This window comes from Heterodontus francisci, chromosome 46 (genome assembly GCF_036365525.1).
Source record: "Heterodontus francisci isolate sHetFra1 chromosome 46, sHetFra1.hap1, whole genome shotgun sequence".
NCBI classification, from domain to species: domain Eukaryota; kingdom Metazoa; phylum Chordata; class Chondrichthyes; order Heterodontiformes; family Heterodontidae; genus Heterodontus; species Heterodontus francisci.
Window position 1 is genome coordinate 19058448 of NC_090416.1, and position 51293 is coordinate 19109740.

General features: G+C 54.3%; 3 protein-coding genes across 5 annotated transcripts in view; 2 read left to right on the top strand and 1 right to left on the bottom strand.

The window, feature by feature from the left end:
- Positions 1–17510, top strand: part of LOC137356903 (AP-4 complex accessory subunit RUSC2-like) — a 17816-nt gene extending 306 nt beyond the window's left edge. Inside the window, exons 2-6 of the mRNA XM_068022742.1 lie at positions 1997–2102; positions 6391–6437; positions 9459–10653; positions 15782–15916; positions 16900–17510. Of these exons, the coding sequence (XP_067878843.1) occupies positions 1997–2102; positions 6391–6437; positions 9459–10653; positions 15782–15916; positions 16900–17065 (1649 nt within the window). The 3' untranslated portion in view covers positions 17066–17510. The remainder of the gene's footprint in view (positions 1–1996; positions 2103–6390; positions 6438–9458; positions 10654–15781; positions 15917–16899) is intronic.
- Positions 17511–25337: 7827 nt separating this feature from the next.
- Positions 25338–44301, bottom strand: fdps (farnesyl diphosphate synthase (farnesyl pyrophosphate synthetase, dimethylallyltranstransferase, geranyltranstransferase)). Of its 3 annotated transcripts, XM_068022585.1 has the most exons (11): positions 44178–44301; positions 43245–43359; positions 41308–41456; positions 38539–38679; positions 36586–36666; positions 35663–35785; positions 35206–35294; positions 34810–34882; positions 33869–33946; positions 33207–33341; positions 25338–26180 (listed from the first exon to the last, which is right to left on the bottom strand). In XM_068022585.1, the coding sequence occupies exons 2-11, from the start codon at positions 43339–43341 to the stop codon at positions 25980–25982; spliced, it is 1167 nt and encodes a 388-aa protein (XP_067878686.1). In that variant the 5' UTR covers positions 43342–43359; positions 44178–44301; the 3' UTR covers positions 25338–25979. The 3 variants fall into 3 exon arrangements, with proteins under 3 accessions (XP_067878686.1, XP_067878687.1, XP_067878689.1); XM_068022586.1 differs by lacking the exon at positions 43245–43359; XM_068022588.1 differs by lacking the exons at positions 43245–43359; positions 44178–44301 and adding an exon at positions 42581–43002.
- LOC137356904 (uncharacterized) lies at positions 44291–47238 on the top strand. Its single transcript, XM_068022743.1, has 3 exons — positions 44291–44528; positions 44672–46080; positions 47154–47238. The coding sequence occupies exons 1-2, from the start codon at positions 44291–44293 to the stop codon at positions 46051–46053; spliced, it is 1620 nt and encodes a 539-aa protein (XP_067878844.1). The 3' UTR covers positions 46054–46080; positions 47154–47238.
- Positions 47239–51293: the final 4055 nt, after the last annotated feature.

A 51293-nucleotide genomic window follows, 5' to 3' on the forward strand; every position in this document is an offset into this window, starting at 1 on the left:
TACTTTTCCCCCTCTCACTTTTCCCCCTCTCACTTTTCCCCCTCTCACTTTTCCCCCTCTCACTTTTCCCCCTCTCACATTTCCCCCTCTCACTTTTCCCCCTCTCACTTTTCCCCTCTCACTTTTCCCCCTCTCACTTTTCCCCCTCTCACTTTTCCCCCTCTCTCTCTTTTCCCCCTCTCTCTCTTTCCCCCTCTCTCTTTCCCCCTCTCTCTCTCTCCCCCTCTCTCTCTCCCCCTCTCTCTCCCTCCCTCTCCTCCCTCCCCTCTCCTCCCTCCCCTCTCTCCTCCTCCCCTCTCTCCTCCTCCCCTCTCTCCTCCACCCGCCTCTCTCCTCCACCCCCCCTCTCTCCTCCTCCCCCCCTCTCTCCTCCTCCCCCCCCCCTGCTCCTCCCCCCTCTCTGCTCCTCCCCCCTCTCTGCTCCTCCCCCCTCTCTCCTCCTCCCCCCTCTCTCCTCCTCCCTCCCTCTCTGCTCCTCCCCCCTCTCTGCTCCTCCCCCCTCTCTGCTCCTCCCCCCTCTCTGCTCCTCCCCCCCTCTCTCCTCCTCCCTCCCTCTCTCCTCCTCCCCCCTCTCTCCTCCTCCTCCCCCCTCTCTCCTCCTCCTCCCCCCTCTCTCCTCCTCCTCCCCCCTCTCTCCTCCTCCTCCCCCCTCTCTCCTCCTCCTCCCCCCCCTCTCTCCTCCTCCCCCCCTCTCTCCTCCTCCCCCCCTCTCTCCTCCTCCCTCCCTCTCTCCTCCTCCCCCCTCTCTCCTCCTCCCCCCCTCTCCCCCCTCTCTCCCCCTCCCCCTCTCTCCCCCTCCCCCTCTCTCCCTCTCCCTCTCTCCTCCTCCTCCCCCCTCTCTCCTCCTCCTCCCCCACTCTCTCCTCCTCCTCCCCCCCTCTCTCCTCCTCCCCCCCCTCTCTCCTCCTCCCCTCTCTTTCCCCTTCTCTCTCCTCCTCTTTCTCCCTCCCTCTCTCCTCCCTCCCTCTCTCCTCCCTCCCCTCTCTCATCCTCCCCCCTCTCTTCTCCTCCCCCCTCTCCTCCTCCCCCCTCTCCTCCTCCCCCCTCTCTTCTCCTCCCCCCCTCTCTCCTCCTCCCCCCCTCCTCCTCCCTCTCTCCTCATAACCCCCCTCTCTCCTCCCCTCCTCTCTCCTCCCCCCTCTCTCCTCCTCCCCCCCTCTCTCCTCCTCCCCCCCTCTCTCCTCCTCCTCCCCCTCTCTCCTCCTCCCTTCCTCCTCCCCCTCTCTCCTCCTCCCTTCCTCCTCCCCCTCTCTCCTCCTCCCTTCCTCCTCCTCCCCCCTCTCTCCTCCCTCCCCCCTCCTCCCCCCCTCTCTCCTCCTCCTCCCCCTCTCTCCTCCTCCTCCCCCTCTCTCCTCCTCCCCCTCTTTCCTCCCTCCCCCTCTCTCCTCCTCCCTCCCCCTCTCTCCTCCTCCCTCCCCCTCTCTCCTCCTCCCTCCCCCCTCTCCTCCTCCCTCCCCCCTCTCTCCTCCTCCCTCCCCCCCCTCTTCCCCCTCCCCCCCCTCTTCCCCCTCCCCCCCCTCTTCCCCCTCTCTCCTCCTCCCTCCCCCCTCTCTCCTCCTCCCTCCCCCCTCTCTCCTCCTCCCTCCCCCCTCTCTCCTCCTCCCTCCCCCTCTCTCCTCCTCCCTCCCCCCTCCTCCCTCCCCCCTCCCCCCTCTCCCCTCCCCCCTCTCCTCCTCCCTCCCCCCTCTCCCCTCCCCCCTCTCCTCCTCCCTCCCCCCCCTCTCCTCCTCCCTTCCTCCTCCCTCCCCCCTCTCTCCTCCTCCCTCCCCCCTCTCTCCTCCTCCCTCCCCCCTCTCTCCTCCTCCCTCCCCCCTCTCCTTCTCCTCCCTCCCCCTCTCTCCTCCTCCCTCCCCCCTCTCCTTCTCCTCCCTCCCCCTCTCTCCTCCTCCCCCCCTCCCTCCCCCACTAAAAGACAGTTAAGTTTGGATTGATGGGAGGGGGTTTTCCCTGTTGATGTGTTGTGTGTCTATTCTCATTCTGCCTCTGCTCTCTGTAGGTCCCTGTCTCAAGCCCCTGCACAGCCTGTTTTGTCAGCTGGATCAGCTCTCCCAGCTCAGAAACTCCCAGAAGAAGTTCAATGCTTTTATATTTGGCCTGTTAAAGTAAGTGAGTTGCAGTCCCTGCTAGAGCTCTCTGCTAACTGTGGGTGAGATTCTCATTCTCTCTCTCTCTCCCACCTCTCTCTCTCTCCCCCCCTCTCTCCCTCCCTCTCAATCCCCCTCTCTCCCTCCCTCTCCCTTCCTTTCTCTCTCTCTCTCTCTCACTCCCCCCTCTCTCTCTCCCTCCCTCCCCCTCCTCTCTCTCTCTCCCTCCCTCCCCCTCCTCTCTCTCTCAATTCCCCCTCCCCCTCTCTCAATTCCCCTTCCCCTCTCTCTCTCTCTCTCTCTCTCTCTCAATTCCCCCCTCTTTCTCTCTCTCTCTCAACTCTCTCCCTCCCCCTCCCCCCCCCTCTCTCAATCCCTCTCTCTCTCTCTCAATCCCTCTCTCTCCCTCTCTCACAATTCCCCCTCCCTCTCTCTCGTCAGCACGGTTTTGTGAAAGGTAGGTCGTGCCTCACAAACCTTATTGAGTTTTTCGAGAAGGTGACCAAACAGGTGGATGAGGGTAAAGCCGTGGATGTGGTGTATATGGATTTCAGTAAGGCGTTTGATAAGGTTCCCCACGGTAGGCTATTGCAGAAAATACGCAAGTATGGGGTTGAAGGTGATTTAGAGCTTTGGATCAGAAATTGGCTAGCTGAAAGAAGACAGAGGGTGGTGGTTGATGGCAAATGTTCATCCTGGAGTTTAGTTACTAGTGGTGTACCGCAAGGTTCTGTTTTGGGGCCACTGCTGTTTGTCATTTTTATAAACGACCTGGATGAGGGTGTAGAAGGGTGGGTTAGTAAATTTGCGGATGACACGAAGGTCGGTGGAGTTGTGGATAGTGCCGAAGGATGTTGTAGGGTACAGAGGGACATAGATAGGCTGCAGAGCTGGGCTGAGATGGCAAATGGAGTTTAATGCGGAGAAGTGTGAGGTGATTCACTTTGGAAGGAGTAACAGCAATGCAGAGTACTGGGCTAATGGGAAGATTCTTGGTAGTGTAGATGAGCAGAGAGATCTTGGTATCCAGGTACATAAATCCCTGAAAGTTGCTACCCAGGTTAATAGGGCTGTTAAGAAGGCATATGGTGTGTTAGCCTTTATTAGTAGGGGGATCGAGTTTCAGAGCCACGGGGTCATGATGCAGCTGTACAAAACTCTGGTGAGGCCGCACCTGGAGTATTGCGTGCAGTTCTGGTCACCGCATTATAGGAAGGATGTCGAAGCTTTGGAAAGGGTGCAGAGGAGATTTACTAGGATGTTGCCTGGTATGGAAGGAAGGTCTTACGAGGAAAGGCTGAGGGACTTGGGGTTGTTTTCGTTAGAGAGAAGGAGGAGGAGAGGTGACTTAATAGAGACATACAAGATAATCAGAGGGTTAGATAGGGTGGATAGTGAGAGTCTTTTTCCTCGGATGAGGATGGCAAACACGAGGGGACATAGCTTTAAGTTGAGGGGTGAAAGATATAGGACAGATGTCAGAGGTAGTTTCTTTACGCAGAGAGTAGTAGGGGCGTGGAACGCCCTGCCTGCAACAGTAGTAGACTCGCCAACTTTAAGGGCATTTAAGTGGTCATTGGATAGACATATGGATGTAAATGGAATAGTGTAGGTCAGATGATCGGCGCAACATCGAGGGCCGAAGGGCCTGTACTGCGCTGTAATATTCTAATTCTAATTCTAATTCAATTCCCCCTCCCCTCTCTCTCTCTCTCTCTCAATCCCTCTCTCTCCCTTCCCCCTCCCTCTCTCTCAATTCCCCCTCTCTCAATTCCCCCCCCCCCCTCACCTCTCAATCCCCCCTCTCTCTCTCTCTTTCTCTCTCAATTTCCCCCCCCCCACTCAATCTCTGTCAATTCCTCTCCCCCCTCTCTCTCTCTCAATGACTAAAGTTAGATTAGGGCCAATCAAGGATAGTAGTGGGAAGTTGTGTGTGGAATCGGAGGAGATAGGGGAAGTGTTAAATGAATATTTTGCGTCAGTATTTACAGTAGAGAAAGAAAATGTTGTCGAGGAGAATACTGAGATTCAGGCTACTAGGCTAGATAGGATTGAGGTTCACAAGGAGGAGGTGTTAGCAATTTTGGAAAGTGTGAAAATAGATAAGTCCCCTGGGCCAGATGGGATTTATCCTAGGATTCTCTGGGAAGCCAGGGAGGAGATTGCAGAGCCTTTGTCCTTGATCTTTATGTCGTCATTGTCGACAGGAATAGTGCCGGAAGACTGGAGGATAGCAAATGTTGTCCCCTTGTTCAAGAAGGGGAGTAGAGACAGCCCTGGTAATTATAGACCTGTGAGCCTTACTTCGGTTGTGGGTAAAATGTTGGAAAAGGTTATAAGAGACAGGATTTATAATCATCTTGAAAAGAATAAGTTCATTAGCGATAGTCAGCATGGTTTTGTGAAGGGTAGGTCGTGCCTCACAAACCTTTTTGAGTTTTTCGAGAAGGTTACCAAACAGGTGGATGAGGGTAAAGCAGTGGATGTGGTGTATATGGATTTCAGTAAGGCGTTTGATAAGGTTCCCCATGGTAGGCTATTGCAGAAAATACGGAAGTATGGGGTTGAAGGTGATTTAGAGTTTTGGATCAGAAATTGGCTAGCTGAAAGAAGAGGGTGGTGGTTGATGGCAAATGTTCATCCTGGAGTTTAGTTACTAGTGGTGTACCGCAAGGATCTGTTTTGGGGCCACTGCTGTTTGTCATTTTTATAAATTACTTGGAAGAGGGTGTAGAAGGGTGGGTTAGTAAATTTGCAGATGACGCGAAGGTCGGTGGAGTTGTGGATAGTGCCGAAGGATGTTGTAGGGTACAGAGGGACATAGATAGGCTGCAGAGCTGGGCTGAGAGATGGCAAATGGAGTTTAATGCGGAAAAGTGTGAGGTGATTCACTTTGGAAGGAGTAACAGGAATGCAGAGTACTGGGCTAATGGGAAGATTCTTGGTAGTGTAGATGAACAGAGAGATCTTGGTGTCCAGGTACATAAATCCCTGAAAGTTGCTACCCAGGTTAATAGGGCTGTTAAGAAGGCATATGGTGTGTTAGCTTTTATTAGTAGGGGGATCGAGTTTCGGAGCCACGAGGTCATGCTGCAGCTGTACAAAACTCTGGTGCGGCCGCACCTGGAGTATTGCGTGCAGTTCTGGTCACCGCATTATAGGAAGGATGTGGAAGCTTTGGAAAAGGTGCAGAGGAGATTTACTAGGATGTTGCCTGGTATGGAGGGAAGGTCTTACGAGGAAAGGCTGAGGGACTTGAGGTTGTTTTCGTTGGAGAGAAGGAGGAGGAGAGGTGACTTAATAGAGACATATAAGATAATCAGAGGGTTAGACAGGGTGGATAGTGAGAGTCTTTTTCCTCGGATGGTGATGGCAAACACGAGGGGACATAGCTTTAAGTTGAGGGGTGATAGATATAGGACAGATGTTAGAGGTAGTTTCTTTACTCAGAGAGTAGTAGGGGCGTGGAACGCCCTGCCTGCAACAGTAGTAGACTCGCCAACTTTAAGGGCATTTAAGTGGACATTGGATAGACATATGGATGAAAATGGAATAGTGTAGGTCAGATGGTTTCACAGGTCGGCGCAACATCGAGGGCCGAAGGGCCTGTACTGCGCTGTAATGTTCTAATTCTAATTCCCCCTCTCTCTCTCCGCTCAATCCCCCCTCTCTCTCTCTCTCTCAATTCCCCCCCCCACTCAATCTCTGTCAATTCCTCCCCCCCCCCTCTCAATTCCCCCCCTCTCGCTCTCTCTCTCTCTCTCTCTCTCTCTCTCTCTCAATTCCCCCCCTCTCTCTCTCTCTCTCTCTCTCTCAATTCCCCCCTCTCTCTCTCTCAATTTCTGTCAATTCCTCCTCCCTCTCATCTCTCTCTCTCTCTCAATTCCCCCCCCTTCTCTCTCTCTCTCTCTCTCTCTCTCTCAATTCCCCCCTCTCTCTCTCTCAATTTCTGTCAATTCCTCCTCCCTCTCATCTCTCTCTCTCTCAATTCCCCCCCTTCTCTCTCTCTCTCTCTCTCAATTCCCCCTCTCTCTCTCTCAATCTCTGTCAATTCCACCCCCCTCTCTCTCTCTCAATTTCTGTCAATTCCTCCTCTCTCTCATCTCTCTCTCTCAATTCCCCCCCCCTTCTCTCTCTCTCTCTCTCTCTCAATCTGTCAATTCCCCCCCACCCCCCTTCTCTCTCTCAATTTCTGTCAATTCCTCCTCGCTCTCTCTCTCTCTCTCTCTCTCTCTCACACTCTCACTCAGTCCTTTGGTATCTGCTCAGTGAACACCTGCTGTCAGCTCTCCTTTTCTCCTTTCAGCCTCAAGCTCCTGGATTTCTGGATGTCCCATCTACACGGCTGCAGAGGTGAGTATCAGCATTTCACAACCTGCAGACATCAAAACAGCAGCTGCTCCATTCAGCATGCCCTATACTCCCAAAACCTGAGGCATCAGGACTAGTCTTACTTACCCCCTGGTCACCTCTCGTTTCCCCCCACCCCCTCCCCATCCCCTCCCTCTCCCTTCCCTCTCCCTTCCCTCTCCCTTCCCCCTCCCTTCCCCCTCCCTTCCCCCTCCCTTCCCTCTCCCTTCCCTCTCCCTTCCCCCTCCCCTCCCCCCTCCCCTTTCCCCCTCTCCCCCTCCCCCTCTTGCTTCCCCCTCCAGCCTCCCACTCACCACCCCCTTCCCCCGCTCCCCAGCACTTCTCCCTCCCTCAACACACTCTATCTATCCCTCCCTCCCCCTCCCCTCCTCACTCTCTCCCTCCCCTCCTGGCGTTCTCCCTCCCCTCCTGGCGTTCTCCCTCCCCTCCTCGCTCTCTCCCTCCCTCCCTTCCTCGCTCTCTCCCTCCCCTCCTCGCGCTCTCCCTCCCCTCCTCGCGCTCTCCCTCCCCTCCTCGCGCTCTCCCTCCCCTCCTCGCTCTCTCCCTCCCTCCTCGCTCTCTCCCTCCCCTCCTCGCTCTCTCCCTCCCCTTCTCGCTCTCTCCCTCCCCTCTCTCTCTCTCTCTCTCTCTCTCTCTCCCACCCCCTCACTCTCTCTCACCCCCCCCCTCTCTCTCTCTCTCTCTCTCTCTCTCCTCCCTTCCTCTCTTTCCCCCCCCTCGCCATCTCAGCCTCCCACACCTGGGCCTCCCGCATCGCCCATACCCTCTTTACCTCCTTTCCTTCCCCTACCCCCTTTCCCTCACCCCCTCTCATCCCATTTCCCTCAACTTTTCTCACATTTCCCTCACATTCTCCCCCAACACACCATCTTCCCCTCCCTCTCTTCCCCCTCCCCTCTTCCCCCTCCCCTCTTCCCCCTCCCCTCTTCCACACCCTCCCCTCTTCCACACCCTCCCCTCTTCCACACCCTCCCCTCTTCCACACCCTCCCCTCTTCCCCCTCCCCTCTTCCCCCTCCCCTCTTCCACACCCTCTCCCCTCTTCCACACCCTCTCCCCTCTTCCCCCCCCTCTCCCCTCTTCCCCCCCCCTCTCCCCTCTTACCCTCTCCCCTCTTACCCTCTCCCCTCTTCCCCCCCTCTCCCCTCTTTCCCCACCCTCTCCCCCCTCCCCTCTTCCCCACCCTCTCCCCTCTTCCCCCCTTCCCCTCTTCCCCCACCTCTCCCCTCTTCCCCACCCCCTCCCCTCTTCCCCACCCCCTCCCCTCTTCCCCACCCTCTCCCCTCTTCCCCACCCTCTCCCCTCTTCCCCACCCTCTCCCCTCTTCCCCCCTTCCCCTCTTCCCCCACCTCTCCCCTCTTCCCCACCCCCTCCCCTCTTCCCCACCCTCTCCCCTCTTCCCCACCCTCTCCCCTCTTCCCCACCCTCTCCCCTCTTCCCCCACCTCTCCCCTCTTCCCCACCCTCTTCCCCACCCTCTCCCCTCTTCCCCACCCTCTCCCCTCTTCCCCACCCTCTCCCCTCTTCCCCACCCTCTCCCCTCTTCCCCCACCCTCTCCCCTCTTCCCCCACCTCTCCCCTCTTCCACACCCTCCCCTCTTCCACACCCTCCCCTCTTCCACACCCTCCCCTCTTCCACACCCTCCCCTCTTCCCCCCTTCCCCTCTTCCCCCCCTCCCCTCTTCCCCCACCTCTCCCCTCTTCCCCCACCTCTCCCCTCTTCCCCCACCTCTCCCCTCTTCCCCCACCTCTCCCCTCTTCCCCCCAACCCTCCCCTCTTTCCCCCCAACCCTCCCCTCTTTCCCCCCAACCCTCCCCTCTTCCCCCCCCTCTCCCCTCTTCCCCCCCCTCTCCCCTCTTCCCCCCCCCCTCTCCCCTCTTCCCCCACCTCTCCCCTCTTCCCCCCCTCTCCCCTCTTCCCCCCCCCTCCCCTCTTCCCACCCCCCCCCCTTTCTGCCCCCCCTCCCCTGTGGTGAAGTAATTTCCTGGAACAGCAATAAATCCAAGGTCAGTAAGGGAGCAAACTGCTCTCCGATCCCCTGCGGCAATCGAAAGCAGTCCAGGAAACCAACAATCCAGCTGTAAACTGTAACATCTCGTCTACATATTGTAATCTCTGCCTCATTGAGGAAGTGGTCCTGCTCCCTGCCCTCTGGCCAGGCAGGGTCTGGCACTGTGTCACCCATAGCCCTGAGACAGGGAGTCATCACATCATCTCAAAGTCAGAGGATATGGGATCGAGACCCCACTTGAGACTTCAGTTCAAAACCCAGGCTGCCACTCCCAGTGCAGTACTGAGGGAGTGCCGCACTGTCGGAGGGTCAGTACTGAGGTAGCGCTGCACTGTCGGAGGGTCAGTACTGAGGGAGCGCCGCACTGTCGGAGGGTCAGTACTGAGGGTGTGCCGCACTGTCGGAGGGTCAGCTGAGCTGTCGGGGTCAGGCTGGGGCCGCACTGTCGGAGGGTCAGTGCTGAGGGAGTGCCGCACTGTCGGAGGGTCAGTGCTGAGGGAGTGCTGCACTGTCGGAGGTCAGTACTGAGGGAGAGCTGCACTGTCAGGTGCATCTTTGGATGAGACGTTAAACCGAGGCCCTCTCTGCCCCCTCAGGTGATCCCATGACACTGCTCAAAGAGCAGAGGAGTTCTTCCGCTGCCCTGGGTTAATATTTATCCCTCGTCACCCAACATCACCAGAAAAAGATGGATGATCTGGTTATTATCTCACTGCTGTTTGTGGGATCTTGCTGTGCACAAATTGGCTGCTGCGTTTCCTACATTAAAGCAGTGACTACGCGTCAAAGTAATGGTTCATTGGCTATAAAGCACTTTGGGATCTTCTGAGGGTGTGAAAGGTGTGATCGAAATGCAAGTCTTTTGTTCATTTTCTTCATCATGCCCCCAGCCCACACACTGGAAACTGGAATTGAGAGTGTGGAGTTTGGAGGGATGGTCTCGACATTACCTTCATGTTAATGTTCCCTCTCTCTGTCTCACTCCTTTTGCAGAGGTTCTGACAACATACTACTCACCAACTGCATTCCTCTCACTGTCCCATAGTTCCGGCTACGCCCTATTCCAAGAACTCCTGCTGCTGCTGCAACCCCTCTCAGTCTTCACCTTCCACCTCGACCCCCTCTTCGAATATCACTACCAGTTCCTGGCAGATCAGGGGGGCCTGGGGAGTGAATCCGGCCTCCGGGGGCTTGCTCAGAAGGAGTGGCACCCAGCCCAGCTCAGTGGGACCCAGCAGGGCGAAAACTCTGCAGTGGCAAGCAGTCAACCGGGCGAGGGGAAAGAGCGGCTCGGGGCAGGTAATCTTCAGAAGCTTCTGTCCGAAGGGTCATCCAATCCAGTGGAGGAGGTCAACCATCAAGGTCAAGCAGAGGTCGAGGAGCCGAGTAGTCAAGAGACAACAGAGGGTGCGAGTGTGAAGAGGCAACAGAATGCCCTGGAGGATCAGAGGGGCAAGGGAGAGTCGGGGTACACGTTGCAGCAAACTTTTGACCAAGCGATGCAGTGGGGAGACAGACTTGCCCAGACGCTGGTGGAACTGAAGAAGCCTTCTGTCCTGCCTCAGCAGGAGCCCCTGGCAGCCCCCACATTCAGCCCGCAGGAGCAGCGAACTGGGGAGGCAGCTCCGGGGGTGAAGAACAACTTGAGTTGGTGGAACCAACTGAGCCAGAGTTCCCAGGTCTACCTCGCACCATCCCAGGGGAGATCGCTGTTCGCCAAGTGGATGAAACCAAAGGCAGCGAGCTCAACCATCAACTCCCCCTTCAAAATGAGTGATCAGGAGTCCTCAGCACCAAAGCAAGGGTCTGCGAGAGGGGCAATGGCTCAGGAAAGCAGCAGACAGCTGAATAAATCGTCCGAGTCCATACTGCAGAGCAGTGAAGACAGAGGGTTCGGTGCCAGCTGCACCGATTCCACTGGCCCAGTGGCTCAGAAAGACTCCACAGGTTCTGTAAACAATGAGCAGCTGTGCAACAGAGACCCATCTGACAAGCCAGAAGAGGCAACTCCGCCCACAGCCACACCTAACCGCAGGCCCGGGTGGTTTAAGAATGAACTGGATTGTAAGGCATTGCTCCCAGGAAGCAACAGGCTGTGGCTGGGGAGACTGTTTGGTGCCAAGGTTCCCTGCACTTACTCACCGGGCACTGACCAAACACACCAGGAGGCCAAGGACCATCGAGGCCGGTAATGCAGCAACTCGCTACTCACCCTCGGAGTCCATCACATTCCCAGTCTGCTCATATTCCCAGTGTGCTCAACCTCGTGGTCCATCACATTCCCAGTCTGCTCACATTCCCAGTCTGCTCACCCTCGAGGTCCCCTCACATTCCCAGTCTGCTCAACCTCGTGGTCCATCACATTCCCAGTCTGCTCACATTCCCGGTCTGCTCACCCTCGAGGTCCCCTCACATTCCCAGTCTGCTCACCCTCGCGGTCCATCACATTCCCAGTCTGCTCACCCACGCAGTCCCCTCACATTCCCAGTCTGCTCACCCTCGCAGTCCCCTCACATTCCCAGTCTGCTCACCCTCGCAGTCCCCTCACATTCCCAGTCTGCTCACCCTCGCAGTCCCCTCACATTCCCAGTCTGCTCACCCTCGCGGTCCCCTCACATTCCCAGTCTGCTCACCCTCGCAGTCCCCTCACATTCCCAGTCTGCTCACCCTCGCAGTCTGCTCACATTCCCAGTCTGCTCACCCTCGCAGTCCCCTCACATTCCCAGTCTGCTCACCCTCGCAGTCCCCTCACATTCCCAGTCTGCTCACCCTCGCAGTCCCCTCACATTCCCAGTCTGCTCACCCTCGCGGTCCCCTCACATTCCCAGTCTGCTCACCCTCGCGGTCCCCTCACATTCCCAGTCTGCTCGACCTTGAGGTTTGCTCACATTCCCAGTCTGCTCATCCTCACGGTCCCCTCACATTCCCAGTCTGCTCACATTCCCAGTCTGCTCACATTCCCAGTCCGCTCACATTCCCAGTCTGCTCACCCTCGCGTTCCGCTCACATTCCCAGTCTGCTTGCCCTTGCGGTCTGCTCACATTCCCAGTCTGCTCACCCTCGCAGTCCCCTCACATTCCCAGTCTGCTCACCCTCGCAGTCCCCTCACATTCCCAGTCTGCTCACCCTCGCAGTCCCCTCACATTCCCAGTCTGCTCACCCTCGCGGTCCCCTCACATTCCCAGTCTGCTCACCCTCGCAGTCCCCTCACATTCCCAGTCTGCTCACATTCCCAGTCCGCTCACATTCCCAGTCTGCTCACCCTCGCGTTCCGCTCACATTCCCAGTCTGCTTGCCCTTGCGGTCTGCTCACATTCCCAGTCTGCTCACCCTCGCTGTCTCCTCACATTCCCAGTCTGCTCGACCTTGAGGTCTGCTCACATTCCCAGTCTGCTCATCCTCACGGTCCCCTCACATTCCCAGTCTGCTCACATTCCCAGTCTGCTCACATTCCCAGTCTGCTCACATTCCCAGTCCGCTCACATTCCCAGTCTGCTCACCCTCGCGTTCCGCTCACATTCCCAGTCTGCTTGCCCTTGCGGTCTGCTCACATTCCCAGACTGCTCACCCTCGCTGTCTCCTCACATTCCCGGTCCGCTCACATTCCCGGTCCGCTCACATTCCCGGTCCGCTCACATTCCCGGTCCGCTCACATTCCCGGTCCGCTCACATTCCCGGTCCGCTCACATTCCCGGTCTGCTCACCCTCGCAGTCCCCTCACATTCCCAGTCTGCTCACCCTCGCAGTCCCCTCACATTCCCAGTCTGCTCACCCTCGCAGTCCCCTCACATTCCCAGTCTGCTCACCCTCGCAGTCCCCTCACATTCCCAGTCTGCTCACCCTCGCGGTCCCCTCACATTCCCAGTCTGCTCACCCTCGCAGTCCCCTCACATTCCCAGTCTGCTCACCCTCGCGGTCCCCTCACATTCCCAGTCTGCTCACCCTCGCAGTCCCCTCACATTCCCAGTCTGCTCACCCTCGCAGTCTGCTCACATTCCCAGTCTGCTCACCCTCGCGGTCCCCTCACATTCCCAGTCTGCTCACCCTCGCAGTCCCCTCACATTCCCAGTCTGCTCACCCTCGCGGTCCCCTCACATTCCCAGTCTGCTCGACCTTGAGGTCTGCTCACATTCCCAGTCTGCTCATCCTCACGGTCCCCTCACATTCCCAGTCTGCTCACATTCCCAGTCCGCTCACATTCCCAGTCTGCTCACCCTCGCGTTCCGCTCACATTCCCAGTCTGCTTGCCCTTGCGGTCTGCTCACATTCCCAGACTGCTCACCCTCGCTGTCTCCTCACATTCCCGGTCCGCTCACATTCCCGGTCCGCTCACATTCCCGGTCCGCTCACATTCCCGGTCCGCTCACATTCCCGGTCTGCTCACCCTCGCGGTCCGCTCACATTCCCAGTCTGCTCACATTCCCAGTCTGCTCACCCTCGCGTTCCGCTCACATTCCCGGTCTGCTCGCCATCGCAGTTTGATCACATTCCCAGTCTGCTCACCCTCACGGTCCCCTCTCATTCCCAGTCTGCTCACATTCCCAGTCTGCTCGACCTTGAGGTCTGCTCACATTCCCGGTCTGCTCACCCTCACGGTCCCCTCACATTCCCAGTCTGCTCACATTCCCAGTCTGCTCGACCTTGAGGTCTGCTCACATTCCCAGTCTGCTCACCCTCACGGTCCCCTCACATTCCCAGTCTGCTCACATTCCCAGTCTGCTCACCCTCGCGGTCTGCTCACATTCCCAGTCTGCTCACCCTCGCGGTCTCCTCACATTCCCAGTCTGTTCACGTTCCCCTCACATTCCCAGTCTGCTCACCCTCGCGGTCCCCTCACATTCCCAGTCTGCTCACATTCCCGGTCTGCTCACCCTCGAGGTCCCCTCACATTCCCAGTCTGCTCACCCTCGCGGTCTGCTCACCCTCGCGGTCTGCTCACCCTCGCGGTCTGCTCACCCTCGCGGTCTGCTCACATTCCCGGTCTGTTCACGTTCCCCTCACATTCCCAGTCTGCTCACCCTCGCGGTCCCCTCACATTCCCAGTCTGCTCACCCTCGCGGTCCCCTCACATTCCCAGTCTGCTCACATTCCCGGTCTGCTCACCCTCGAGGTCCCCTCACATTCCCAGTCTGCTCACCCTCGCGGTCCCCTCACATTCCCAGTCTGCTCACATTCCCGGTCTGTTCACGTTCCCCTCACATTCCCAGTCTGCTCACCCTCGCGGTCCCCTCACATTCCCAGTCTGCTCACATTCCCAGTCTGCTCACATTCCCGGTCTGCTCACCCTCGAGGTCCCCTCACATTCCCAGTCTGCTCACCCTCGCGGTCCCCTCACATTCCCAGTCTGCTCACATTCCCAGTCTGCTCACCTTCACGTTCCCCTCACATTCCCAGTCTGCTCACCCTCGCGGTCTGCTCACATTCCCAGTCTGCTCACCCTCGCGGTCTCCTCACATTCCCAGTCTGTTCACGTTCCCCTCACATTCCCAGTCTGCTCACCCTCGCGGTCCCCTCACATTCCCAGTCTGCTCACATTCCCGGTCTGCTCACCCTCGAGGTCCCCTCACATTCCCAGTCTGCTCACCCTCGAGGTCCCCTCACATTCCCAGTCTGCTCACCCTCGCGGTCCCCTCACATTCCCAGTCTGCTCACATTCCCGGTCTGCTCACCCTCGAGGTCCCCTCACATTCCCAGTCTGCTCACCCTCGAGGTCCCCTCACATTCCCAGTCTGCTCACATTCCCAGTCTGCTCACCTTCACGTTCCCCTCACATTCCCAGTCTGCTCACCCTCGAGGTCCCCTCACATTCCCAGTCTGCTCACCCTCGAGGTCCCCTCACATTCCCAGTCTGCTCACATTCCCAGTCTGCTCACCCTCGCGGTCTGCTCACATTCCCAGTCTGCTCACCCTCGCGGTCTGCTCACATTCCCGGTCTGCTCACATTCCCAGTCTGCTCACCTTCACGTTCCCCTCACATTCCCAGTCTGCTCACATTCCCGGTTTGCTCACATTCCCAGTCTGCTCACCCTCGCGGTCTGCTCACATTCCCGGTCTGCTCACATTCCCAGTCTGCTCACCTTCACGTTCCCCTCACATTCCCAGTCTGCTCACATTCCCGGTCTGCTCACATTCCCAGTCTGCTCACCTTCACGTTCCCCTCACATTCCCAGTCTGCTCACATTCCCGGTTTGCTCACATTCCCAGTCTGCTCACCCTCGAGGTCCCCTCACATTCCCAGTCTGCTCACATTCCCAGTCTGCTCACCCTCGCGGTCTGCTCACATTCCCAGTCTGCTCACCCTCGCGGTCTGCTCACATTCCCGGTCTGCTCACATTCCCAGTCTGCTCACCTTCACGTTCCCCTCACATTCCCAGTCTGCTCACATTCCCGGTTTGCTCACATTCCCAGTCTGCTCACCCTCGCGATCCGCTCACATTCCCAGTCTGCTCACCCTCGCGGTGTGCTCACCCTCGAGGTCCCCTCACATTCCCAGTCTGCTTGACCTTGAGGTCTGCTCACATTCCTGGTCTGCTCACCCTCACGGTCCCCTCACATTCCCAGTCTGCTCACATCCCGGTCTGCTCACATTCCCGGTCTGCTCACCCTCGCGGTCCCCTCACATTCCCGGTCCCCTCAAACCCGCCGTCTCCTCTCACTCACAGTTTACTCTTGCTCATGGTCTCCAAACACGCTGCTTACACTCGCAGTCACACACTCGCCGTCTGCTCATACCTGCGGTCTCTCCCCTTGTGTTAGTCCTGATTGCACGATGAGGTTTGGGTGTCGTGGATGGGTGACTGGGTGAGAGCTGGTCAGGAACTGGACAGATCCACCTACCTCACTAACAGTATTACTCACCTGGTTTGTGTCTCTGTGACAGTAGAGCCAGCCCCAGTACAAATGTGTGAATATTTGTACACACACGCACATGAGTGTAAATACACGTGCAAACATTCACACAGGTTTATACAACATATATAAACACAGGCAGACAACTGCACTAAACCCTAACTCGAACCACATACAGAAGCAGATCTTGTACTTGTGAACACGTGTGCACATTTATACATTGACACAGCTCCTGTACTTTCACTTCCCTGCCAGCTGTTTGTGTTGATCTGAAATGTGTTGTACTTTTGGTTTCAGATGGAGTGAATAATCACTGGAGTGAAGGCTGAGTGACCCTGAGTCTCTGCTCCTCCCCACTCCACCCCCTTCCCAGGGTTCAGTCACTACTCCCCTCTTCCCCCCCTGCTCCCCAGGGTTCACTCTCCGTCTCCCCCAGGTGACCAGCCCTTTGCTGTTTATTTTTGCAGGTTGCCTTCTGACTGGCTGCAGGTGAGTACCAGCCACTTTGACCAGCTGCTGAAAGTGATTCCTGTGCGGAAGGACAGGTTCCCACCGCTGACCGAGATAAATACCCCATCACAGGAACCCACCAGCTCAGCGAGGTAGGGACAGCTTTTCATTCATTGCACCCACTCCTCCCGCTCACCACCAATTCCCTCTCACGTGAAGGCAGGCTGACTTTCAGTAGCATCTGAGAGTCGCATGCGGCCTTCCTGTACCTCACCTGTCTGAAGAAACCAAGCAGCCAATATACACACAAGGTCCCACAAACAGCAATCTGACAATGACCCACAGCATCTGCTTTTAGTGATGTTGAGTGAGGGATAAATATTGGCCACAGGACAACGGGGGAACTCCTCCTGCCCTTCAAATAGCAGCTGTGGCATTTTTTTAAACCCACCTGAGAGGGCAGAAAGGGTTTCTGTTTAACGTCTCAACCAAAAGCCGGCACCTCCGACAGTGCGGCACTCCCTCAGTACTGACACTCCGACAGTGCGGCACTCCCTCAGTACTGACCCTCCGACAGTGCGGCGCTCCCTCAGTACTGACCCTCCGACAGTGCGGCGCTCCCTCAGTACTGACCCTCCGACAGTGCGGCACTCCCTCAGTACTGACCCTCCGACAGTGCGGCACTCCCTCAGTACTGACCCTCCCACAGTGCGGCACTCCCTCAGTACTGACCCTCCGACAGTGCTGCACTCCCTCAGTACTGACGCTCCGACAGTGCGGCACTCTCTCAGTACTGACCCTCCGACAGTGCGGCACTCCCTCAGTACTGACACTCCGACAGTGCGGCACTCCCTCAGTACTGACACTCCGACAGTGCGGCACTCTCTCAGTACTGACCCTCCGACAGTGAGGCGCTCCCTCAGTACTGACCCTCCGACAGGGCGGCGCTCCCTCAGTCTGGATTGTGCCCTCAATTCCGTGGAGTGAGACCTGAACTCATAACCTTCGGACTCAGAGGTGAAGAACGCGGCCTCCTGAGTCATGGTTGACATGGGCTGTGGGTGATGTTCTGTGTGTGGTGGTTTGGGGAACTATGAGGTTTCTGATCACTGAGCAGCCTCTTTTTCGCTCCTAGGATGGTGCGGACACTGTGTGATCATACGGCCACAGATAAAGACCACCTGAGCTTCAGGAAAGGAGACACGCTGGAGATCCTGGCCTGTGTGGACGAGGATTGGATCCACTGTTGCCACGGTGATACCTCTGGCCTTGTGCCTATTGGATACACGTCACTCATCTAGCAAATCGGGACACTCGCGGCTAAAAATTATAAGCTGCTCAAGTTGCTATGGTAACGCTTTACCGTCCTTCCAACTCCTGACACCAGTCGTCACCTTGTGTTCCAGCTGTTTCCCATAACACCGATAAACTCACCGTTAAACCTCAGTCATTCCGAGGCACCAGATCAGTCCTTGTTTCATTTCCTGTGAGATTCAACACTGTGCCCTTGAAACCCTCACCTTATCCGAGAGAGTGAGAAATACAAACAGTGGGTAAAAGGGAATGATTCACTCCTGTCTGGGACTGTACAACCCGTGTGTGTCTCAGTGTCAGCTCCTGTACATGTACAGTACACACAGTGGGTAAAAGGGAATGATTCACTCCTGTCTGGGACTGTACAACCCGTGTGTGTCTCAGTGTCAGCTCCTGTACATGTACAGTACACAGTGGGTAAAAGGGAATAATTCACTCCTGTGTGTGTCTCAGTGTCAGCTCCTGTACATGTACAGTACACACAGTGGGTAAAAGGGAATGATTCACTCCTGTCTGGGACTGTACAACCCGTGTGTGTCTCAGTGTCAGCTCCTGTACATGTACAGTACACACAGTGGGTAAAAGGGAATGATTCACTCTTGTCTGGGACTGTACAACCCGTGTGTGTCTCAGTGTCAGCTCCTGTACATGTACAGTACACACAGTGGGTAAAAGGGAATGATTCACTCTTGTCTGGGACTGTACAACCCGTGTGTGTCTCAGTGTCAGCTCCTGTACATGTACAGTACACACAGTGGGTAAAAGGGAATGATTCACTCCTGTCTGGGACTGTACAACCCGTGTGTGTCTCAGTGTCAGCTCCTGTACATGTACAGTACACACAGTGGGTAAAAGGGAATGATTCACTCCTGTCTGGGACTGTACAACCCGTGTGTGTCTCAGTGTCAGCTCCTGTACATGTACAGTACACACAGTGGGTAAAAGGGAATGATTCACTCCTGTCTGGGACTGTACGGCCCGTGTGTGTCTCAGTGTCAGCTCCTGTACATGTACAGTACACCCAGTGGGTAAAAGGGAATGATTCACTCCTGTCTGGGACTGTACAACCCGTGTGTGTCTCAGTGTCAGCTCCTGTACATGTACAGTACACACAGTGGGTAAAAGGGAATGATTCACTCCTGTCTGGGACTGTACAACCCGTGTGTGTCTCAGTGTCAGCTCCTGTACATGTACAGTACACACAGTGGGTAAAAGGGAATGATTCACTCCTGTCTGGGACTGTACAACCCGTGTGTGTCTCAGTGTCAGCTCCTGTACATGTACAGTACACACAGTGGGTAAAAGGGAATGATTCACTCCTGTCTGGGACTGTACAACCCGTGTGTGTCTCAGTGTCAGCTCCTGTACATGTACAGTACACACAGTGGGTAAAAGGGAATGATTCACTCCTGTCTGGGACTGTACAACCCGTGTGTGTCTCAGTGTCAGCTCCTGTACATGTACAGTACACACAGTGGGTAAAAGGGAATGATTCACTCTTGTCTGGGACTGTACAACCTGTGTGTGTCTCAGTGTCAGCTCCTGTACATGTACAGTACACACAGTGGGTAAAAGGGAATGATTCACTCCTGTCTGGGACTGTACAACCCGTGTGTGTCTCAGTATCAGCTCCTGTACATGTACAGTACACACAGTGGGTAAAAGGGAATGATTCACTCTTGTCTGGGACTGTACAACCCGTGTGTGTCTCAGTATCAGCTCCTGTACATGTACAGTACACACTGGGTAAAAGGGAATGATTCACTCCTGTCTGGGACTGTACAACGAGTGTGTGCCTCAGTGTCAGCTCCTGTACATGTACAGTACACACAGTGGGTAAAAGGGAATGATTCACTCCTGTCTGGGACTGTACAACCCGTGTGTGCCTCAGTGTCAGCTCCTGTACATGTACAGTACACACAGTGGGTAAAAGGGAATGATTCACTCTTGTCTGGGACTGGACAACGAGTGTGTGCCTCAGTGTCAGCTCCTGTACATGTACAGTACACACAGTGGGTAAAAGGGAATGATTCACTCCTGTCGGGGACTGTACAACGAGTGTGTGTCTCAGTATCAGCTCCTGTACATGTACAGTACACACAGTGGGTAAAAGGGAATAATTCACTCCTGTCGGGGACTGTACAACCCGTGTGTGTCTCAGTGTCAGCTCCTGTACATGTACAGTACACACAGTGGGTAAAAGGGAATGATTCACTCCTGTCGGGGACTGTACGGCCCGTGTGTGTCTCAGTGTCAGCTCCTGTACATGTACAGTACACACAGTGGGTAAAAGGGAATGATTCACTCCTGTCGGGGACTGTACGGCCCGTGTGTGTCTCACTGTCAGCTCCTGTACATGTGCAGTACACACAGTGGGTAAAAGGGAATGATTCATTCCTGTCTGGGACTGTACAACCCGTGTGTGTCTCAGTATCAGCTCCTGTACGTGTACAGTACACACAGTGGGTAAAAGGGAATGATTGACTCCTGTCTGGGACTGTACAACCCGTGTGTGTCTCAGTATCAGCTCCTGTACATGTACAGTACACACAGTGGGTAAAAGGGAATGATTCACTCCTGGCGGGGACTGTACAACCCGTGTGTGTCTCAGTATCAGCTCCTGTACATGTACAGTACACACAGTGGGTAAAAGGGAATGATTGACTCCTGTCTGGGACTGTACGGCCCGTGTGTGTCTCAGTATCAGCTCCTGTACATGTACAGTCAGGGATGAGAAATTTCCTCCAAATGCTGGATTTCCAACATTGGAGTTTCTGAAATCTGCCATTGGTTCTCCCTTTCTGACTTTCAGCAAAAGACTGGTTTAAAAAAAAAAGTTCTGATTTTTCTTTTATTAATGCTGGCCTTTTACTCGGAAAGGGGATGGAAAGAGACGGAGACAGACTGGGGGTGGAGAGAGACGGAGACAGACTGGGGGTGGAGAGAGAGGGAGACAGACTGGGGGTGGAGAGAGAGGGAGACAGACTGGGGGTGGAGAGAGACGGAGACAGACTGGGGGTGGGGAGAGACGGAGTCAAACTGGGGGTGGAGAGAGACGGAGATAGACTGGGGATGGAGAGAGAGGGAGACAGACTGGGGGTGGAGAGAGAGGGAGACGGACTGGGGGTGGAGAGAGAGAAGGAGAGACGGAGACTGGGGGTGGAGAGGGAGAAGGAGAGACAGAGACTGGGGGTGGAGAGGGAGAAGGAGAGACGGAGACTGGGGGTGGAGAGAGAGAAGGAGAGACGGAGACTGGGGGTGGAGAGAGAGAAGGAGAGACGGAGACTGGGGGTGGAGAGAGAGAAGGAGACGGAGACTGAGGGTGGAGAGAGAAAAGGAGAGACAGAGACTGGGCGTGGAGAGAGAGAAGGAGAGAGGGAGACTGGGCGTGGAGAGAGAGAGGGAGACTGGGCGTGGAGAGAGAGAGGGAGACTGGGCGTGGAGAGAGAGAGGGAGAGAGGGAGACTGGGCGTGGAGAGAGAGAAGGAGAGAGGGAGACTGGGGGTGGAGAGAGAAAAGGAGAGACGGAGACTGGGGGTGGAGAGAGAGAAGGAGAGACGGAGACTGGGCGTGGAGAGAGAGAAGGAGAGATGGACTGTGGCTGGCGAGAGGAAGAGTCAGGAACTGGGGGTGGAGAGTGAGGGTGAGGCTGCGGGGAAAGAGAGAATGTGAGTGAGACTGGAGTGGGGAGAATGAGTTTGAGACTGAAGGGAAAGAGAGAGTGTGAGTGAGACTGGAGTGGGGAGAGTGAGTTTGAGACTGAAGGGAAAGAGAGAGTGTGAGTGAGATTGGGGTGGGGAGAGTGAGTTTGAGACTGAAGGGAAAGAGAGTGTGAGTGAGACTGGAGTGAGGAGAGTGAGTTTGAGACTGAAGGGAAAGAGAGAGTGAGTGAGACTGGGGTGGGGAGAGTGAGTTTGAGACTGAAGGGAAAGAGAGAGTGTGAGTGAGACTGGAGTGGGGAGAGTGAGGTTGAGACTGAAGGGAAAGAGAGAGTGTGAGTGAGACTGGAGTGGGGAGAGTGAGGTTGAGACTGAAGGGAAAGAGAGAGTGTGAGTGAGACTGGAGTGAGGTTGAGACTGAAGGGAAAGAGAGAGTGTGAGTGAGACTGGAGTGAGGTTGAGACTGAAGGGAAAGAGAGAGTGAGAGTGAGACTGGAGTGAGGTTGAGACTGAAGGGAAAGAGAGAGTGTGAGTGAGACTGGAGTGGGGAGAGTGAATTTGAGACTGCAGGGAAAGAGAGAGTGTGAATGAGGGGGGGGGGTGGTGGGAGAGGGTGAGTGAGACTGGAGTGAGGTTGAGACTGAAGGGAAAGAGAGAGTGTGAATGAGGGGGGGGGGGGGTGGTGGGAGAGGGAGAGGGTGAGACTGGGGTGGAGGGAGTATGAGTGAGACAGTGGAGTGTGAGTGAGACTGAAGGGGGGAGAGAGTGAGAAAGCGAGTGAAACTGGGGGTTAAAGAGACTGGGAAGTGACACTGAGGGGAGAGAGACAGACTGAGATAGATACAGAGAGTGGAGGTGAAGACAGTGATCATGATCTCTCCAGACAGATGGAAATCCATCTGGAATATACCACATGGTTACACCTTGTGTGTGGGCAGACACTGTCCACTTGTGCAAGCCAAATCTATGCCAGGTATCTCACTGTTCAACATAGTAAATTAATAAGTTAGGCTTCTCATTTAAAGCTTGTTCACAAAACTGCACCTTTTGTTTGTCGTTTTGATTAATATTAAAATAAATTTCTGATGCCTTTATCCTTGTGAAATTTGCTCACCTGCCCCCTGTGTAGGACACAAATTCTAATGTGGTGGGATACCCCTGCAAATTCACACCTGCAGACTCAAAAACCAGCTTTAAAGCAAAATTGGAACTGTCAGTTTGACTGAGCGTTGCTGCAAATAGGAACTGCTGTTTCTGACACTCAGGGCAGATTTGTGGTTTAGCGGCAGGCTTTTAAAAAAAAAATCAGAGGTGTTAAATTTTACTTCATCCTTCACAGTTACACGATGCACTATTGAATGCTGAGGTCACTTGGGTGATTTTTACAAAGTCTCGAGCCCACTGTCTTCATGGTAACAGAAGATAGGCAGAGGGAAAACTAATGGTTTTTTAAATGACCTGGAATTTGCATTCCCAACAGATTATTAACAAGGCGAGAATTGCATGATTCCTTGTCAAAACAAATTTCAGATTCTTTTGTCTTCAGCCACTAATTTTCGGGCCTTTTGTCTTTGGCCACTCTCCTTGAACAACCCGTGTGTGTCTCAGTGTCAGCTCCTGTACATGTACAGTACACACAGTGGGTAAAAGGGAATGATTCACTCCTGTCTGGGACTGTACAACCCGTGTGTGTCTCAGTATCAGCTCCTGTACATGTACAGTACACACAGTGGGTAAAAGGGAATGATTCACTCCTGTCGGGGACTGTACAACCCGTGTGTGTCTCAGTATCAGCTCCTGTACATGTACAGTACACACAGTGGGTAAAAGGGAATGATTCACTCCTGTCGGGGACTGTACAACCCGTGTGTGTCTCAGTATCAGCTCCTGTACATGTACAGTACACACAGTGGGTAAAAGGGAATGATTGACTCCTGTCTGGGACTGTACAACCCGTGTGTGTCTCAGTGTCAGCTCCTGTACATGTACAGTACACACAGTGGGTAAAAGGGAATGATTCACTCCTGTCTGGGACTGTACAACCCGTGTGTGCCTCAGTATCAGCTCCTGTACATGTACAGTACACACAGTGGGTAAAAGGGAATGATTCACTCCTGTCTGGGACTGTACAACCCGTGTGTGTCTCAGTATCAGCTCCTGTACATGTACAGTACACACAGTGGGTAAAAGGGAATGATTCACTCCTGTCTGGGACTGTACAACCCGTGTGTGTCTCAGTATCAGCTCCTGTACATGTACAGTACACACAGTGGGTAAAAGGGAATGATTCACTCCTGTCTGGGACTGTACAACCCGTGTGTGCCTCAGTGTCAGCTCCTGTACATGTACAGTACACCCAGTGGGTAAAAGGGAATAACTAGTGTTTGGTGCAGCGCTCTACATAATGGTAACCGTGTGTATATATATATATATATATATATGTTAAACTCCATAAAGTGAATGATTGACTGTAATTATATGGTACTGTGTATCTGGATGCCCTCTCCTCCTGTCTTTGCAGTGAGCTGGTACCGATGGAGCACAGCATTGTGTTGTTGTGATACTGGACTTCATTGCACACTGAGCAGACCTATGCCTGTAAATTGCAGCGAGCAGCTTTTACAGGACATGTAGTGACCATCACTGTCTTGCTGTGTGACACTGTTACTGTCACAGTGTCCAGATTCTCAGTGAGTACAGTGTGTTGAGCTGGTGTCAGGGAGTCTCTGCCTCCTGTCTGGCTCCAGTCAATAAAACTCTATATCTGTCTTTAATTGTACTGGACCCCCACCCACCCACACCAGAGACATTACGCATTGACTCTCCCTCGGGTCGACGGGCACTGAGTTTCAACGGGATAGTGGGAGTTGACGGGCACATACGATCCCGGCATCTACACTCACTGACTCGCAATCATTCTCACACACACTCATCTGACGGGCTCCCTGATTTCCTTCCTAGTGAGGCCACTGCCAAAGATCATCCTCCCTCTCGCTCCATGTCCTACTGGCTCTCATCACCTGCTATCCCATCCCCCGCACTCTGTAACTAAGTCTCTCTCCAGATGTCTAAGGCTTCCAGTCCATATCTTGTCCATGCTCTGGGCCCACTAGTTCTGTTAATAAACTGCTGTGTTAACCTGTTGGGCTTTTGTTCTTCTTGTTTCTGGGCCAGGGCTTTGTACTCCGTTCAGTGTGTGTTGTTACTCACTGTTGCTAAGTTGCTGATGACCATTCTGTAATTTGTTCCGATTTGCTCTCTCTCTCTCGGCACAGTCCTTCACTTATTTTTTTTAAGAGAGTAAAGTATTTGCTTTAACTTGTTTGAGCAGTCCCACATCCAGGCTGTTCGTGATTTTAAAGGAAGATTTGCATTTGTAGAACATCTTCTGCACAGTGGCGCAGTGGTTAGCACCGCAGCCTCACAGCTCCAGGGACCCGGGTTCGATTCTGGGCACTGCCTGTGTGGAGTTTGAAAGTTCTCCCTGTGTCTGCGTGGGTTTTCTCCAGGTGCTCCGGTTTCCTCCCACAGCCAAAAGACTTGCAGGTGATGGGTAAATTGGCCATTATAAATTGTCACTAGTATAGGTAGGTGGTAGGGTAATATAGGGACAGGTAGGGATATGGGATTAGTGTACGATTAGTATAAATGGGTGGTTGATGGTCGGCACAGACTCTGTGGGCCGAAGGGCCTGTTTCAGTGCTGTATCTCTAAACTAAAACTAAAAACCTCAGGATGTCCCAAATGAAGATCTTTTTGAAGTCTAGCCCCTGTGATAATATGCGGCGCAGTGGTTAGCACCGCAGCCTCACAGCTCCAGGGACCCGGGTTCAATTCTGGGTACTGCCTGTGCGGAGTTTGCAAGTTCTCCCTGTGACCGTGTGGGTTTCCTCCCACAGCCAAAGACTTGCAGGTTGATAGGTAAATTGGCTGTTGTAAATTGCCCCTAGTATAGGTAGGTGGGGATGTGGGATTAGTATAAATGGGCGGTTGATGGTCGGCACACACTCGGTGGGCCAAAAGGCCTGTTTCAGTGCTGTATCTCTAAATAAAACAAATAAATAAATAGGAAATGCAGCAACCATTTCATGCACAGCAAGATCCCACCAGCAGCATTGTATAATGATCAGACAATCAGTTTTAGTGAGGTTGGTTGAGCGATAAATATTGGCCTCAAGACAGCAGCGTGAACTCCCGCAGCCCCCGCCTTCTTTAACAGGTGGGCGTTAAAAGATCCCACAGCCACTAAAGAGGGCAGACCGGGTCGGAGTTCAAAATCTCATCCGAAAGACAGCACCTCTGGTAGTGCGGCGCTCCCTCAGCGCTGGCCCGCCGACTGGGAAGTGTTCCCTCAGCACTGGCCCTGGCCGTGTCAGCCTGGATTTTGTACTCAACTCTCTGGAGTGGGGTTTGAAACCAAGACCTGCTGACTTGGAGGTAAGAGGGAGCAAAACTACTGAGTGAGCACAGTGGCCAAAGCGCAAATCATTGGACTGGTCAGAAACAATGGTGAGCAGACTAGTCTGAGCAAGGCTGCAGGACAGGAGTTACAAAAGAGGAACTGGAAAAAGGACATCAAGACAAAAATCTGCAGTGGGAGTGGCAGCTTTTTAAACTCTTTATTTCCACCAGAAATTCCCTGAGCAAGTACAGTTAGATACAGAGTAAAGCTCCCTCTACACTGTCCACATCAAACATTCCCAGGGCAGGGAGCGAGGAAAGCTCCCTTGGCACTGCCACTATCTCAGTGTAACACTTCCCACACCCGGTGTGCACTGAGAGGTGTAAGATCAGGTTGTAACCCAGAGAAGGCCCCAGTCACCCCCCTGTTGATCAGGAGCCCGAGCCTGGATCCTGTCTACCTCAATAGGTCATTGCATTGGTTATTTTGCACAACACTGACATTTCTGCTGTAATCCTGGCTAAATGCCACCAGTGGGAGATAAAGCCTTCAATTGACGAAGAATTTCAGTAATTTACAGCTCACTGCACTGGGTGTGAAAACTCACCCACACACACTGGGGGCCAGTTTACACACTGACAAGAGGTTAAAATTGACCTGCGATGGCATTTCCCCCCCCCCCACCTCACTCCCATCACTTGAGCCGTGTTTACATCCCTCTCGTTCTGTAGAGTTCCGGAGAACAGGAAGGTCAGACTTTGGGACATTATTGGAGAGGTGCCTTGCTCAAGACGGGATACCCCTCTCCCCGGCCCAGGAATCCTCAGCAATGACCCGCATCTACTTCTGTCTCTTGTAGATCTTCTGCGCAAAGGCGAGGAAGACTTCCCGGGGCAGTGCGGTGCAGTGTTTGTTAATGAGCCCCGTCAGTCTCTGGTAGCTCTCGTCTTCATACTGACCATAGATTCCACGCATGTCCAGCTCATCATACAATGCTTTAACCTTTGCCGTCTTCTCCTGCTCACTCCTCCCGTAGTTCTCCTACAATCACAGGAAGAATTGATGCACAGTAAGGAGCAGGAACTCCTATAGAATCTGACAGCACAGCAGGAGGCTCTGTGAAACAGCTATCCAATTAGTCTCACTTCCCCCCCCCCCCACCCACCCCTGCTCTCTCCCCATCACCCTGCAAAGTTTTCCTTTTTCAAGTTTGATTGCATGCTCTGTGGGACATTTTACTACATTAAGGGCACCACATAAATGAAAGTGGTTATTAATTCAATTCCCATTTGAAAGTTATTATTGAATCTGCTTCCACTGCCCTTTCAGGCAGCGCGTTCCAGATCACAACAACTCACTGTGAAAAAAATTCTCACTTCCCCCTCTCTCCTTTTTGCCAATCACCTTAAATCTGTATCCTCCAGTTACCGACCCTCCTGCCAGTTGAAAGAGTTTCTCCTTATCTACAAAACCCCACACCCCATGGGTTAGTAAATTTGCGGATGACACGAAGGTCGGTGGAGTTGTGGATAGTGCCGAAGGATGTTGTAGGTTACAGAGGGACATAGATAGGCTGCAGAGCTGGGCTGAGAGATGGCAAATGGAGTTTAATGCGGAAAAGTGTGAGGTGATTCACTTTGGAAGGAGTAACAGGAATGCAGAGTACTGGGCTAATGGGAAGATTCTTGGTAGTGTAGATGAACAGAGAGATCTTGGTGTCCAGGTACATAAATCCCTGAAAGTTGCTACCCAGGTTAATAGGGCTGTTAAGAAGGCATATGGTGTGTTAGCTTTTATTAGCAGGGGGATCGAGTTTCGGAGCCACGAGGTTATGCTGCAGCTGTACAAAACTCTGGTGCGGCCGCACCTGGAGTATTGCGTGCAGTTCTGGTCACCGCATTATAGGAAGGATGTGGAAGCTTTGGAAAGGGTGCAGAGGAGATTTACTAGGATGTTGCCTGGTATGGAGGGAAGGTCTTACGAGGAAAGGCTGAGGGACTTGAGGTTGTTTTCGTTGGAGAGAAGGAGGAGGAGAGGTGACTTAATAGAGACATATAAGATAATCAGAGGGTTAGATATGGTGGATAGTGAGCGTCTTTTTCCTCGGATGGTGATGGCAAACACGAGGGGACATAGCTTTAAGTTGAGGGGAGATAGATGTAGGACAGATGTCAGAGGTAGTTTCTTTACTCAGAGAGTAGTAGGGGCGTGGAACGCCCTGCCTGCAACAGTAGTAGACTCGCCAACTTTAAGGGCATTTAAGTGGTCATTGGATAGACATATGGATGAAAATGGAATAGTGTAGGTCAGATGGTTTCACAGGTCGGCGCAACATCGAGGGCCGAAGGGCCTGTACTGCGCTGTAATGTTCTAATTCTAATTCTAATTTTGAACACCTCTGTCTAATTTTAACCTTTTCTGCTCTGAGAGGCTTCTCCATGTAACTGAAGTCCCTCGTTCCTGGTACCGTTCTGGTGAAAGTCCTCTGCACCCTCTCCCAGGCCCCGACATCCTTTCCAAAGTGTACTGCCCAGAAATGCTCCCTTCAAATAGTACTGTATGTCTCAGACTGCCTCGACTCCCATCAGCCTCCATCCCTGTTCTCTTCAGTGATACTGTCCACCACTCCGTACCCCAGTCTCCAGCTTACTCCTTCCTAGTTTCCAACATGTCCACAGAATAGCTTCTGAAAAACGTCAATTGGAAATCTTGGAGTTGCTTTTTTTAAATATATATATGAGAACCTCTCAACAACAAACATTTGGATAGTGCTTTCAGTGCAGTAAAACATCCCACGCTGCTTCACAGGAGTGAAGATCAAACAAAACTCGACACTGAGCCTCAAGGCAGGCGACCAAAAACTTGGTCAAAGAGGTCGGTTGTAAAGAGTGTTCTACAGGAGGAGAGAGAGGCGGAGAGGTTTAGGGAGGGAATTCCAGAGCTTAGGGCCCCCAGGCAGCTAAAGGTACGGCCGCCAATAGTGGAGTGATGGGAATCGGGGGATGGTCAAGAGGCCGGAATTGGAGGACAGCAGAGATCTCGGAGGGGTTGTAGGGGCTGGAGGAGGTTACAGAGATAGGGAGGGGTGTAGGGGCTGGAGGAGGTTACAGAGATGGGGAGGGGTGTAGGGGCTGGAGGAGGTTACAGAGATAGGGAGGGGTGTAGGGGCTGGAGGAGGTTACAGAGATAGGGAGGGGTGTAGGGGCTGGAGGAGGTTACAGAGATAGGGAGGGGTGTAGGGGCTGGAGGAGGTTACAGAGATAGGGAGGGGTGTAGGGGCTGGAGGAGGTTACAGAGATAGGGAGGGGTGTAGGGGCTGGAGGAGGTTACAGAGATAGGGAGGGGTGTAGGGGCTGGAGGAGGTTACAGAGATAGGGAGGGGTGTAGGGGCTGGAGGAGGTTACAGAGATGGGGAGGGGGTGTAGGGGCTGGAGGAGGTTACAGAGATAGGGAGGGGTGTAGGGACTGGAGGAGGTTACAGAGATGGGGAGGGGGTGTAGGGACTGGAGGAGGTTACAGAGATGGGGAGGGGTGTAGGGACTGGAGGAGGTTACAGAGATAGGGAGGGGGTGCAGGGGCTGGAGGAGGTTACAGAGATGGGGAGGGGGTGTAGGGACTGGAGGAGGTTACAAAGATGGGGAGGGGGTGTAGGGACTGGAGGAGGTTACAGAGATGGGGAGGTTACAGAGATAGGGAGGGGGTGTAGGGACTGGAGGAGGTTACAGAGATAGGGAGGGGGTGTAGGGACTGGAGGAGGTTACAGAGATAGGGAGGGGGTGTAGGGGCTGGAGGAGGTTACAGAGATAGGGAGGGGGTGTAGGGGCTGGAGGAGGTTACAGAGATAGGGAGGGGGTGTAGGGACTGGAGGAGGTTACAGAGATGGTGAGGTTACAGAGATAGGGAGGGGTGTAGGGACTGGAGGAGGTTACAGAGATGGGGAGGGGTGTAGGGACTGGAGGAGGTTGCAGAGATAGGGAGGGGGTGTAGGGACTGGAGGAGGTTGCAGAGATAGGGAGGGGGTGTAGGGACTGGAGGAGGTTGCAGAGATGGTGAGGTTACAGAGATAGGGAGGGGTGTAGGGACTGGAGGAGGTTACAGAGATGGGGAGGGGTGTAGGGACTGGAGGAGGTTGCAGAGATAGGGAGGGGGTGTAGGGACTGGAGGAGGTTGCAGAGATAGGGAGGGGGTGTAGGGGCTGGAGGAGGTTACAGAGATGGGGAGGTTACAGAGATAGGGAGGGAGTGCAGGGACTGGAGGAGGTTACAGAGATGGGGAGGTTACAGAGATAGGGAGGGAGTGCAGGGACTGGAGGAGGTTACAGAGATGGGGAGGGGGTGTAGGGACTGGAGGAGGTTACAGAGATGGGGAGGGGGGTGTAAGGGCTGGAGGAGGTTACAGATATGGGGAGGGGGTGTAGGGACTGGAGGAGGTTACAGAGATAGGGAGGGGTGTAGGGGCTGGAGGAGGTTACACAGATGGGGAGGGGGTGTAGGGACTGGAGGAGGTTACAGAGATAGGGAGGGGGTGTAGGGACTGGAGGAGGTTACAGAGATGGGGAGGGGGGTGTAAGGGCTGGAGGAGGTTACAGATATGGGGAGGGGGTGTAGGGACTGGAGGAGGTTACAGAGATAGGGAGGGGTGTAGGGGCTGGAGGAGGTTACACAGATGGGGAGGGGGTGTAGGGACTGGAGGAGGTTACAGAGATAGGGAGGGGGTGTAGGGACTGGAGGAGGTTGCAGAGATAGGGAGGGGGTGTAGGGACTGGAGGAGGTTGCAGAGATGGGGAGGTTACAGAGATGGGGAGGGGGTGTAGGGACTGGAGGAGGTTACAGAGATGGGGAGGGGGTGTAGGGTCTGGAGGAGGTTGCAGAGATAGGGAGGGGGTGTTGGGGCTGGAGGAGGTTGCAGAGATGGGGAGGGGGTGTAGGGGCTGGAGGAGGTTACAGAGATAGGGAGGGGGTGTAGGGGCTGGAGGAGGTTACAGAGATAGGGAGGGAGTGCAGGGCCTGGAGGAGGTTACAGAGATAGGGAGGGGGTGTAGGGACTGGAGGAGGTTGCAGAGATGGGGAGGTTACAGAGATAGGGAGGGGGTGTAGGGACTGGAGGAGGTTGCAGAGATGGGGAGGTTACAGAGATGGGGAGGGGGTGTAGGGACTGGAGGAGGTTACAGAGATGGGGAGGGGGTGTAGGGACTGGAGGAGGTTACAGAGATGGGGAGGGGGTGTAGGGACTGGAGGAGGTTGCAGAGATAGGGAGGGGGTGTAGGGGCTGGAGGAGGTTGCAGAGATAGGGAGGGGGTGTAGGGACTGGAGGAGGTTGCAGAGATAGGGAGGGGGTGTAGGGGCTGGAGGAGGTTACAGAGATGGGGAGGTTACAGAGATAGGGAGGGGGTGTAGGGACTGGAGGAGGTTACAGAGATAGGGAGGGAGTGCAGGGACTGGAGGAGGTTACAGAGATGGGGAGGTTACAGAGATAGGGAGGGGGTGCAGGGACTGGAGGAGGTTACAGAGATAGGGAGGGGGTGCAGGGACTGGAGGAGGTTGCAGAGATAGGGAGGGGGTGTAGGGACTGGAGGAGGTTACAGAGATAGGGAGGGAGTGCAGGGACTGGAGGAGGTTGCAGAGATGGGGAGGGGGTGTAGGGACTGGAGGAGGTTACAGAGATGGGGAGGTTACAGAGATAGGGAGGGGGTGCAGGGACTGGAGGAGGTTACAGAGATGGGGAGGTTACAGAGATAGGGAGGGGGTGCAGGGACTGGAGGAGGTTACAGAGATGGGGAGGTTACAGAGATCGGGAGGGGGTGCAGGGACTGGAGGAGGTTACAGAGATGGGGAGGTTACAGAGATAGGGAGGGGGTGCAGGGACTGGAGGAGGTTGCAGAGATAGGGAGGGGGTGCAGGGACTGGAGGAGGTTACAGAGATGGGGAGGTTACAGAGATAGGGAGGGGGTGCAGGGACTGGAGGAGGTTACAGAGATGGGGAGGTTACAGAGATAGGGAGGGGGTGCAGGGACTGGAGGAGGTTACAGAGATGGGGAGGTTACAGAGATAGGGAGGGGGTGCAGGGACTGGAGGAGGTTAAGAGATAGGGAGGTTACAGAGATCGGGAGGGGGTGCAGGGACTGGAGGAGGTTACAGAGATGGGGAGGGGGTGTAGGGACTGGAGGAGGTTGCAGAGATGGGGAGGGGGTGTAGGGACTGGAGGAGGTTACAGAGATGGGGAGGTTACAGAGATAGGGAGGGGGTGCAGGGACTGGAGGAGGTTACAGAGATGGGGAGGTTACAGAGATAGGGAGGGGTGTAGGGACTGGAGGAGGTTACAGAGATAGGGAGGGGGTGTAGGGACTGGAGGAGGTTACAGAGATGGGGAGGGGGGTGTAAGGGCTGGAGGAGGTTACAGATATGGGGAGGGGGTGTAGGGACTGGAGGAGGTTACAGAGATAGGGAGGGGTGTAGGGGCTGGAGGAGGTTACACAGATGGGGAGGGGGTGTAGGGACTGGAGGAGGTTACAGAGATAGGGAGGGGGTGTAGGGACTGGAGGAGGTTGCAGAGATAGGGAGGGGGTGTAGGGACTGGAGGAGGTTGCAGAGATGGGGAGGTTACAGAGATGGGGAGGGGGTGTAGGGACTGGAGGAGGTTACAGAGATGGGGAGGGGGTGTAGGGTCTGGAGGAGGTTGCAGAGATAGGGAGGGGGTGTTGGGGCTGGAGGAGGTTGCAGAGATGGGGAGGGGGTGTAGGGGCTGGAGGAGGTTACAGAGATAGGGAGGGGGTGTAGGGGCTGGAGGAGGTTACAGAGATAGGGAGGGAGTGCAGGGCCTGGAGGAGGTTACAGAGATAGGGAGGGGGTGTAGGGACTGGAGGAGGTTGCAGAGATGGGGAGGTTACAGAGATAGGGAGGGGGTGTAGGGACTGGAGGAGGTTGCAGAGATGGGGAGGTTACAGAGATGGGGAGGGGGTGTAGGGACTGGAGGAGGTTACAGAGATGGGGAGGGGGTGTAGGGACTGGAGGAGGTTACAGAGATGGGGAGGGGGTGTAGGGACTGGAGGAGGTTGCAGAGATAGGGAGGGGGTGTAGGGGCTGGAGGAGGTTGCAGAGATAGGGAGGGGGTGTAGGGACTGGAGGAGGTTGCAGAGATAGGGAGGGGGTGTAGGGGCTGGAGGAGGTTACAGAGATGGGGAGGTTACAGAGATAGGGAGGGGGTGTAGGGACTGGAGGAGGTTACAGAGATAGGGAGGGAGTGCAGGGACTGGAGGAGGTTACAGAGATGGGGAGGTTACAGAGATAGGGAGGGGGTGCAGGGACTGGAGGAGGTTACAGAGATAGGGAGGGGGTGCAGGGACTGGAGGAGGTTAAGAGATAGGGAGGTTACAGAGATCGGGAGGGGGTGCAGGGACTGGAGGAGGTTACAGAGATGGGGAGGGGGTGTAGGGACTGGAGGAGGTTGCAGAGATGGGGAGGGGGTGTAGGGACTGGAGGAGGTTACAGAGATGGGGAGGTTACAGAGATAGGGAGGGGGTGCAGGGACTGGAGGAGGTTACAGAGATGGGGAGGTTACAGAGATAGGGAGGGGGTGCAGGGACTGGAGGAGGTTACAGAGATGGGGAGGTTACAGAGATCGGGAGGGGGTGCAGGGACTGGAGGAGGTTACAGAGATGGGGAGGGGGTGTGACCATGGAAGAATATGAAAACAAGGATGGGAATGTTTTTTAAAAACTAAGGAAACATTTCTGAAGTGGGAGCTAATGTCGGTTAGTGAGCAGAGTGGGTGTTGGGTGAACAGGATTTGGCCATGAGTTTGGAAATGGGAAAAGCAGTGTTTTCGATCAGCTGAAGTATATGGAAGGAGAGCACTGCCATTGACTACATCAACCAAAACCCTGTCTCTCCTGTAAACCGAAGCAACAGGAACCACAGTGACAATGGTTGGGGAGTGAACCCACTCCACTGTCCTCACCCAGATCTGCTCCACCACATCCTGCTGTCCAATTCTCCAACACCACCAGTGGTAGTCTGGAGGGAAAGATTGCCTGAAATAGGGGATGAGAAGGTCAGTGGTGTTCCTCACCTCCAGAACCTGCCTCTGTTGGACATTCACTTTCTTCAGTGCCTGCACCACCAGCCAGCTACACTTGTTGTCCTCTATGTCTGTGCCAATTTTTCCAGTTATCTCCGGGTCTCCATAGCAGTCGAGATAGTCATCCTACAACATAGAACTTCATCTCAAACTTGTTGCTGGATAAACAGGGGACAGAATTACTTCCGAGCAGCAAGTAAATCCTGACCATCCCTCCTCACATAGCTACTCAATCACGTCAAACCGCTACATTAACGCTGTGGGTGTATCTATCCCACGTGGACTGCAGCAGTTCAAGGTGGCAGCTCACCACCTTCTCGAGGATAATTAAGGAAGGCAATAAATGCTGGCCTAGCCAGCGACGCCAACATCCTGCACATGAACATTTGATAGTCTTGGGTAAAAAAGAATTCAAAGGGCCTTGTAAAACATTTTGCTCACCCTCATAGATCAGGGGACATGGATAGAATCAGACAGTGCGATGCTCCCCACAGTCCAAGAGTTTGCCGTCACACGCCCTTCCGGCTGGCGCAGGGAAATGAGCCTGGGGCGACATGTCAGAGTGGTAAAAGGCCGCAGGGGGAATGAGAGTCGGAGGCCGGCCCGGACGCGTGGAGCCTGTTTCTGGAATGTTCTGGACCTGCCCCACTTACCTGGATCTGGAAGAACTCGCCCATCTCCAGCAGGATGGTCTTTGCGCTGCTTTGTTCAGCTTCCCCGTCAATCGCAGCCTGGAGAAAAATCGGGGGAGGGGAAAAACATCACTGGAGACCCCTGCTAAATATTCACTGCCCCCAATCGCAGTTTTTGGTTTGTTTGTAAAATGGGTCTGAATTTGCAGCATTATCATTCAGATTTCTAATGACACCAACAGCACAGTTAAGTTTTATTATCTGAAAAACAATACAACAGTCCCACACTTACAGGAGGTATATGACAAAGTACAGGTTTTATCTGTACAACAGTGAAAACACTAAACTTTTTCAAAGCACTGATTTCAGTGTTTAAAATCACAGCTGTGGGTTTAACACTAGATTTAAGTGTTTGCAATCAATACTCTGGGCTTAACACAGGTACCGTGGCAGCATCCCAGTTATGTTACTGGATTAATCATTCAGAGTTCAAATCCCACCACCACAACTGGGAATTTAAATTAAATTAATCTGGAATAAATATTAGTCTCAGTAATGGTGAGCATGTAACTACCAGATTGTGGTAAAAAACCCATCTGGTTTATTAATGTCCTTTAGGGAAGGAAATCTGCTGTCCTTACCTGGCCTGGCCTACATGTGACTTCAGACCCACAATGTGGTTGACTCTGAAATGGTCTCACCAGCCAGTTTTTTAAAAAAAAAAGGAAGCCTTTATTCCCCAGGCCCCCTTTATTTAAAAACAGATAAATAAAACAGAACTCAAATTAAAATGCAATTTTCTGCATATATGATGCATTTCAGCCCCTGTGCTGCACAGCGGTTCAACCCCATCCAGTGAATGAATAATGTGTGACTGCAGTTATAACCCCAGTACTCAGGGGGAGTGGGGTGGGGGGGTGAGAAGGGGCATGCCTGACCTTTGCCCCCAGTTTAGTACTCACCATGTACATTGCTGCAGCAACTGGGAGGTAAAAGCTGTAGAAAGCTGTCTTGTATTTTACGATAGCCTTGTACCTGAAACAGACAAGCAGGAGTGGTCCATTCATCTACTCACTGGCTGCTCCATCTTATAAACTCCATCAGCAACCCTTCCCCTCCTGGGCTCATCACCTGGAGAGGTGGGTGGTCACAGAGACCAGAGAGCCCAGGTTCCGTCCCCAGCCAGGCTAGCCTTTGGGGACAAAGGACAGACAGAGAGGAAGAGAGAGAGAGAGAGAGAGATATATATACCTGCGCTGGGATCTCCCAGCGATCGAGGTACTGGCAGTGGTGAACCAGGACCCCGAGAAAGAGTGATATCACAGACTCCCCCAACAGGGACTGTTTCTATCACTCACCTCTGCTCTGTGAATCGGTCCAAATCAATCTTGCTGGGCTGTGCAGTCATCAGGTCCAGAGACTGGCCAAGCTCAGTCTGATATGCCGTCTGATAAAGAGAACAACAAACGTTAAGAGTAGGTCAACCCCTCAGTCACACTCTCCCCCCTTTCTCCCTCCTCTCTCCCCCCTCACTCACTCCTCTCTCCCCCCTCACTCACTCCTCTCTCCCCCCTCACTCACTCCTCTCTCCCCCCTCACTCACTCCTCTCTCCCCCCTCACTCACTCCTCTCTCCCCCCTCACTCACTCCTCTCTCCCCCCTCACTCACTCCTCTCTCCCCCCTCACTCACTCCTCTCTCCCCCCTCACTCACTCCTTTCTCCCCCCTCACTCACTCTCTCCCTCCTTTCTCCCACGCCCCGGGCTTTATTCCTGGCGCCACCCCCACCGCACACCCCCGCCCCCACCGCCTTACCTGCAGAAAGAGCTCCAGCAGGTTCAGGTAATAAGGTTGGCCTCTTGTGTACTTGCGAAGGAGCTGGTAAACGGTGGCCTCCAGAAGATAGGAGTCATTGATGGCATCCAGTCCCACCCCTTCCTGACAGGGAGCGACACAGAGAGTCAAACACCGATACCAGTCAGTCAATCACAATGTTTCTTCCATCTTTCCAGTAACCTTCCCAAAGCCTGGGGAGACCATTCCCCAACCCTACATACACTACTCATTCCTCCCTCAAAGACACAGACCCACGTCCCATCACCGTGTGGGGGAATCACAGACACAGACCCACGTCCCATCACCGTGTGGGGGAATCACAGACACAGACCCACGTCCCATCACCGCGTGGGGGAATCACAGACACAGACCCACGTCCCATCACCGCGTGGGGGAATCACAGACACAGACCCACGTCCCATCACCGCGTGGGGGAATCACAGACACAGACCCACGTCCCATCACCGCGTGGGGGAATCACAGACACAGACCCACGTCCCATCACCGCGTGGGGGAATCACAGACACAGACCCACGTCCCATCACCGCGTGGGGGGAATCACAGACACAGACCCACGTCCCATCACCGTGTGGGGGAATCACAGACCCACGTCCCATCACCGTGTGGGGGAATCACAGACACAGACCCACGTCCCATCACCGCGTGGGGGGAATCACAGACACAGACCCACGTCCCATCACCGTGTGGGGGAATCACAGACACAGACCCACGTCCCATCACCGTGTGGGGGAATCACAGACACAGACCCACGTCCCATCACTCCAGGGGACATTAAATGAGTTAAATCGTCAAACAATGCATGGATTGGAATTCTAGCTTCAGATCGAACATTACTGAGTGCTGGAGAAAGAGCTGAGTGATAATGCAGACTGTGTCCATACCTTCCGATACCAACACACTTGGCCTCTCCTGGTGACAGACTGGTCCATGATGTCATCCGCAACCAAGAAGAAAGCTTGGAACTGGAAAGAAACAGAGACTGAGACATCAGCTGTGGGAAAACAAACTGGATCAGAGCTGTGAGTATCTGAGCTAAAGACCGGCTACCCGTCGGGACCCGATGACATGTCGGGTTTGGGTCGGGTTGCACACACACCATCACAGGGGTAAGTGGTTCCACTGTTAATTTAATTCTTGGACTAGAAAGCTTGTTTAGTTACAGTTTTTTTAAGCTTGTGCAGTTAAGTAAAGTGAAAAACGGAAGCTAGGCTAACTGATGGTCGGGTCGGGCGTGGGAAGGACTGTGGCCGGGTCGGATGTGGTTCTGTCGGGCTCGGGTAGGGTCTTTCTTTGCAGACCCGAGCTGGCCTTTAATCTGAGCACAGCAGTGCACTTAAAAAACAACTCCTAAACTTTGCACGCTGTAATGCAGAAAGAAAGATTTGCATTTCAAACAGCACCTTTCACAACCTCAGGACATTGCAAAGCATTTCACATTTAAGGGGGCACAGTGGCGCAGTGGTTAGCACCGCAGCCTCACATCTCCAGCGACCCGGGTTCAATTCTGGGTAGTGCCTGTGTGGAGTTTGCAAGTTCTCCCTGTGTCTGCGTGGGTTTCCTCCGGGTGCTCCGGTTTCCTCCCACATGCCAAAGACTTGCAGGTTGATAGGTAAATTGACCATTATAAATTGCCCCTAGTATAGGTAGGTGGTAGGGAAATATAGGGACAGATGTGGTAGGAATATGGAATTAGTGTAGGTTTAGTATAAATGGGTGGTTGATGTGATGTCGGTACAGACTCGGTGGGCCGAAGGGCCTGTTTCAGTGCTGTATCTCTAAATCTAAAAAACTAAAAAAAAAACTAAAACAGTCACTGTCTGGAGTGTGGTCACTGCTGTAATGTCAAAAATGGAGCAGCCAATTTATACACAGCAAGATCCCACAAACAGCAATCTGATAAATGAGCAGATCATCTGTTTTTAGTGGTGTTGGCTAATGGATAAATATTGGCCCCAGGACACTGGGGAGAACTCCCCCACCCCCAACTTCTCCCCTTTGAAATAGTGGCCATGGGATCTTTTATACATCAACCCGAGGGGGCAGACAGAATCTCGGTTTAACATCTCAAACGAAAGATTGCCCCTCTAACAAAGTGGTGCTCCCTCGGCACAGACCCTCCGGCGGAGCAGCACTCCCTCAGGATCAGTGTAGATTTGGAGCTGAAGTCTGTGGAATGTGATCTGAAGTGACTGCACAGTGACACTCCTGTTGTAGAAGTTGGTAGAATTTCAAACACTCAAGTGGAGATAGGGAGGGGTGTAGGGACTGGAGGAGGTTACAGAGATAGGGAGGGGTGTAGGGACTAGAGGAGGTTACAGAGATAGGGAGGGGTGTAGGGACTGGAGGAGGTTTGAGAGATAGGGAGTGTGTAGGGGCTGGAAGAGGTTACAGAGATAGGGAGGGGTGTAGGGGCTGGAGGAAGTTACAGAGATCGGGAGGGGTGTAGGGACTGGAGGAGGTTACAGAGATAGGGAGGGGTGTAGGGACTGGAGGAGGTTACAGAGATAGGGAGGGGTGTAGGGGCTGGAGGAGGTTACAGAGATAGGGAGGGGTGTAGGGGCTGGAGGAGGTTACAGAGATAGGGAGGGGTGCAGGGACTGGAGGAGGTTACAGAGATAGGGAGGGGTGCAGGGACTGGAGGAGGTTACAGAGATAGGGAGGGGTGTAGGGGCTGGAGGAGGTTACAGAGATAGGGAGGGGTGTAGGGGCTGGAGGAGGTTACAGAGATAGGGAGGGGTGTAGGGGCTGGAGGAGGTTACGGAGATAGGAATAGGTCAGTGAACACTATTGAATCAATGCAACAGACTGTGTATATGAAACACCAACTGACTCACCAGCTCCACACACCAGCCAATTATCAGCGCCATCTTGAAGTTCTCCTCCGTCTGCTGTTTGGGGCTCGCGAGCTCTCGGAATGAGGCAATCACTGAGAGACCCCGATTCCGCTTTCCACCTGGAGCATTGTATTCAACCACCTGGGGAGGAGAGTGTGGAATGTGCAGTCAGACAGTGATCATAGGCAACTCAAATCAGACTCCTCATTTTCTGTAACGTCAATAATGGAGCCCATCGCCATAAGGCAAAAACCTGTCTCCCAGTCCCCATAAACCAGTGACCCCAGACTATCCACCCCCATAGACTAGATATTGTTAAAGTCTACCTGTGGTGGTATTCCAGTCAACAAAACAGCAGCCTCTCTCTTATATTTTACAGTGAATTCCCATAATCAGTCCACACAATTCCCCAGACAGACAGTCTCCCTCCTCCCCAGACAGACAGTCTCCCTCCTCCCCAGACAGACAGTCTCCCTCCTCCCCAGACAATTCCCCAGACAGACAGTCTCCCTCCTCCCCAGACAGACAGTCTCCCTCCTCCCCAGACAATTCCCCAGACAGACAGTCTCCCTCCTCCCCAGACAGACAGTCTCCCTCCTCCCCAGACAGACAGTCTCCCTCCTCCCCAGACAGACAGTCTCCCTCCTCCCCAGACAGACAGTCTCCCTCCTCCCCAGACAGTTCCCCAGACAGACAGTCTCCCTCCTCCCCAGACAGTTCCCCACCAATTCCCCAGACAGACAGTCTCCCTCCTCCCCAGACAGACAGTCTCCCTCCTCCCCAGACAATTCCCCAGACAGACAGTCTCCCTCCTCCCCAGACAGACAGTCTCCCTCCTCCCCAGACAGTTACCCAGACAGACAGTCTCCCTCCTCCCCAGACAGTTCCCCAGACAGACAGTCTCCCTCCTCCCCAGACAGTTCCCCACCAATTCCCCAGACAGACAGTCTCCCTCCTCCCCAGACAGTTCCCCAGACAGTCTCCCTCCTCCCCAGACAATTCCCCAGACAGACAGTCTCCCTCCTCCCCAGACAGACAGTCTCCCTCCTCCCCAGACAGACAGTCTCCCTCCTCCCCAGACAGTTCCCCAGACAGACAGTCTCCCTCCTCCCCAGACAGTTCCCCAGACAGACAGTCTCCCTCCTCCCCAGACAGTTCCCCACCAATTCCCCAGACGGACAGTCTCCCTCCTCCCCAGACGGACAGTCTCCCTCCTCCCCAGACGGACAGTCTCCCTCCTCCCCAGACGGACAGTCTCCCTCCTCCCCAGACGGACAGTCTCCCTCCTCCCCAGACGGACAGTCTCCCTCCTCCCCAGACAGACAGTCTCCCTCCTCCCCAGACAGACAGTCTCCCTCCTCCCCAGACAGACAGTCTCCCTCCTCCCCAGACAATTCCCCAGACAGACAGTCTCCCTCCTCCCCAGACAATTCCCCAGACAGACAGTCTCCCTCCTCCCCAGACAATTCCCCAGACAGACAGTCTCCCTCCTCCCCAGACAATTCCCCAGACAGACAGTCTCCCTCCTCCCCAGACAGACACCCACCAATTCCCCAGACAGACAGTCTCCCTCCTCCCCAGACAGTCTCCCTCCTCCCCAGACAGACAGTCTCCCTCCTCCCCAGACAGACAGTCTCCCTCCTCCCCAGACAGACAGTCTCCCTCCTCCCCAGACAGTTCCCCAGACAGACAGTCTCCCTCCTCCCCAGACAGTTCCTCACCAATTCCCCAGACAGACAGTCTCCCTCCTCCCCAGACAGACAGTCTCCCTCCTCCCCAGACAATTCCCCAGACAGACAGTCTCCCTCCTCCCCAGACAGTTCCCCACCAATTCCCCAGACAGACAGTCTCCCTCCTCCCCAGACAGTTCCCCACCAATTCCCCAGACAGACAGTCTCCCTCCTCCACCAGACAGTTCCCCACCAATTCCCCAGACAGACAGTCTCCCTCCTCCACCAGACAGTTCCCCACCAATTCCCCAGACAGTCTCCCTCCTCCACCAGACAGTTCCCCACCAATTCCCCAGACAGACAGTCTCCCTCCTCCACCAGACAGTTCCCCACCAATTCCCCAGACAGACAGTCTCCCTCCTCCCCAGACAGTTCCCCACCAATTCCCCAGACAGACAGTCTCCCTCCTCCCCAGACAGTTCCCCACCAATTCCCCAGACAGACAGTCTCCCTCCTCCCCAGACAGTTCCCCACCAATTCCCCAGACAGACAGTCTCCCTCCTCCCCAGACAGTTCCCCACCAATTCCCCAGACAGACAGACAGTCTCCCTCCTCCCCAGACAGTTCCCCAGCAATTCCCCAGACGGTCTCCCTCCTCCCCAGACAGTTCCCCACCAATTCCCAGACAGTCTCCCTCCTCCCCAGACAGTTCCCCAGCTATTCCCCAGACAGACAGTCTCCCTCCTCCCCAGACAGTTCCCCACCAATTCCCCAGACAGACAGTCTCCCTCCTCCACCAGACAGTTCCCCACCAATTCCCCAGACAGACAGTCTCCCTCCTCCACCAGACAGTTCCCCACCAATTCCCCAGACAGACAGTCTCCCTCCTCCACCAGACAGTTCCCCACCAATTCCCCAGACAGACAGTCTCCCTCCTCCACCAGACAGTTCCCCACCAATTCCCCAGACAGACAGTCTCCCTCCTCCACCAGACAGTTCCCCACCAATTCCCCAGACAGACAGTCTCCCTCCTCCACCAGACAGTTCCCCACCAATTCCCCAGACAGACAGTCTCCCTCCTCCTGCAGATCGCCCCTACCTCTCTCAGACGTTTGATTGCATCCCCGATCTCCGGGTGATGCAGGTCCTCCTGGGTCAGATCCTCCACAACTTGCGTGAAGACCCGGTCAAACTCTTTCACGTCAGCCTTGATTTGAGGTTTCTTGTCCAAACTCATTGTCCAGCTACCTGCACGTTGGGGGAGGGGGTGGGAAGGGAAGAGAGAATCCCAGAACCAATGTCAGTCTCACAGGGAATAGGATTCTCAACTCCACATGTTCAACTGAGCTGAGACACTGTGTTCCTCACACTACAAACCAACATGGGGAGGCAATCCCGGGATGCCTGTCCAGGAATGTGAATGTCAGAGGAGACTGCGATTGAATCACTGGTGTGGGGATCGAATGTGACCCCATTACACTCAGCCCATCTAACTGGAGCCTTAAAATCCAGCAACAGAGAAAGATATAGGACAGATGTTAGAGGTAGTTTCTTTACTCAGAGTAGTAGGGGCGTGGAACGCCCTGCCTGCAACAGTAGTAGACTCGCCAACTTTAAGGGCATTTAAATGGTCATTGGATAGACATATGGATGAAAATGGAATAGTGTAGGTCAGATGGTTTCACAGGTCGGCGCAACATCGAGGGCCGAAGGGCCTGTACTGCGCTGTAATGTTCTAATTCTAAGGTTTCACAGTTCTCTCTACGTTTTTCTCAACCGCAAGATGTCCCAAAGTGCTTTCCAGCCAATTATCACATCGCTGTCTGTGGGAGCTTGCTGTGCGCAAATTGGTTGCAGCGAATTGTAGACGCTGTTTTAATGTACGGAACGCAGCAGCCTTTTTTGCGCACAGCAAGATCCCACAAACAGCAATGTGATAGTGACCCAGATCATCTAGTTTTTATTTTTAAAGTGATGAGGGATAAATATTGGCCCTGGGTCACTGGGGCAAACTCCTCCCCCGCTCTTCTTCCAACAGGGGTCCGTGAAATTTCTTTACGTCCACCCGAGGGGGCAGACGGGGCCTGGGCTGATGTGGGACTTGATCCCACCAGCTCCTGCCTCAGGAATGAGTCTGCTTGCCACTGAGCCACGGAGGACAGCAAGGAGCCTCTACTGCCCCCAAAATTACAATATTCAGCTCCCAAAACCCAACCATCGTCTTCAGGCAGATCTGAACGACAAGATGCAGACTCCATTCTCCCCAGCCCCGTCCCGTCCCCATGCCGCATAAACCAGGAGACATCTCGGCAATCAACTACCCCCCCCTCCACTCCCCCACTCCGAATTGTAAAACACAGATCCGGACTCACTGTGACCTTCTTCATTGATGAAACTTGGAGTTCTCGGATTACACTCGGCGACAGGGGGTACAGTGTATTCCACATTCTCATCACTCTCTGGCTAAAGATGTTCTCCCGATTAGATTAGTTTGTGACTATCGTATATTGATGGCTCCTTGTTCTGATCTCGCCCACAAATGGAAACTATGTCTATGTCTACTTGATTGAACCCTTTTATAATTTTAAAGACCTCTATCAGGTCACCCCTCAGCCTTCTTTTGTCTAGAGAAAAAGAGATCCAGCCTGTTCAATATGTCCTGATAGTTATAACCTCTCACTTACAAGGGCTAAACGCAATAGGAGTCTGCATTACAACAGTATCCACACTTCACAAGTACTTCATTGGCTGGAAAGTGCTTTGGGACATGCTGAGGTTGTGAAAGGCGCTACAGAAATGCCGCTTCTTTCTTTGCAATGCTGGGGTGCTCCTGGAACTTCCCTGTCCCAGTTCCACCTGTCAGAGCAGAAAGCTGGCCGCCAGCTAGGGGCAGTAATACAGTCGAGGGGTGCAGGCCCCACAGGAGCAATCTGTGAGCAGTGCCTGCAGCACCAGCAGAGGTCCCCAGGACCTTAACTTCACTGCATCCACCACTCCTTATAACCCAGGGTGCGTGAACAGCCTCGGACTGCTTACCGTGACTCCTGGCAAGCTCCCTCGGCGCGGCACAGGTGGAACGACACAGGCGAGGGGCTCGGAACACGGCACGGTAGAGGAGAAGCTGGCGGTACATGGCATCGTGTGACTTGCACTACAACAACAACAACCTGCATTGACATAGTGCCTTTAGCACAGAGAACTTTGCATTTCTAAAGCACCTTTCCTGACCTCAGGCCGTCCCAAACGCTTTACGGTTAAATGAAGTACTTTCTGAAGTGTAGCCACTGTTGTGACGGAGGAGGCGTGGCAGCCAATTTGCGGGCAGCAAGCTCCCACAGACAGTGAAGTGATAATGACCCAGATCATCTGACTTTTACAGATGTTAGTCGGGGGGGGATTAAATAGTGGTCTCAGAAGCTGGAGGTGGAACAAACAGCTGTAGTAACAGGAGACTCCATCGCGCCTCCCACCCCAATGCTGCCCAGGCATAAGTTCCACATCCCATGACTTCGCGACATGACTCTACCCTCAACACAACCCTTCACCACCAACCTCCCACCTCCCTCTGCTGCTGCTTTGACTCATTCCCAGGGACGACTGGATAGAATTCCAGCCCTCCCCTGGGTCTCATGTCCTGCCTCATTCCCTCTGTGGCACACACTCAGCTTTAGCACGTTCCAGAAACAGATTCTCCTGTTCCCACACAGGCAACACAACTCCCATTCCAGACCTTAACTCAGACAGAGATTACTCAATGTCACACCCCTGGGCACCTGAGGGAGGGGGGAGGGGTTTGGCTCCAAGGGCACCAGCTGGCTGTTCGACTGTGAGAGCATCACACAGCCACCCTCACCACCAGCGGGGCCCTGGAGCAGCTCCAGCTGTTCAACCATTCTCACCCAATGCAAATTAAAAGATGCAGGGCAAAAAAAAAAAACTGGACGGAATCCCCTCCCCTCCATCACCCACCTTCACTCGGAAGCTTCTCCTCCCACGTTCACCCACAGAGGTAACAACAACCCAGGAATGAGTGCTCCTGTCCCGGTCTAGGCTGGAGTGACCCACTCACTTCCCTAATCACAATGGGACTGCCCATGTGCCTGGGGCGCGCCCGGGTGTTCCTGGGAGTTGTAGTTCCCCCTCTTGCCCGCCCCGTTGCGGGCGCAGGCGCGCCTTTCGCGGGAGGGAACTACAATTCCCAGGGTGCACCACTGCCCCAGGCAGGAGGCGGGCACTCCGCCACCCCCCCCCGCCACCACCCACGCCGATGTCACTCCACGTGGGTCCCCGTCCGTGATTGGCCAGTGGCATCGTGCGAGGGTGGGAGCCCGGGTCGCCGACCAATCGAAGCCTGGTGAAGGGGCGGGTCTATTTTGTGACGTCAAATGGAGCGGGCGGGCGGGGCGAAGGAGCGGGATGGGTCAGGGGTCTGACCAATAGAAACGCAGCGGTCTGACCAATAGGAGCGAAGGAGCTGCTGCCGGCGTCGGGGTATCTTCGTCCGTATTCTCCCTCAGACCCTCACTCCCCTCACCCTCATTCTCCTCACCATCACCCCCTCACCCTCACTCTCCTCACCATCACCTCCCCTCACCCCCAGTCCCCTCACCATCACTCCCCTCATCCTCAGCCCCCTCAACATCACTCCCCTCACCCTCACCATCACTCCCCTCACCCCCTTCACCATCACTCCCCTTCACCATCACTCCCCTCATCCTCAGCCCCCTCAACATCACTCCCCTCACCATCACTCCCCTCACCCCCTTCACCCTCACTCCCCTTCACCATCACTCCCCTCACCATCACTCCCCTCACCCTCAGCCCCCTCACCCTCAGCCCCCTCAACATCACTCCCCTCACCCTCACCCCCCTCACCCCCTTCACCATCACTCCCCTTCACCATCACTCCCCTCACCATCACTCCCCTCACCCTCAGCCCCCTCACCATCACTCCCCTCACCATCACTCCCCTCACCATCACTCCCCTCATCCTCAGCCCCCTCAACATCACTCCCCTCACCCTCACTCCCCTCACCCTCACTCCCCTCACCATCACTCCCCTTCACCATCACTCCCCTCACCATCACTCCCCTTCACCATCACTCCCCTCACCCTCAGCCCCCTCACCCTCAGCCCCCTCAACATCACTCCCCTCACCCTCACCATCACTCCCCTCACCCCCTTCACCATCACTCCCCTTCACCATCACTCCCCTTCACCATCACTCCCCTCACCATCACTCCCCTCACCCTCAGCCCCCTCACCATCACTCCCCTCACCATCACTCCCCTCACCATCACTCCCCTCATCCTCAGCCCCCTCAACATCACTCCCCTCACCCTCACTCCCCTCACCCTCACTCCCCTCACCATCACTCCCCTTCACCATCACTCCCCTCACCCTCAGCCCCCTCACCATCACCCCCCTCACCATCACTCCCCTTACCTCTCTCACCCTCACACACCTTCCCATCACTTCCTCTCTCTTCCTCTCACCCCCACTCTCCTCACACACCCTCTCCCTCACAACCCCTCACCCTCTTCCCATCACTGTCTCACCCTGCCCTCTCTCCCTCACACCCTGCTCACCTTCACACCCCTTACACCCTCACACTCCCCTCACTCTCACTCACCCTCACCAGGCCAGCCCTTCCTCACACCCCGTTTTCTGGCCTCCGTCTGAAGGTTTCCTCATCGCTACCAGACAGTTTTTCTGTAGCTTGCCTGGTCTTTGCTTTTCTAGCCTTGACTTCATCATCAATGTGAACTGCTCTGGAGAGGGTGCTGCTGAGGTAGCTGAATTTGTCGACTGCCTCAAGCCTTTGACCATTGACTCCAATAGTTGACTTCACAAACTGCTTTTTGGAGGGCAGGTTGGTGCACGAGTTCAGTCATTTTGGTGCTGATGGTGAGACCAAAATGATCGCGTGCGGATGAGAAGCGGAAATGTTACACTGCATTTCTTGTTCTGAACAGGCATTTAGGGCACAGTCCCCAGTCAAAAGAAAATCACAAACCACAGCAGGGCAGAGAACATCAGACTCAACAGGGTAGGAGCCAACAGGCAGCCCTGCTTCACCCCATTTGTGGCCGGGTAGGCGTCAGATGACTCGTCACCATCCAGGCCATGAGGAGGCCATCCATCCAGGCCATCGTGGAATGGCTGTACCATAACGATGAATTTTTCTGCACAGCCAAATTTTGCCATGTTCTTCCATAGGCCCTCATGACTAACTGTGTCGAAGACTTTAGTCACATCAACAGATGCTGAACACAAGTTACAGTTCTGCTCTTGGCATTTGTTGACATGTAGTGAACACCATGCCACCTTTACCATGACCTTTTCTGAAGCCTCATTGACTCTCTAGTAGAAGGTCCTGTTCAAGACACAGTGTCAAGCAGTTTAGCAGGACTCTTGCAAGTATTTTTCCAGAATTGCACAGTAGGGAGATTCCTTGATGGTTGTCACAAGCTCAATGATTTCCTTCCTTTTGTAAAGGTGGACGAGGAATGGCTTCCTGTTTCCACGTTATCTGGAATAGTCTGGTGTATTTGTCAGTGTGTATTGTGCTTCCTGTTTTGTATATTTCACCTAGTATTGCATCTGACCCCGGTGTCTTGCTGCTCGACAGGAGACTGATTGCTTTCATGATCTCAGCTTTGACGGGGGGGCCTCAGCAAATGACATGTTGATTTCAATTTGGGACGAGGGGAGAATTGCCTCATTGATTGTTGAGGGCTGATTCAGAACGTTGTTAAAATGTTCTGCCCATCTCTCCAGGATTTGGTCTTGTCTCTAATCAGTGTGGTTCCAACAGCGCTGAGGGGGGGGGGAAGAATCTCCGGAAGCCTGCAGACCGTAGATTGTCTTCAGAGCGTCATTGAAGCGTTTAGTATCGTTTCTGCTTGTGTCTGATTGTACTTCTTCTGTCTTTTTGTTTAACAGCAATACTGCATCTCTCTAAGCCTTGATTGGATGATTTTACGGAGGTTGTTGAAGGCGGCTTTCTTTGAAGCAGATGAATGGTCGTTTTGGTAGGATGTAAGGAGACGCTGTTTCTCATCCAACAGGGTCTGAATCTCCTCCCTGTTTTCATCAAACCAGTCCTGGTGCTTAGGGGTGGCGGGTCCCAGATGGTCCAGTACGATAGAGTGCGCCCACTACCCAGTCATTCCTCCGCATTGTGAAAAACAAATTTAAGACCATCTAGCTGGCAGTCCAGATCTTCGGAGAAGTTTTGCCTCACAGTATACACTTTGAGTCTTAAGATGTTGAGTCTCTTGTTGACTTCCCCCACCCCGCCCCCCACCTCTGGGAGCATCTCTTGGGCTGAATATAGATGTTGAGGTTTGAGACAATGAGTCTGTGGTCAGTCCTACAATCTGCTTTGGTCACTCTGACATCCTGCCTGTCCTTCCTTCTACCAGTAACGTAGTCAGTTAGATGCCAGTGCTTAGAGCGAGGGTGTATCCAGGATGTCTTGTTTCAGTTTAGCAGACGGAAATGAGGAGGTCAAGCTCTGCACACATTCTCAGCAGAATAAGGCCTTTGCTGCTGCTGTTACCAACTCCCTACACCTCCCCTCCTAGCTCTGGTGTTGACATCACCGAGCATGATGAGTTCGTCCGATCTTGGCACTGCAGCAACCAAAGATTCTAGCTCTTGATAACATTTATCTTGCACCCCTTCAGGATTTGTCATGGTGAGCACTGACATCGCTGGCCTGATTTTTCCCTGTGAGGGGAAGTCACAATGTTACAGAGTCAGCTATCTGAGCTTTATGGGAGGATGGCAAGCTTGTGAACTAGGTTGGACGCGAGGAGGAAACCCTTCTCCTGCTTAACAACACTCTTCACTTCAGCGACCACTCCAAAAGAAGGTGTATCCAGCTCCAGCTTCTGACATTTGCCCTTCATCAGTTAGACGAGTCTCACTTAATGCTAAAGGAAAATACTGCGGATGCTGGAAATCTGAAACAAAAACAGAAAATGCTGGAAATACTCAGCGGGTCTGGCAGCATCTGTGGAGAGAGAAACAGTTAACATTTTTCCTCAATGACATTTCATCAGAACAGTTCCAATGAAAGGTTATCTCACTTAATGCTGCTTTGTGGATGTATCTGGCAAGCTCTTTCCCACCCAGAGTTCTTTGTCTCTCTGGTCTGTCTGCCCTAGCATAGTCCATGAGCATTTGCACGTTCCACGTGCTGATAGTAAGTGGGGTTACCTTTGTCTTCATTACACTTGCTGTTCGACTGCTGTAATGGGATCTCTGATTGTCTTTCTCTTTTTATTGGAAGATTAACAGAGAGTCTGGAGAGGGGATGCATGGACTGCAGAGGCGGTGCAGGGTCTGGAGAGGGGGATCAAGGACTGGAGAGGAAAGGAGAGAGGGTCTGGAGAGGGAGGGATAGAGGGTCTGGAGAGGGGGAGCAGGGGCTGGAGAGGGAGGGAGAGAGAGAGAGTCTGGAGAGGGAGGGAGGGAAACAGGGTCTGGAGAGGGGGGCAGGGTCAGGAAACGGGCAGGGAATGCAGAACAAGGGGGCAGTCTGGTCTTGTGGACCTCCTGACCCCACCCCAGACCCAACAGCTTCTATTTCTAAAGCGCCTTTAACATTGTAAAACATCCCATGATAGACAAAATTTTACTGTGAGGAGATATTAGGAGAGGTGACCAAAAACTTGGTCAAAGGGGGCGGTTTTAAGGAGCATCTTAAAGCAGGAGGGAGAGGTTTAGGGAGGGAATTCCAGAGCTTAGGACCCCCAGGCAGCTGAAGGCACGGCCGCCGATGGTGGAGTGATGGGAATCGGGGGATGGGCATTGGAGGAGCACAGAAATCTTGGAGGGTTGGAGGAGGTTACAGAGATAGGGAGGGGTGTAGGGGCTGGAGGAGGTTACAGAGATAGGGAGGGGTGTAGGGGCTGGAGGAGGTTACAGAGATAGGGAAGGGTGTACGGGCTGGAGGAGGTTACAGAGATAGGGAGGGGTGTAGGGGCCGGAGGAGGTTACAGAGATAGGGAGGGGTGTAGGGGCTGGAGGAGGTTACAGAGATAGGGAGGAGTGCAGGGGATGGAGGAGGTTACAGAGATAGGGTGGGGTGTAGGGGCTGGAGGCGGTTACAGAGATAGGGAGGGGTGTAGGGGCTGGAGGAGGTTACAGAGATAGGGAGGGGGTGTAGGGGCTGGAGGAGGTTACAGAGATAGGGAGGGGGTGTAGGGATGGAGGAGGTTACAGAGATAGGGAGTGGGTGTAGGGGCTGGAGGAGGTTACAGAGATAGGGAGGGGGTGTAGGGGATGGAGGAGGTTTCAGAGATAGGGAGGGGTGTAGGGGCTGGAGGAGGTTACAGAGATAGGGAGGGGTGTCGGGACCGGAGGAGGTTACAGAGATAGGGAGGGGTGTAGCGATGGAGGAGGTTACAGAGATAGGGAGGGGTGTAGGGGCTGGAGGAGGTTACAGTGATGGGGAGGGGTGTAGGGGCTGGAGGAGGTTACAGAGATAGGGAGGGGTGTAGGGGCTGGAGGAGGTTACAGAGATAGGGAGGGGTGTAGGGGCTGGAGGAGGTTACAGAGATAGGGAGGGGTGTAGGGGTGGAGGAGGTTACAGAGATAGGGAGGGGTGTAGGGACTGGAGGAGGTTACAGAGATAGGGAGGGGTGTAGGGACTGGAGGAGGTTACAGAGATAGGGAGGAGTGTAGGGACTGGAGGAGGTTACAGAGATAGGGAAGGGTGTAGGGGCTGGAGGAGGTTACAGAGATAGGGAGGGGTGTAGGGACTGGAGGAGGTTACAGAGATAGGGAGGGGTGTAGGGACTGGAGGAGGTTACAGAGATAGGGAGGAGTGTAGGGACTGGAGGAGGTTACAGAGATAGGGAAGGGTGTAGGGGCTGGAGGAGGTTACAGAGATAGGGAGGGGGTGTAGGGGCTGGAGGAGGTTACAGAGATAGGTAGGGCTGTAGGAGCTGGAGGAGGTTACAGAGATAGGGAGGAGTGTAGGAGCTGGAGGAGGTTACAGAGATAGGGAGGGGTGTAGGGACTGGAGGAGGTTACAGAGATAGGGAGGAGTGTAGGGACTGGAGGAGGTTACAGAGATAGGGAAGGGTGTAGGGGCTGGAGGAGGTTACAGAGATAGGGAGGGGGTGTAGGGGCTGGAGGAGGTTACAGAGATAGGGAGGGGTGTAGGGGCTGGAGGAGGTTACAGAGATAGGGAGGGGGTGTAGGGGCTGGAGGAGGTTACAGAGATAGGGAGGGGTGTAGGGACTGGAGGAGGTTACAGAGATAGGGAGGAGTGTAGGGACTGGAGGAGGTTACGGAGATAGGGAGGGGGTGTAGGGACTGGAGGAGGTTACGGAGATAGGGAGGGGGTGTAGGGACTGGAGGAGGTTACAGAGATGGGGAGGGGGTGTAGGGACTGGAGGAGGTTACGGAGATAGGGAGGGGGTGTAGGGACTGGAGGAGGTTACGGAGATAGGGAGGGGTGTAGGGACTGGAGGAGGTTACAGAGATGGGGAGGGGTGTAGGGACTGGAGGAGGTTACAGAGATGGGGAGGGGTGTAGGGACTGGAGGAGGTTACGGAGATAGGGAGGGGGTGTAGGGACTGGAGGAGGTTACAGAGATGGGGAGGGGGTGTAGGGACTGGAGGAGGTTACGGAGATAGGGAGGGGGTGTAGGGACTGGAGGAGGTTACAGAGATAGGGAGGGGGTGTAGGGACTGGAGGAGGTTACAGAGATAGGGAGGGGTGTAGGGACTGGAGGAGGTTAGAGAGATAGGGAGGGGTGTAGGGACTGGAGGAGGTTACAGAGATAGGGAGGGGGTGTAGGGACTGGAGGAGGTTACAGAGATAGGGAGGGGGTGTAGGGACTGGAGGAGGTTACAGAGATAGGGAGGGGTGTAGGGACTGGAGGAGGTTAGAGAGATAGGGAGGGGTGTAGGGACTGGAGGAGGTTACAGAGATAGGGAGGGGATGTAGGGACTGGAGGAGGTTACAGAGATAGGGAGGGGTGTAGGGACTGGAGGAGGTTAGAGAGATAGGGAGGGGTGTAGGGACTGGAGGAGGTTACAGAGATAGGGAGGGGTGTAGGGACTA

Bases quoted from the DNA above. Each gene is read 5' to 3' on its own strand.
- LOC137356904 (XM_068022743.1), top strand. From the start codon at position 44,291: ATGGGACTGCCCATGTGCCTGGGGCGCGCCCGGGTGTTCCTGGGAGTT. The intron at 44,529-44,671 runs GTGGGAGCCCGG...TCTGACCAATAG, and splicing joins GCCAGTGGCATCGTGCGAGG to GAGCGAAGGAGCTGCTGCCG.
- fdps (XM_068022585.1), bottom strand. From the start codon at position 43,341: ATGTACCGCCAGCTTCTCCTCTACCGTGCCGTGTTCCGAGCCCCTCGC. The intron at 36,667-38,538 runs GTGAGTCAGTTG...GTTTCTTTCCAG, and splicing joins TTGGCTGGTGTGTGGAGCTG to TTCCAAGCTTTCTTCTTGGT. The intron at 26,181-33,206 runs GTGAGGAACACC...CTGTGATTGTAG, and splicing joins AACAGAGGCAGGTTCTGGAG to GAGAACTACGGGAGGAGTGA.